This window comes from Schistocerca cancellata, chromosome 7 (assembly GCF_023864275.1).
Source record: "Schistocerca cancellata isolate TAMUIC-IGC-003103 chromosome 7, iqSchCanc2.1, whole genome shotgun sequence".
NCBI lineage: Eukaryota > Metazoa > Arthropoda > Insecta > Orthoptera > Acrididae > Schistocerca > Schistocerca cancellata.
In genome coordinates this window covers 253,504,312-253,576,400 of record NC_064632.1, presented here as the reverse complement: position 1 = coordinate 253,576,400, position 72,089 = coordinate 253,504,312, and the positions used below count along the sequence as shown (strand labels likewise).

Genomic DNA, 72,089 nt, shown 5'->3' with positions numbered 1-72,089 from the left:
TCCTGTCATAGAGGTGACAGTTCGTAGTAACTGATGGAAATATATAAAGTCTTCACGAGTTGTCAGCCGAGTAGCGTCGTCGTCTCGTAGCAACTTTTCGATGAAATGCGTCTCCATCATCTTCATGCGAAGTGTCGGGATATCTGCTGCTCTCATCTATTAGTTTCCCCTCTTTGGGGAAGTGTGAGGGGGAGTTTGTAGCCTTTTGGCTTTTACTCCCCTGTGTACGTGTGTGTGTGTTTTTTCTATATATTTTTGGTGTCTGTGATATGTGATGAATTGTTGTGAATGTGTCTGGTACTTGCCTGGAGTAGGCGAGATGATTGGTGTTATATGGGAAGGAACTGGATTAGGGATTGGGTGTTGGGATTTTCTCTTCGACTTAATCGTCGAAGATCTTCATAGGGCGCTTGTGCTTATCGCGGGACATGTCATACCGACCTAGGGAGTGGATGAGTGCATTTCCGGATCTGGAGGAATCTTCATAGAAGGCCCTTGCCAGATCCTGGAAACGCTCTCTCAGGAGTGGGATTTCGGCTGCGGCGTGCAGGTCGTCTGTGGGGAATCCAAGTGGTAGGTTCTGCAGCCTCTGGAGTTTGTCCAGGTGCTGCTTTGCCGTGTATCCCCAGACAGGGCACGCATACTCCATTACCGGCGGCAGGCCGTGGTGGCCGTGCGGTTCTGGCGCTGCAGTCTGGAACGGCGGGACTGCTACGGTCGCAGGTTCAAATCCTGCCTCGGGCATGGATGTGTGTGATGTCCTTAGGTTAGTTAGATTTAATTAGTTCTAAGTTCTAGGGGACTGATGACATAAGATGTTAAGTCCCATAGTGCTCACAGCCATTTTCCATTACCGGCCGGATCAGGGCCTGGTATACATTTACTGCTACTGGGCAGGGAAGGGAGCTGGTTGTGTTCAGGATAGGGTATAGGATGGACATTCTGGCGCAGACTTTCCTATGGACCTCGTCTATGTGGGGTTTCCACGTAAGACGAGAGTCCAAGGTTACGCCAAGGTACTTGGCGGTTCTGCACCAGGGGAGTTGGGTTCCATTTAGGTGGAGGTGGAGGGGGGGACGTTGAGGAGGTTCGCGCCTTCCAAGCCTTCGGGTAATCAGCATTGCCTGCGTCTTTTCAGAATTGATGGTGATGCGCCAGCGACGGGCCCAGGTTTCTGTGTCGTCTAAAACCCTTTGTAGCCTACGAATGACCAGGTCCTTGTTCGCATTTCTTGTCTAGAAGGCTGTGTCGTCCGCGTACTGCGCGGTGTGCACCAGGGGGGCCGTTGGAGTACAATACGGGCCCCAGGACTGATCCCTGCGGCACCCAGGCACGAATACGCCTTCTGGTGGAGGTGGCAGTTTCTACTTTGACGGAGAAAGTCCTATTCGAGAGGTAGCTCTTGATCAGCAGAACTATTCTCCCGGGAAACCCTTGTGTGTACAACTTGTAGAGTAGCCCTCTATGCCATACTGAATCAAAGGCTTTGGCTACGTCTAGTAGCACTATCCCGCAGTAGCCTCTGTGGTTGAAGCCCTCTGTGGCTGCTTCAACCATTCTCATGGCCTGTTCTGGGGCAGAATGGTTCTGCCGGAATCCAAATTGGAAATCCGGCAGAATTTGCTCTCTGGTAATATGTTCTTGTATGGGTCTTAGCAGGAGGCGCTCATAGATCTTGCTGAGAGTTGGCTTAAGAGGCTAATCGGCCTGTAGTGCTGCGGGAATAGAGGGTCTTTCCCTGGTTTGTGTATCGCGACCACTTCCGCATGTTTCCAGCAAGCTGGGAACTCGCGGGAACGAGTAATCTCGTTGAGGACGTTCGCGAGGTGTGTGATAGCTGTGGGTGGGAGTTTTTTGACTAACTGGTTTGTGACACTATCGTGCCCTGGCGCCTTTTTTGTAGGGAAGGCCCTGATTACTCTTGCCACGTCCTCGGGGGCAAAAAGTATGGGTTCGTCCTCCGGGTCCTCCTCAGCGTTGAGGAAGATGGACAGTTGACAACTGACTACCTCCTCATGCTCTTCATCCTCGGGTTCTGCAGTTTGAAACTGCTTCTCGAAGGAGTCGGCGAGGGCGTTGGCTTTCCCAGCATGGCTGTAGACCAGTCCCCATTCGCCATGCAGTGGTGGCATCCTAGCGCGTCTTTTTGTGAATTGTTTGGTTGCTTGCCATAGTGTATGATCATCTACTCTGAGAGCTGTGAGGCGGTTTTGCCATTACTGGTTTCTGTGCTCATTGAGCGCTACCTTCAGTTCTCTCCGTAGACGATTGAGCAGCCTCCTGTTGGCCTGATTTCTGGTGATCTTCCACTCTTTTTCCACTCTGTTCTTGTGTCAGATTTGAGCTAGCAAGTGTTCCGGGAGCTGTATTTGCGGTGGAGTGCCATCCCTTTGTGGTGGGGTGGCCTCTTCCGCTGCCTGCAAGATGGTGCCTGTCAAGTCCAGCAGCGCTTGTTCTACTGTTTCGGCAGTAGGTGGCGGAGCGCGAGCGATATCAGAGGCGACAGTTTCTTGGTATCGCTCCCAGTCTGTGCGTTTGTAAGACGTCTGGTACCGTGGGAGTGCACATCGACTTCTAGAATCACTGGGTTGTGGTCGGAGGACATTCTGTTGATTGTCCTTGCGGTCACAAATCCTGCGATCCTCCTAGTGAGAGCTATATCTAACACATCGGGCCTGCTTCCGTTTTTCGGAAAATGTGTGGGCTCGACTGGACCCCATGTTTCGAAGTGGTGGGTGCGCGCTAGTTGTTGCAGTTTGGCGCCTGCTCTGGAGGTTACTCTAGAATTCCAGTCAGGGTGTTTGGAATTGATGTCTCCCCCTATTATGAGTTTGCCTTCAATTTGCCCTAGAGCAGCTATGTCTCCCTCATCTATCTGGTCATGTGGGGGTCGGTAGACTGCAACAATTGGTAGGGGTCCAGTGGCAGTGGCTACTTCCACCGCCACTGCTTCGATTTTATTGGTAGCTGGTAGGAATACCTGGTGGTAGGGGATCCCTCTTTGTATGCATATGGCCACTCCTCCGCCTTGGGTTGGCTGACAGTACGCGAGTGAGAGGAGCGATGCTCAACCCTCGACTGCTACTCAGCGAGTGTCGGGATATCTGCTGCTGCTGCTGCTCTCATCTAATACATTCCCCTCTTTGGGGAAGTGTGAGGGGGAGTTTGTAGCCATTTGGCTTTTACTCCCCTGTGTACGTGTGTGTGTGTTTTTTCTATATATTTTTTGGTGTCTGTGATATGTGATGAATTGTTGTGAATGTGTCTGGTGCTTGCCTGGGGTAGGCGAGATGATTGGTGTTATATGGGAAGGAACTGGATTAGGGATTGGGTGTTGCGATTTTCTCTTCGACTTAATTGTCGAAGATCGTCATAGGGCGCTTGTGCTTATTGCGGGACATGTCATACCGACCTAGGGAGTGGATGAGTGCATTTCCGGATCTGGAGGAACCTTCATAGAAGGCCCTTGCCAGATCCTGGAAACGCTCTCTCAGGAGTGGGATTTCGGCTGCGGCGTGCAGGTCGTCTGTGGGGAATCCAAGTGGTAGATGTAGTGCCCTTCTGAGGGCGCGGTTCTGCAGCCTCTGGAGTTTGTCCAGATGCTGCTTTGCCGCGTATCCCCAGACAGGGCACGCATACTCCATTACCGGCCGGATCAGGGCCTGGTATACATTTACTGCTACTGGGCAGGGAAGGGAGCTGGTTGTGTTCAGGATAGGGTATAGGATGGACATTCTGGCGCAGACCTTCCTGTGGACCTCGTCTATGTGGGGTTTCCACGTAAGACGAGAGTCCAAGGTTACGCCAAGGTACTTGGCGGTTCTGCGCCACGGGAGTCGGGTTCCATTTAGGTGGAGGTGGAGTGGGGGACGTTGAGGAGGTTCGCGCCTTCCGAGCCTTCGGGTAATCAGCATTGCCTGCGTCTTTTCAGAATTGATGGTGATGCGCCAGCGACGGGCCCAGGTTTCTGTGTCGTCTAAAACCCTTTGTAGCCTACGAATGACCAGGTCCTTGTTCGCATTTCTTGTCTAGAAGGCTGTGTCGTCCGCGTACTGCGCGGTGTGCACCAGGGGGGCCGTTGGAGTGTCCGCAGTGTACAAACTGTACAATACGGGCCCCAGGACCGTTCCCTGCGGCACCCCGGCACGAATACGCCTTCTGGTGGAGGTGGCAGTTTCTTCTTTGACGGAGAAAGTCCTATTCGAGAGGTAGCTCTTGATTAGCTGAACTATTCTCCCGGGAAACCCTTGTGTGTACAGCTTGTAGAGTAGCCCTCTATGCCACACTGAATCAAAGGCTTTGGCTACGTCTAGTAGCACTATCCCGCAGTAGCCTCTGTGGTTGAAGCCCTCTGTGGCTGCTTCAACCATTCTCATGACCTGCTGTGGGGCAGAGTGGTTCTGCCGGAATCCAAATTGGAAATCCGGCAGAATTTGCTCTCTGGTAATATGTTCTTGTATGGGTCTTAGCAGGAGGCGCTCATAGATCTTGCTGAGAGTTGGCTTAAGAGGCTAATCGGCCTGTAGTGCTGCGGGAATAGAGGGTCTTTCCCTGGTTTGTGTATCGCGACCACTTCCGCATGTTTCCAGCAAGCTGGGAAAACGCGGATCGAGTAATCTTGTTGAGAACGTTCGCGAGGTGTGTGATTGCTGTGGGTGGGAGTTTTTTGACTAACTGATTGGTGACACTATCGTGCCCTGGTGCCTTTTTTGTAGGGAGGGACCTGATTACTCTTGCCACGTCCTCGGGGGCAAAATGTATGGGTTCGTCCTCTGGGTCTTCCTCGGCATTGAGGAAGACAGCCAGCTGACGACGGACCACTCTTTCATGCTCGTCATCCTCGGGTTCTGCCACTTGGAACTGCTTCTAGAAGGAGTCGGCGAGGGCGTTGGCCTTTTCATCATGGCTGTAGACCAACCCCTGCTCGCCGAGCAGTGGTAGCATCCTAGCGCGTCTTTTTGTAAACTGTTTGGTCGCTTGCCATAGTGTGTGATCATCTACTTTGAGAGCTGTGAGGCGGTTTTGCCATTGCTGGTTTCTGTGCTCATTGAGCGCTACCTTCAGTTCTCTCTGTAGACGATTGAGCAGCCTCCTGGTGGCCTGATTTCTGGTGATCTTCCACTCTTTTGCCACTCTGTTCTTGTGTCAGATTTGTGCTAGCAAGTGTTCCGGGAGCTGTATTTGCGGTGGAGGGCCATCCCTTTGTGGTGGGGTGGCCTCTTCCGCTGCCTGCAAGATGGTGCCTGTCAAGTCTTGTAGCGCTTGATCAACTGTTTCGGCAGTAGGTGGCGGAGCGCGAGCGATATCAGAGGCGACAGTTTCTTGGTATCGCTCCCAGTCTGTGCGTTTGTAAGACGTCTGGTACCGTGGGAGTGCACATCGACTTCTAGAATCACTGGGTTGTGGTCGGAGGACATTCTGTTGATTGTCCTTGCGGTCACAAATCCTGCGATCCTCCTAGTGAGAGCTATATCTAACACATCGGGCCTGCTTCCGTTTTTCGGAAAATGTGTGGGCTCGACTGGACCCCATGTTTCGAAGTGGTGGGTGCGCGCTAGTTGTTGCAGTTTGGCGCCTGCTCTGGAGGTTACTCTAGAATTCCAGTCAGGGTGTTTGGCATTGATGTCTCCCCCTATTACGAGTTTGCCTTCAATTTGCCCTAGAGCAGCTATGTCTCCCTCATCTATCTGGTCATGTGGGGGTCGGTAGACTGCAACAATTGTTAGGGGTCCAGTGGCAGTGGTTACTTCCACCGCCACTGCTTCGATTTTATTGGTGGCTGGTAGGAATACCTGGTGGTGGGGATCCCTCTTTTTATGTATATGGCCACTCCTCTGCCTTGGGTTGGCTGACAGTACGCGAGTGAGAGGAGCGATGCTCAACCCTCGACTGCTACTCAGCGAGTGTCGGGATATCGTCGGTCGCGGGCTGATATCTCTGCTGGACCGCTCTCCGTTCCCCGCCGCCGGCCAATCAAGCGCTCGCGGAACCCCCGATGTGCCTGGAGCGGCAGGTGGTAGGGGGGGGGGGGGGGCATTCCCGCTCTGGCTGCGGAGGTGAGCTGATCGCTGCATGTTAGCGCTAGCTCCCCAGCATGTATGGACGACGCGGAAAGGGAGGCAAAGCTGCTGCCCTGCTGCAATTGCTGAGCCTCGTTCTCGGCGCATCAGAAGACGGGGAACGCAAGAAGACGGCGGAGCGGAAGGAGCAGTGCTATCGCTGCCAAAAACTTGGCCATGTTGCCAAGTACTGCCGTAATGCAGTGGCGTGCCTTCGCTGTGCGCAAGCACACGATTCGCGCCACTGCACCAAGAAAGACGCCACACGCGAATTACCGCGGGTGCAGCTATATCAAGAACTGGAGTCGCGTCGACAAAGCTAGACGGAGACACAAGACCACCAAGAACCTGGATACAGCCGAGGCCGTAGCGTCCTCGCCACCCCCCCGCCTCTGGCGGATCCGTGGTGGCCGATGACGTGGCTGTACCACCAGACGCAGTCAGCGAGGCGTGCGCCAGGGTCCGCGCCGCCGCCGATGAAGAAATTGCTGCCCTCAAAGCCGCAATGGCGGAAGAGAGGGCAACACTCCAAGCCGAACTAGCCGAGGCTCGACTGCTGGTGCACAGTCTCCGTGATGCATTGGCCAGCCAGCCCCACACAGCACAGAAGAAGGATGCTGACACGCAGACTGCCGCCGCCGTGGAACCTGTAGTAATACAGGAAGCCACAAGGGTGGGAACACAAGACGCAGCCGCACAGACAATCATCGCGGCGAAGAACATGGCAACCCAAGTCATCATCGAGGAGGCTCCTTGCCCACTCTCCAAGACGCAGTTGGAGAAGGTAGTGTCCATTCACTTGGATACTCTCAGGTCCTACAACGCCCGCCCTCCTCTCACGCCTGTTCAGTGGGAAGCTCTCTTCGTCTCAATAGAAAAACAAGAACAAGAAGAAGAGAAGGCAAGCCAACAACAAGAGGCGAGGACCGCCGAAGACGCTGAAGCTGCCAACTGGGAGGATGTGACACATGCTAAAGTGTCATTTGCAGACACATACCACAACAAGAAAAAGAAGAAGGACAAGAAGAGGTACCCAGACGCCAGGAGGACTTAGAAGACTCTCCTCCTCACTGCGCCCGACATCCATCATCCATCACCATCATCATCTAATATCCGCTCTGTCAGTCGTTGACTGACAGTCCCAGGCGTCGACAGGGCCAGTCAAGTAAAGGCCCCTAGTCGATGCATACTTGTCAATTCACGTGACCTATCGCCTGTCTCTGACCGGCAATCATATGTACCCAAACGTGCACAACCGTCCCAGTTATTCCCAAACGTCCCATTAACTTCAACCCATCTAAGTGGAGTAAATGTCTAACGACAACAAACTCCCCCTTAACATCCTCAAGAAGAGGAATTCAAGTGCAAAGCAGCAGCAGCAGGTCGGGGGGGGGGGGGGGGGACGCGTGTGCGGGGTTCGTGTTCCGGTGTCCGTCTCTGTCTGCTCCGCCCGTGGTCCTTGGTGGAACGGAACGTTCTTCTCGGATTTTCCTGATTGCAGGCTCCCAGGCTGTGCTCAGATGGTAGTCACTGTCGCGGTTGTCGTGTACTGAGTCCCAAAATCCATTTGTACTGCGTATTTTCTTTTTGTCCTCGAAATCGAAGGTGTGCTTCTCGTCAGTACTATTTTCCGCCACAGCAGATTTGTTGGTCTGACCCAAGCGTACATGCATAATGTGTTCACTGCGGCGCTGTGAGATGCAACGCTGCGTCTGTCCTATATATTGCATCCCACATTCGCATCCGCTCTTGTACACACCATGTGCCGTCAGACCTAGCTGATTCATGGTTGAACCGAGAAGGTCTTTGATTTTTCCTGCTGCGCGGAAAACGATCTTCACTTTATGTTTATTGAGAATTCTCGCGTTCTTGCCCGTTGGAGGACCAGCGTATAGCAAGAACGCACAGCCCATTGCTTCGTCTTCAACCAGTCTCTCTTTTCTCTTCTTGTGGTCGGTCTTTAGAGCTCTCCTTATATGTGTCTCACTGTATCCATTTTTCTTGAAGGTGTCCTTGAGGTGTTGCAATTCTCCTGGCAAACTTGCCTTATCGCAGATGGTCCTGGCCCTGTGCACTAAGGTGTTGAGTACAGAATTGCATTGCGCAGGTTGGTGCCAGCTGTTGGCATTAAGACAGAGATCCGTGTGTGTTTTCTTTCTGCACACTGCGTGTCCCAGCGTGCCGTCCATGTTTCTTGTGATCAGGATATCCAGAAAGGGTAAGCTTGTGTTCTCTTTTATCTCCATGGTAAATTTGATACTTCCATGTATACCACTGAGGTGTTGATGGAACTCTAGCAGTCTGTCCCTGCCATGTGGCCAAACCTCAAAAGTATCGTCAACGTACCTGTAGAAGGCTTTTGGCTTGTGTTTAGCAGTGTTAGTGCTAGCTTTTCGAAGTGCTCCATGTATAGGTCGGCTATGCCTGGTGCTAGGGGGAGCCCATAGCCACACCATCTATCTGTTCGTAGAACTTCCCACCACATTTGAAATAGGTGGTGGTTAGCACATGGCAAAAGAGCTTGATATCCTCCTCAAAGTGTTCGAGTAAGGCCAGGGAGTCTTCTATAGGTAGTCGTGTGAATAAGGATGTCACATCGAAGCTGACTAGTAGGTCTTCATTTTCCAGCCACATGCCCTGTAGTACCTTCTCAAACTCAGCCAAGGGATTTAGCATCTGTGATAAATGCTTAGGAATACCATATTTCGGCGAGTTAATAGTGTTCAAAATAGGTCGTAATGGGACACCTTCTTTGTGGACCTTTGGGAGGCCATAGAGACGTGATGGCGGCGGTGCCCTCGGGTACAGCTTCTTGATGATAGTCTTCTCTAGTCCCGAGTTGTTGAGCATCTCAACGGTCTTGTGAGTCACTGTGGTGGTGCAGTCCTTCTCTAGTCGTTTATAGGCATGATCTTGCAGAAGGGTGTCGATTTTTTGCCAATAGTCTTCTGATTTAAGCAGCACCGTCGCGTTCCCTTTGCCCTCTGCCAAGACCACAGTTTCCTGGTCCTCCCTGAGTGCCCGAAGTGCCTTGTGTTCTGCCGCCGAAATGTTATTCTTCGGCATCTTTGCTTTGTCTAGTACTCTGCAGACGTCTCTTCTTACTTCTTCTGCAGCTTCTTCAGGTAGTCTCCTTATGGCTTGCTCTACCCCACTTATGATATCCCGTTTCGGCAGGGTACTCGGAACCAGGGCGAAGTTTAGGCCCTTGGGCAGCACCTCTTGTGTTGGCCCATCCAGTTCCTTGTTTGTTAGATTAATGACCACCTTGTTGGGAGATGGTTTTTCTTTCTGTTGTCGCACTTCCGGAAGTCGAAGGAATTTCTTGCACTGCCTTTCGGTGGCTATCTTGTTGGACCACTCGCCATAGGCAAGGGTATTGCCTTCTATCCAGTCCCAGGTGTGTTCCGGGAGACAGGAAGACAATCGGAGGTCTAGAGGAAGCAGGCTTCTGGCATTCTTGTCGAGTTCCAGTCTTGTGACCCTGATATGTTCTCGTACTAGGGACGCGCTCGCCCGTCGGAAGATATGTCTCGTCCAGTTGGTATTGACAGGATGCTGCAAGTTGGCGAACTTAGGCGTCACTTCTTTATCCCGACATCGGAGTAAGAAGGTCAACCTGCTGAACAGCTTCCCCTTCTTACTCCGTAGCTTCTGTAGCATCTTCTAACTGCGATGCATATCCTCCCCGTAGAGGTATGTTATATGTGAGTACAGGCTTTCTCGGCGAATTTCATATATGAAGTCTTCACGGGTTGTCAGCCGAGTAGCGTCGTCGTCTCGTAGCTACTTTTCGATGGAAAGCGTCTCCATCATCTTTAGGCGGAATGTCGGGATATCGTCTGTCGCTGGCTGATATCTCTCTGCTGGACCGCTCTCCGCTTCCCGCCGCCGGATAACCACGCGCCACAATGAAGACATCGGGCATGTACGCTTGGGTCAGACCAACAAATCTGCTGTGGCGGAACATAGCACTGACGAAAAGCACACCTTCGATTTCGAGGATACAAAGAAAATATGCAGTACAAACGGATTTTGGGACGCAGTGCTCAAAGAGTCCATGGAAATACGGTTACACGACAACCTAATCAACGGCGACAGTGGCTACCATCTCAGCACAGCCTGGAAGCCTGCAATCAGGAAAATCAGAGAAGAACGTTCCGTTCCACCAAGGGCCGCGGACGGAGCAGGCAGAGACGGACGCCGGGACTCGAACCCCTCCCCCCCCCCCCTCTCCACCGGCCGCTCAAGGCGCATCGGGCGAATCCGTGGGCGCGTAATTGGCCGGCGGAGGGAATACTAAAAATGGCTCTGAGCACTATGGGACTTAACATCTGTGGTCATCAGTCCCCTAGATCTAAGAACTACTTAAACCTAACTAACCTAAGGACACCACACACATCCATGCCCAAGGCAGGATTCGAACCTGCGACCGTAGCGGTCACGCGGTTCCAGACTGAAGCGCCTAGAACCGCACGGCCACACCGGCAGGCGGAGGGAATACTGTAGAGTATATGTAGCACTTGTATGGCTTGTACATAATCACGAAGTACCTCACACAAACACACGCGCACACACACCAAAAACTTTTTGCCGCATGGGAAACGTACACAAATATGGCTACATCACAAATAAAACAGCGCCAACGAAACTCTCCCACAGAGATATACGTACATTGCTTTAACAGTAGATAATTTACGAAGAGTAAACGTTACGTTGTGTACATTTAATACTCACTGAGCATTAATTATAAAATAAAGTCAAGAGATGTAGCCATCAGTTTGTCAAGAAATGTTAATGAAATTATATTACGTAAATATTGCGGTACAGACAGGGAACAACAGAAGTGGTGAGAAATAAATAACGATTACAACAGTAGAAATTATATTAACATGTGGAGGCTGATAGAATGTTTAAATGAATTTAACAGTTGTATTAGTAAGTGATGAACAGTCTTCTTTACTTAAGTGTAGCGTTGTTATTGGATAATTGAAAGGATGTTGTTTTAATTTGGAAAGTAGGTGAGTGGAATTTTGTTGAAAGCTTGCATTGGTTAACTCTGTCGGTTCATTGTGGAGGTGATGTGGTGGTTTTCTTTCATGTACATATAGTTCTGTCTCTTCGAGTAAGTTCATAAGGCTACCTTCCTTAGCATTATACAATATTTGGATATGGTCTTCAACGCTCTTTACGCCTTGTCTGATGAGAGCTGTAAGTATTGCCCATGAATATTTTCATGGGTTGTTCAAAAGTATGGCATCTAAATGTTCTTTGAACCATATCTCGAAGCGTCTCCCAGTTTTCCCTGTATAGAAAGAGGGCAACTTTGGCAACTGAGTTTATATATATCCGATATTTTTGCATAGGGTTTCCTATACCTTAAGTTAAGAATGGCTAGCTTCTGAAGTTTATGGTTTGTGTGGAAATTTATACTCATGTCTATGTTTTTAAACAGATTACTTATATTGTACTTTATGCTACCTAAAAAAGAGAGTGAGACATGTCTGCTGTTGCTTTCTAAGGTCTTTTGTGTTAACTGCATAGGCATCAAATATAGGACTTTTTCGCATGACGTTTTCTTTTATTTTTTGTGATAATTTATCAATCATGTGAGGGTTATATCCATTGTCTGAAGCTATGGTTTTGATAATATCGGTTTCTTTATGCTGCTCAGCTGGCTCAGGGGGAATTTAGTGTAGGTGAACCAGTGTGAACCTAAAATACGCCATCTTGTGCTGGTGTGGAAGGAAAGGTACGCTGTTGATCCACACATCTGAGACTGCTTTCTCTAAATTTCGCAATGATTTTTCTGGTTTGTGCTGGAGATTTTTCAGTCTAAGATGTTGATTCTGTTATTGAATTCACGCCCAACAGTGAATTTAATGTTTTTGTGCATGCTGCTCAGCTTTGTTGCTAATGTGTCAATTTTCTAATTGGTCCCATCAAAAGGAATACTTCTATCATTTATGTACCTCTTACAGGAAATGAGTTTGCTATTGATGTTACTGTTAATTTTGAAAAAATGTTTGCTCTAAATGGTTTATGTAAATATCTGCTACCTTCTCGTTTTGCAACTCATTGCCAATCCCTCATTCTGCCTGTTTATTACTAAATCTGAATTATATTACTGTACCAGTGTAAGTAACTCAGTGAGCTCATACATCTCTGCCACGCTTATTTCCTTACGTCCAAGCAGATTGTGCCTGATAAGGGTATTTACGGTGTCCTCAATAATGATCTTAGTAAAAAGATTTACAATGTCGAGCAACGCAAGTTCGGCTGTCAATGGATTGGACACATCTTTAATTTTGTCAATGAGTTTATACGTGTTCCCCACCACCCCTCCCTTCAATGGAGTAGCTATTTTATGTCATAAATGCTTTCCTTGCTGCTGGCAGTCTGTACTATACAGGAAAATTCCGTTAAGAAGTTATTAACTTTCAGGAATGGTGGAGAAGGGTAAATATATTAATTCGAGGTAGGGAACCCTGGACCAGAAACGACCAAGTCGAAAGTTATAAACGAAAACCTTTCTGAGACCTATGACAGCGGAGTACATGTTCCGATACTGTTGTTGCTGATAGTGTGCGGTATGCAATTTTCAGAGGTGGTAGCGTAATTTACAAAATAAAAAAATTAAAAAAAATTAAAAATCCAGTAAACATGCTCTAAAGTGTAAGAACTGTGAGCACTCGTTCATCTTTGACAGTGTGGAAAACATCTCTTCTACTAAACAACTGCTCATAGTTTTAAGATATGCACTTTAGAGCCCATGTTTACTGGACATTTTCTTCCTTGTTTTTGTCTACACTAACTTCTTCAAAAATATGAAAATCAAAGTGCTTGCTGTAGAAGAAATGTGTTTAACACTATCGAAGGTAAACAAGTGCCCTGGCATTTACGGTATGCATTTTAGAGTCCATGTTTACCAGATTTTTCTTCTCGTTTTGGTCCACATTACCACCTTTGAAAGTTCTGTACTCTAAAATTCTAGCAACAACAGTGACAGAGGTATCAGGACGCTTTCGCTCATAACTTTCGACTCCATCGTTTCCGGACCAGTGTCACATAGCTCAAATTGATACATAAACCTTTTTCAATCATCCCTGAAAGTTTGTAACTTCATCACGGAATCACCCTGTATACCCTCTCCATTTCGGCAATCTTAATTTATTTTGCTATTCTTTGTCACACAGCAAAACTCATCTACTACTTCTAGTATCTCATTTCATAATGTAAATCCCTCATCATCACCTGGTTTAGTTTGACTACTTTCCATTACCTGTTTTCTATTTTCGTTCATATTCATCTTACAACCAATTTTCAAGACACTATCCATTAAATATAATGAATCGTCTAAGTGCTTTGAAACCTTTTGCTGAATTAAAATGCTAATGTGAAACCTCTGAGTTTTAATTTCAACTTCCTGAACTTTAATTCTCTCTCCAAATATCTCCTTCGGTTCCTTGACTGCTTGATCACTGCACAGACTGAATGACGTCAGGTAGAGACTACAGCTCTGACTCATTTCCTTCCCAAGCCTTGCTTCGCTTTCACGCCCTTCGTCTCTCATAAATGTAGTCAGGATTGTGCACAAGGCAGATAAACTTTCACTCCCCGTATTTTTTCCCTGCTAGCTTCAGAATTTCAAACAATGTATTCCCCTCAACATTTTTGAAAACTTTTTCTAGATGTATGAATATTTTGCGTTTCTCCAGTTTGTCATCTAAGGTAAGCCGTAGAGACAGTGTTGTGTCTTGTTTTCCTACATTTGTCCCGCAACTGATCTTCCGCAATATCGAGTTGTACCAGTTCTTACAAAATTTTGTAAATATTCCGTATCTGCATTTTGGAACCACGAGTTCCAAAGTATGACACCTGTTGTGAATTAACTGGAGAGATTGTCAAGCCACCTGCGTGTATCCTAAAAACGGTTACACGTTATCTTCACCTACTGAAATACACTCCTGGAAATGGAAAAAAGAACACATTGACACCGGTGTGTCAGACCCACCATACTTGCTCCGGACACTGCGAGAGGGCTGTACAAGCAATGATCACACGCACGGCACAGCGGACACACCAGGAACCGCGGTGTTGGCCGTCGAATGGCGCTAGCTGCGCAGCATTTGTGCACCGCCGCCGTCAGTGTCAGCCAGTTTGCCGTGGCATACGGAGCTCCATCGCAGTCTTTAACACTGGTAGCATGCCGCGACAGCGTGGACGTGAACCGTATGTGCAGTTGACGGACTTTAAGCGAGGGCGTATAGTGGGCATGCGGGAGGCCGGGTGGACGTACCGCCGAATTGCTCAACACGTGGGGCGTGAGGTCTCCACAGTACATCGATGTTGTCGCCAGTGGTCGGCGGAAGGTGCACATGCCCGTCGACCTGGGACCGGACCGCAGCGACGCACGGATGCACGCCAAGACCGTAGGATCCTACGCAGTGCCGTAGGGGACCGCACCGCCACTTCCCAGCAAATTAGGGACACTGTTGCTCCTGGGGTATCGGCGAGGACCATTCGCAACCGTCTCCATGAAGCTGGGCTACGGTCCCGCACACCGTTAGGCCGTCTTCCGCTCACGCCCCAACATCGTGCAGCCCGCCTCCATTGTTGTCGCGACAGGCGTGAATGGAGGGACGAATGGAGACGTGTCGTCTTCAGCGATGAGAGTCGCTTCTGCCTTGGTGCCAATGATGGTCGTATGCGTGTTTGGCGCCGTGCAGGTGAGCGCCACAATCATACGACCGAGGCACACAGGGCCAACACCCGGCATCATGGTGTGGGGAGCGATCTCCTACACTGGCCGTACACCACTGGTGATCGTCGAGGGGACACTGAATAGTGCACGGTACATCCAAACCGTCATCGAACCCATCGTTCTACCATTCCTAGACCGGCAAGGGAACTTGCTGTTCCAACAGGACAATGCACGTCCGCATGTATCCCGTGCCACCCAACGTGCTCTAGAAGGTGTAAGTCAACTACCCTGGCCAGCAAGATCTCCGGATCTGTCCCCCATTGAGCATGTTTGGGACTGGATGAAGCGTCGTCTCACGCTGTCTGCACGTCCAGCACGAACGCTGGTCCAACTGAGGCGCCAGGTGGAAATGGCATGGCAAGCCGTTCCACAGGACTACATCCAGCATCTCTACGATCGTCTCCATGGGAGAATAGCAGCCTGCATTGCTGCGAAAGGTGGATATACACTGTACTAGTGCCGACATTGTGCATGCTCTGTTGCCTGTGTCTATGTGCCTGTGGTTCTGTCAGTGTGATCATGTGATGTATCTGACCCCAGGAATGTGTCAATAATGTTTCCCCTTCCTGGGACAATGAATTCACGGTGTTCTTATTTCAATTTCCAGGAGTGTATAAAATCCCCATTAGCGCACTCTAATGCCAGAAATGCACGCAGATGGTCCACAAGAATGTCCATACAACGTGCATGTGCCGTCGATCTCTGTAGCTGGACAGTGGAGCGTAACTGTGACAATGTGAAACAGCCCAGACCATGAATCAACCACCTCGTGCCTGGATCGACTTGGTTGACACGTTGGAACCGTACCTCCAGGGGAATACGTCACGCACTCGTGCGATCTTCAGCTCTGTATAACTAGAGTGGGCATTCGCACTTTATAATAAAGTACTGTACGTTATTTCAGGCAGTTGTTCTCCATATTTCATGAGAACAATAGAGCATGTGAAATTCTTTATTTCACATTGTCTGATTTTTTCCAAGATTCATTTTATGTAAATCATTGAAATACTATAAAAGTTAATCGTTACGTTGCTTGTAACGGATCGGCTGCCTAATTGAACTATGAACTGGGTACTCCTCTTTGAAAGTAACCTAGCCACAAACTTCAATATCGTCAATGCCAAAGTCTCAATTGAGAAAGAGTGAGAACCTTTTGACAAAATATTCTTTGCAACTAGTCAATACTGAATATGAGTTTGTTACACCCTGTGAACTAAGTAAATCCTAACACCATTTATTTCATACGAAGTTTGTCGACGCCCTCCAGAGTACGGCACGTGACATTTCGACACTAATCACAACATTTCGTGTCCTTATGAGACTGCGGCTCCCATGGTTGCACCATGACTGTAGCGTGACAGAGCCTTGTGCTGTGCGTTTCAGTTTGTGTGTGAAGCGGACTGAGTGCAATAAAGTTCGATTTCTCGGTTTCATAAGTTTACTTAATAGTGAATCATGGCTAAGGGCAACTTTAATAATCTGAGTACATCTTGCCCACCTACAACAGGTTATCTTAATCACGAAACGGTTGACATGTACAGTGAATATATTACAGCGAAAAATGCGCCAAAAAGATTGCTACTGTGGTACAGAAAATCAAACGATGGCGGAAGTACAAAAATCAGTGGGGAATCGAACTTGGTACTCGGCTAACTAATGATCCACGAAGAGGATATCATGGAAAATGTGAGGTGTGTGGAATTTTATTTGCAATTGCTTCTGCTGAAATAGAAGAGGTGAATGGAAAAATCTTCTGAGCATGGATGTATTGTGTATACATGTGTGAATGCTTTGTTATAGTTATGATGGTCGCCTGGGCTTGTGCTTAGTTGTGGGTGAGAGAACAGTTTATTCTTGACATTTTCAGGTTAAGCAACACCTGAGAACAAAACATCATAAATCTGAATCAAAATTTTAAAAAAAATCAGGGCAGCTTGAGAAGTTTCTGGACTCTGCTCCTGGTTCCACATCTAAAATTTTCATCTAGCAGTGATCAATAAAATGTTAATTCATCTAAAGTAGACTAATATATCACGCTGTTAAACATTACTCATCCTACAACATTATGAACTGTATTGTAAAACTGAATAAAATTATTAATATTAATTCAAGTACAGTATCAAGTATTTGTCTTGCTAGAACCAAAATCGAAGCTCTAGTTATAGAGGTGTTGGGGTCATATGCTGTTGTAAATTCAATAGATGATCTAAACACAGACAATTTATTTTATTCCTTACAAACCCATGCTTTTAACAAGAAAAAAACATAAAGCTATATCCATTTGCGGTACAATATTTTGTGGACAAAAATGATGTTCAAATTAAAATGGCAGATGCTTATGAACATAGTGATGTGTCTGATGATGGCATGCTTCATGCAACTCAAAAGTCAATGGGAAAATACAAGTTATCTTTCCATAATGTACCAGGGCTAAGTGCTGACAACAGAAATATTAATTTTGTAGCTAATCATACGTTATTTCCAAATATGAAATACTTGGTACCAGATTTGATTCAGGGGTAATTACATGAGGTATGCCATGAGTTTTTATCGTACAACATAGAGACTGTAATTTGGAAAATGTATTCTCATTTTCCCCATTCTTCTGTAAAAAGTAGAAGAAATGAAATAAATTATAGAATAAGTAGTTGGAGACATTCATGAGGTGAAACACCATGTGGAAACAAGAAGGCTCTCCCTTTTAGTCCACAAAGATACATTACTATTAGATTGGGAAGCCTTTAGAAATTATTTTGTAGCCTTAGGAGAAATCTGTCCAATGATTTTGAAAAAATTATTGGCGCTTAATACACTTAATGACTTGACTGAAATTTACTTCCATTTCCATAGGCATATTTCAAATTTGTTAAGTAAAAGTGTAAAATGCCTAGAAGGAAATTGCATAACAACCTTGAATATGTATAATATTATGGATAATCTTAAAAACAAAAAGAAATCATGATCTAGTCTTTGGATATGGAATCAGTAAAAAAATTAAACTGTCATGTTAACCTAAACTGACAAGTAAAATTCATAGATTTTATTATTATTTGTTGACAAATGTTTAGAGTACCTAAATAAATGATTTCATTTTTGTGACACAACTGGTTACTGAAACAAAATAATATAAATTTAGAAAGCAATGTTGAATCTGATGAATTTGTTAACATAGTTGAAAATTTAAAACTGTAAAACTCGGACTGAATATAAATGAACTTCATGGGGAAACTGGATTTTCTTAGTGTTTTGCAGACTTATCCACTGCTCAAAAGCGTCAATAAATCTGTATACTAATAGTAGGGTTTTGAACATGGCTGCATGATCAGCGACCGTTTAAAAAGTACAATTAAAGCAATAACAGCCCTCGGTCGCAAAAAATAAGTATTTTTATCTAGGTTTCGGCAGTACTATGAGTGCCTTCATCAGAAGCAAAACACTCACACTGGCCTATGACATAAGTGACAAATCACAGGAATTTTTTTTTAGTGTAAGTACTGACTAACAGTACAAGAAACATACAGTACTTACATGTTTTGTATGAAATAAATATCAAGTGATAAAGCTTTAGTCACAATTTTTTTTAAATAGAATACATGGAAGGCAAGCCACTTTGGGCTGCTCACATACGTCGAGCTACAGGTAGCATCAGACTGAGGCGCCTGCGTTTGCAATTGTTGGCAGGTGAACATTACCCCAAGAGTGGCATCTAGGTTACTTAGGAATCAAAATATAGACGGATGAATATTTTGATGAACCTCATTTAGTACATGAAATAAAAATGCAATACTTTTTCTGACAGCAGCATACATGGTAACATTTTGTCTACATAAGAGCTTAGACGTACAGTTTAAAGGCTGAAAACACCATTATAGAATTACAAAAGGAACTGAATAACTCAGCGAGTAGAAAGACGATATAACATGAAATGTAGCCAATATAAACTAGTTAATAAACAAAAAATTATGAGTCACTTAGACAGAAAAAAGTATTTTAGGTAACTGCACGAGGGAACACGAAATCAAATATCAAGAAACGGTTTTATACAAATCTGTAAAACTGTAATGTCTGTCTGCTTGTCTATTTGAACACCACTGAACGAACTTTCATGAGGTTTTCACAGTTAACTTGAGATTAGCTAGACGCCCCATACAGGCTATAGTTCATCAAAACCGGATCACAGAGAAAAATATTCTGATTTACAGTTTTACCTAAAACCGTCGTGTGTGTCTGTTTGAACACGCTAATCTCTTTCTTTGGATTTTCATAGGCAACTTGAGTATACCTTGAGGTCCCATATGTGCTTTATTTAATCAAAATCGGATCACAGAGAAAAGAAATCGTAAATGAAATTTTTATTCAGACTAATATAATAATGCGAAAGTAACTCTATATCTCTTCAAGATCGCTGAATGGATTTTGATGGAATTTGGTTTGGAGGTAACTTGTGCACTAATAAATAGCACAGGATAGCTTAGAAAGTGTATAGTACAAGATACTTACTGATTTGAAGAAAATTAAACGAATTAGGGAAAAATATTTGCTTTTACACAAAGCTGTTTATTCTTTGACTTTTGATCTTCATCATGTTTGTGAAAATGATTTTATTGGTTGACATGTGCTACATGATACTGTTCAAAGTAATGACTACATTGGTAATTCAGTCTTCAGTGTGTCTAATCTGTACTTCAACACTCTTTACTGCATAACATACACTTTGCTTAATGTATAGCTAGTTCAATAGCATAAAGCATAGATTCACACTCGTGACCATGCCCCTCTGTATGCACAGCTCAGCTGTTATGCTGTGCATGCATTGGCAGAACCTGGGAGGGGGGAGAGTGGGGCACACATCACGAGCTACATTTACCTGAACGGGGCGACACGTGAGGGCAGATGACGTTATTGCACGTGCAGCAGCTTACTTACTCACCATCACTCATCAGAACACGCAAACTCAGCTGCAGGTAACGGCCAGTATGTAATAAGAAAAGCTGTCCTGTGATGTCTTTGGCCACGACTGCCTGTTTACTTGTTTACTTCCGCTCCTGGTGCAATGGATTTTTGATATGCTCTTTTCTATGTGTTTCACAAGCCAATGTGGTGTCGTTTTCTATGGATGGAAATAGTTCTCATTGTATCGGTTGCATGTATGCATGATAAGATTTTTCTGACAATACTATGATGCCAGTAAGATTCTCTCAAAATCGGTCATTGTGAAGTAAACTAAAAATACCAATCGATCTCGGCTGCAGAAGATTTTCCTATTCACCAGTATAAAATATATTTTTAAACAAACTAATTAATAAAACAAATAATACCTTATTTCGATACGAAGTACTTTTCTCCTACCCTTAATAACCAGGAGCGCAGGTATTGCAATAACTGTGGGCAGAGAGTTAAGAAGAATGATGTGCAATGGTCTCCTTATTGCACTTAAGAAAGTGCTAAAAGGGAAAGGAAATGAAAAAATTTTTCAGCATCGTGTACTTCTTACAATAGGGGACCAATTCAGAAATGATGATTATATCAGCATGACAATGCACCCTATCATAAAGAAGAATCTGTGATGCATTGGTTTCTGGACAATAACGTTCCTGAAACGCACTGGCATACCCAAAGTCCCGACCTGAATCCAGTGAAACAGATTTTGGGATGTGTTAGAAAGATGACTTCGCTTGAAACCCGAGCATTCAATATCATCATTTCCTCTGTTTCCTGAACTTGAGGAGTATGGGCTACCATACTTTGATAGACATTCAGAGACATCACTGAAAGTGTCCCCAGCAGACACACCCCAGATTAATGTCCAACAACAGGTGTCCGTATATTTACGATCACATAGTGCACAACGAAAACTGCAGTACTTTGCATCACTATTTTGCTGTGAAAAATTCCTGTTCCCGCTATGTTTCATAGAATCAGATCGACGCTTAAAATCGGACTATTGTTAATTGGTTTAAGAAAGTACTTTAAAAATTCGGCAGAGGAAACTTTAAACCCATACAGAACATCGTAATAGGAGATGAAACTTGGATACTTTGGCACGAGCCGGAAATTAACCAGCAGTCAACTGCTGGTTGTTCCAAGCAGCTGAAAAAGTGATTCGTTGGCAGTTTGTTATTGGATGGTTGAATAATGACATGAAGTTAAACATGTGAGTTGTAGTGGTGACAAAAACCGACTACCACCAGCTGAAGATGTCGATCAGTTGTATCGGAGAGACATTGTCAGATTTCGCTAGTTGAAGTGAGCACAAGCTATCAAATGGATTTGCGTTTAGTAGAACCGACAAATATTTTCCAGTTCATGCGTTTCACACCCAACATAAATTAGTGCTTTCGTGAACGTCTAGCCTCGGTCATGAACCTGAATAGGTTTGTAGTGATTATTATATTTCAGATTCACACTTTACAAAGTGAGGTCATACACCCTCATTCGACGTGGTCTTTCTATCTGGGAGGATAGAAAAACTCGCATAGATTTTGCCAGAAAATTAGGTGCGATTTTAATATGCATTCAGTTACATTTATATTCACGCTCCCTCTCTACTTTTCGTTGCTCCTTGGAAGCGCTTCCTGCTACTGGTCATATCAATCAAATCGAAATCAGATCGCGTTAATATTCGTTCTGGTGTCTAAATTTTGTGTAAAAGAGAAATATCTAAAATGCATTTTCACTCAGTCAGTGTCAGGTATGTGTTCCGTTTAGCTCAGAAATGAGTAAGAGGCTTTCAGTCTTCACTGCAGTCTGTGAGACCGGACAGCTGTCACAACAATGAGTGACAAAATGTTTGTATTCGTACTATTCTCCAGTGCTCTAGTGCATCGATTCTCAAGCTGTGGGGAGACGTGGTAAGACTAAACTGGGAAAGAAAAAAATATGAATTCCAGAACTCATTACTTCATTGAAAGGAAATAAAAGCAAAATATATTCAGATGCAATAAAAAATTAAAATTCACATTTACACTGATATAATGCACGTATAGATAGATAGACTGTATCAGCACCAAACAATGCATTTCATAATTAAAGTTCAGTACCAAATGAGAAAAAATTTCAGCAATTATTAGCGACTCCATTGGATCCTGGTTGCAGAGGAAAGTGTTTTTAATGGGGTAATCCTTCAACATCTCGTGCGCTACCTTTAGGACAGAGAGAATATAGGGTCATCGATTGTGGTTTTGTCACTGTAACGTATCGGTGTTGTGAAACATTATGTTTACTTATTCTTCGTAATTTGTAACGTTCGTAGCTTGGTAGTTTTAGCAGAAAAATTTTCAACCCGCAACACCTTCAGATACCACGCGCAAATCACATTCTCCAGCGACAACTTTTTTTTTTTTTTTTTTTTTTCAGCGAACGAGAGAATATGAAAATCTCGCATATGGTTTTTGAAGGCGTTGAGAGTTGCATAAAACCCATAGGTAGGGGCAGATGAATCACTCGTTATGTGTACATGTGTACGAGGGTTGAATAAAATGTAATGCCTGCACCATCGTTAATTGGGTTTGAATGGGAATATTTTAATAAATCAAACAGAGAATTAATCCTTAGAATGTGATCTTTAATTACCAATATTCACTTTTCCACATAATCACCAGCCCATTGGATACATTTCTATCAACGATGAACAAGTTTTCTGAACCCGTTACGCCGCGGTGGGCGAGCGGTTCTACGCGCTGCAGTCCGGAGCCGCGCGACTGCTGCGGTCGCAGGTTCGAATCCTGCCTCGGGCATGGATGTGTGTGATGTCCTTATGTTAGTTAGGTTTGAGTAGTTCTAAGTTTAGGGGACTGATGACCTCAGATGTTAAGTCCCATAGTGCTCAGAGCCATTTGAACCCGTTACGGAAGAAGTCGACACACTGTTTCCGCAACCACAGTTTCACAGTTCTCTCAACTTCTTCAACAGAAGCTTAATGGTGTCCCCACAGATCGTCTTTCACTATCGGGAACAGTTGGAAGTCAGACGGTGCTAAATCTGGACTGTATAGAGGATGCCGTTTGTTGGGGACATTCAGTCTTTCATTTCAGGAGTCAGCATCCGGGCTACCCATCGTACACAGTTCTTCCGACAGCCAAGCAAAGCAATAATGTGACCCACACGTTCTTGTGAAATGCCGATTGTGCTTGCAGTTTCTCTCTGAGTGATACGACGACCGTCCTGAATCAAACTGTCAACATTTTGTCGGTTCCATACTTCACACAGTAACAACACAACCGTTCAATGCTAAGGCTTCCCGCCAGCTGGAGCTGTAGAGAAGAGACTACGGAACAAGCCAGTACCTGCCGCATAACTGTTGAAGAGTTACGAAGGTGGAGGCACACTTTTCAGTGTGTGGGCAGGAATTCCTGGTGACGACATACTTGGACTGCTTATTATTCCACAACGTGTCGACAGAGGAACATACTTGGACTTCCTGCGGAATCCTCTTCCTGGGATTGTATGTATGTATCTACATACAAGGTGAGCATTAATAATACTGATAAACTGCAGGGACGGATTCCTGCCTGCAAATGGAGGGAAAAGGTGCTATGAACATGTGCCTGGAAACTCATCGTTGCCAAGGTACAGGGTGTTTCAAAAATGATCGGTATATTTGAAACGGCAATAAAAACTAAACGAGCAGCGATAGAAATACACCGTTTGTTGCAATATGCTTGGGACAACAGTACATTTTCAGGCGGACAAACTTTCGAAATTACAGTAGTTACAATTTTCAACAACAGATGGCGCTGCAAGTGATGTGAAAGATATAGAAGACAACGCAGTCTCTGGGTGCGCCATTCTGTACGTCGTCTTTCTGCTGTAAGCGTGTGCTGTTCACAACGTGCAAGTGTGCTGTAGACAACATGGTTTATTCCTTAGAACAGAGGATTTTTCTGGTGTTGGAATTCCACCGCCTAGAACACAGTGTTGTTGCAACAAGACGAAGTTTTCAATGGAGGTTTAATGTAACCAAAGGACCGAAAAGCGATACAATAAAGGATCTGTTTGAAAAATTTCAACGGACTGGGAACGTGACGGATGAACGTGCTGGAAAGGTAGGGCGACCGCGTACGGCAACCACAGAGGGCAACGCGCAGCTAGTGCAGCAGGTGATCCAACAGCGGCCTCGGGTTTCCGTTCGCCGTGTTGCAGCTGCGGTCCAAATGACGCCAACGTCCACGTATCGTCTCATGCGCCAGAGTTTACACTTCTATCCATACAAAATTCAAACGCGGCAACCCCTTAGCGCCGCTACCATTGCTGCACGAGAGACATTCGCTAACGATATAGTGCACAGGATTGATGACGGCGATATGCATGTGGGCAGCATTTGGTTTACTGACGAAGCTTATTTTTACCTGGACGGCTTCGTCAATAAACAGAACTGGCGCATATGGGGAACCGAAAAGCCCCATGTTGCAGTCCCATCGTCCCTGCATCCTCAAAAAGTACTGGTCTGGGCCGCCATTTCTTCCAAAGGAATCATTGGCCCATTTTTCAAATCCGAAACGATTACTGCATCACGCTATCTGGACATTCTTCGTGAATTTGTGGCGGTACAAACTGCTTTAGACGACACTGCGAACACCTCGTGGTTTATGCAAGATGGTGCCCGGCCACATCGCACGGCCGACGTCTTTAATTTCCTGAATGAATATTTCGATGATCGTGTGATTGCTTTGGGCTATCCGAAACATACAGGAGGCGGCGTGGATTGGCCTCCCTATTCGCCAGACATGAACCCCTGTGACTTCTTTCTGTGGGGACACTTGAAAGACCAGGTGTACCGCTAGAATCCAGAAACAATTGAACAGCTGAAGCAGTACATCTCATCTGCATGTGAAGCCATTCCGCCAGACACGTTGTCAAAGGTTTCGGGTAATTTCATTCAGAGACTACGCCATATTATTGCTACGCATGGTGGATATGTGGAAAATATCGTACTATAGTTTCCCAGACCGCAGCACCATCTTTTGTTGAAAATTGTAACTACTGTAATTTCGAAAGTTTGTCTGCCTGAAAATGTACTGTTGTCCCAAGCATATTGCAACAAACGGTGTATTTCTATCGCTGCTCGTTTAGTTTTTATTGCCGTTTCAAATATACCGGTCATTTTTGAAAGACCCTGTAGATGTCGCTGTCTAATGAAAGTTATTCTGTCCACTTGCCGTGTAGTGCTTGTGTGTTGCAGGCCGTGTGATTGACGCAGCATGCTGTAAGCATCGTAATGGGGCGGTATTCGTGTCGGAAATCAGTGGAGATGGTGTTTGTGTACGGTCAAGCAGATGGAAACGGTCGGGAGGCAGTATGACTATATGAAAACAAGTTCCGTCACAGACACCAAACAAATCACCAAATAATTCAAGCCCTTTTTGGGCATTTGTGTAATCATAGGTCCTTTCAGACAGACGAACGTGCAGGGAGGGGGGCGGACTGAGCGTACACCAGATTTGGAGGAGCAGGTTCTACAGGATGCTGAGGTGATCCCTAGTAGAAGCTCCAGGCAAGTGGTTCGCCAACATGATGTAAGCCAAAGTACGATTATGTGTGTCCCGCATGACAACCGCTACCACCCCTACCACCTCAAACGAGTGCGAGTATTATCAGCAGCGGATTTTCCTCTAGGGGAAGGATTTTGTCGATGATTTTTGCAACAGACCATCACAGTGATGGGATTTCTGTCATCAGTCGTCTTTACCGATGACGCAACCTTTACCAGAACTGGCGTCATCAGTCTGCATAATCGTCATCTGTGAGCTACAGACAATCATCGGGGAATGGTTGAGGTTTCTCATCAGCATCGGTTCAGCATCAGTGTGTGGGCAGGAATTCTTGGTGACCACATACTTGGACTGGTTATTATTCCACAACGCATCGACAGAGGAACATACCTGGACTTCCTGCGGAATACTCTGCCTGGGCTGCTTGGGAATGTGCCTTTGGCAATACGACGGGTTATGTGGTTTCTGCACGACGGAGCACCACCCCACTTCCGCATTATAGTTCGCAGCGTCTTCTCCAGATGTTGGATAGGACGCGGAATCCCTGTAGCATGTCTTGCTACATCACCAGACTTAACGTCCCTGGATTTTATCCCTGTGGGCATCTGAAAAGCGTTATGTACGCTGAACCAGTTCCTTATGTGCAGACCCTTCAACAGCGTCTTCACGACGCCTGCAACGCTACTCGGAGAAAGGCTGAAACAAGTGAAAAATCCATGAGGCGACATGTGAACGCGTGCATTGCATCCCATGGAGGCCACTTTGAACATGTGTTGTGACGTGGATGTGATGCAGCTCTGTACTGTGTTCCGAGACGATTTCTTATCGTTGTGCGCACTCTGTCCACTTCTGGACATATGTACATAGGACATATTTTCCTCTATTTCCCGTCGGGAATCCGTCCCTACAGTTTGGCGGTTTTATTAATGTTAATCTGAAACCCGCCAGGTTAGCCGAGAGCGCTAATGCGCTGCTTCCTGGACTCGGGTAGGCGCGCCGGCCGGCGGATTAACGACGTGGGCCAGTGTGTCGCCCAGCCTGGATGTGGTTTTTAGGCGGTTTTCCACATCCCGCTAGGTGAATACCGGGCTGGCCCCCACATCCCGCCTCAGTTACTCGACACGCAGACATTTGTAAGACTTCCGCGCTATTTCATGGTCTCCACTAGACGCAGACAGTTGGGGTATGCTGATTCCGTCCTGGTGGGTACGGGGTGGCGGCAGAAACGGCATCGGGCCGCCCCTTTAAATTAACCTTGACAAATCCGTTGTAACCACGCCGACCCTGCATACATTGCGGGGCAGTGGCGTAAGTGAAAGAACGAAAGAAAGAAAGAAAGAATTAATGTTACCTCTGAATATTTTTATCGTATGATGAATGGAGGAGAGGTGTGGGGGAGGGGAGGGGCGATGAAAGTTCAGATTGAAATGCTGAATACTGAAAGGTTGAGAAACGCTGCTCTAGCATACGGAAACCGCATGTCGCGTCGTCGCAGTACATAAGCCGCTCTGCGACCAAGCGGCCGCACACGGGAGGCGCTCCCAGCGGTCACCCGGCGCCGGCACTCAGCGTTCCTCCGCTGCCACCTCCCAGGCGAATCACGTGACCGACTGCGACCCCCGTCACCAGGGGCGGGCGGCTACAGTAGCTAGCCAGCGCACCACCTCTGCCGGCAGGTCGCACAAGCAGCTCCGTCCAAACACTGCATGTCCATTTCTACGGTGTTTCCGCAAGATCGTACAAAAATGTAACAGGACATAGGGAAGGCTCCACTGAACAATTTGAGGTAGGGGACTTGGGGTCGGAGAAGCCAGCTTCTCTACCACTTTGTCTAGCATTACCGTTTTCCAGTTTATTTACAACTAACATGCGTACAAGTTTACATGTACTGAGCTGTTTATTTACACGTACATTCTTTATTTCCTGCAAGGAAACAAAGAGACCGAGCCTGATGTCTAGGAAGTCATGATACACGTTTTGTTTACTTTACTTGTCCAGAAGGTGGCTAGGTTGTATCGTATTCACATCGTCCCTTGACAGAAAGTGTTATGAATCAACGACAGGCCCATTCATTAGTCAGTGCTCTTCAGAGACGTACAGTACAACACAGTGAAGCAGTACGGGTACAGTTTATCAGTACTCACTGACATGAACCTCGTGTATGGGGAAAAACGTTGTAATTCTCTCGCTGCTCAAACACTGTGGTACAAGGAACGATTTCCTAACAGGCATCATCCGTCACAAAGAGTGTTTATTTCATTCGATCAACGAATGCAGCAGACTGGTTCATTGGAAAGAAAAAACGAGGGACCTGGCAACATGAGTACCACTCGAACACCCAATTACGAAGAGAAGGTGCTGGAACGTGTTGCAGCGGACCCCACTACAAGTACTCGTCGTATTGCACATGAAATGGGCGCTGCACATACCACGTGTGATGAGTACTCCACGTACAACAATTACACCCGTATCATCCATAACGAGTCCAGCAGTGCTTGTGACTGACATTGAACCATGGGTCGCATTGTGTCAGTGGTTGCTCCTACAATCGATTAATCGACCAGATATACATCAGATCGTGCTGTTTACTGACGAGGACTCATTTGATCGTGATGATATTTCGAACAGCAGGAATAGCCATGTGTGGGATGCTCACACCATCAAGTACACTTTGCTGTAAATATCTGAGCCGGCATTGTAGGCGACAATCTCATTGAGCCATATCTTCTACCTGGCCGTCTAAATGGCCACTTGTACTTGAAGTTCGTGCAGTGAGTTCTACCTGAGTTGTTGGAGAAGGAACCCTTCGCTGTTGGTGAGAGGATGTGGATACACGACGGTGCATCGCCTCACTTAGTGTCGCCGTCGCAACTACCTCAATGCTGTATTGCCTGGTCGCTGGATTGGGAGGGAAGGTCCTATTCCGTTGCCAATGACGTCGCCTGACCTGAATCCCCTTCATTATTTCCATTGGGGATATCTAAAGTCACTTGTCTATGAGCTCCCAGTCGATACAGAAATGGAATTAGTAGACAGAATTGTAGCTGCCTATTATGTGTTTGAAAATACACCAAGGATATTTGTGAAAGTGTGTCAGAATCTTGTTTACCGGTGTATTGCTCGCATTGACGTTGATGGCCGTCAGTTTCAGCACATTTTGTAAGACACATACAGTTGTACGTTCATTGTATCAGCGATGGCATTTGCAGTTAACTGTAACTAAGGTAAGTAAAAAAGTACACAGTAATGTCATTTTATTCCTATTATCTCCGTAAGCTGGCTTCTGCGAGCCCAGGTTCCCAACCTCAAATTGTTCAGTTGAGTATTCCCTTAGTCCCGTTAAATTTATACCCTGTATAAGGGACGAACCCGAAGTTTGGCACTCAGGTTTAGGAAAATTTATTTTATTTAACTTTTGCGGGCACATGCGCTTCCTGTTGCCGCAGTCCTCAAGGTAACCTAAGAGAGGGAAGTCGTACTTGCCACCTGTCACCGAACTTTGCAAGCTTTGTTCTGTGTGGGGTCGTATTGTAACCGCCTGCTGCGTTTTGTGTTCTCTGAGGCGGAAAGTGGGAACCAGCCCAGCATTTGCTTAAAATAATGTGGGAAACGGCCTGAAAAACCACACTCAGACAGTCTTGTGTGGCAGCTCACCGTTGTTAATCCGCCACGTGGATTCGATCCAGGATTGTATCTCTTCCCTGTCTCGCCAGCTAGCGCACTGCGCGTTACGCTAAACCAGCAGCTGGGCACGATCCCGAGCTGCATCGATAAACACTCTGGTGTTGTTCAAGGATATTTTGGTACAAGGAATACATGGTCTACGGCGCCTCATTATACGGAAATTGCAATGCATTTATTTCTTGACTCAGTTTATCTTCGTATCTGTATTGCGCTATAAGTATCTGCAAAACAGAAGCCAGTCTTCCTTCAGCTGCCAGAGACTGTGGCCATGTGTGTGTGAGTTGTGTTTGCGTGAGTGTGTGTGTGTGTCTGTTGTCTATTTCTGACAAAGGCCTTCTTGGCCGGAAGCTTATTTTGTGACATGTAACACGTCAGCCTCAGTTGCAAATAGAAACCAATCTTTACCCAGGTTTCACCCGAAATAATTTGGCCTTCTTCAGGAGCCAATGACACTAAACTACTGCATACCGAAGTTTGGCCATGTCAAGTATAAAACTGTAGCACCGTAGCAACCAGTCACGAATCTACATCACTTCGGCTGAAGAGAAACGGCAGGCCCCACTGCGCGGACAAGGTCGGTAGGCCGCGAGAGCTGCACCGGAATTGAACGCGGCGAGCAGCTGTGTACCGAGAATCGCTGATGGTGCTTCTTGCGCATGTGCGCGTGGAAATATAGATACATAACAGTAGCTATCTTTACATTAGGAATTGGATTAATATAACCATTAAAGCCTTTAATGGTGTAATATGTACAAAACTTGACATGGCCAAACTTTGGTTGGTTCAAATGGCTCTGAGCACTATGGGACTTAACTTCTGAGGTCATCAGTCCCCTAGAACTTAGAACTACTTAAACCTAACTAACCTATGGACATCACACACACCCATGCCCGACGCAGGATTCGAACCTGCGACCGTAGCGGTCTCGCGTTTCCAGACCGTAGCGCCTAGAAACGTTCGGCCACCCTGGCTGGTCCAAACTTTGGCATGCAATAGTTTAGTGTCACTGGCTTCTGAAGAAGGCCAAATTATTTTGGCTGAAACATGGGTAAAGATTGGTTTCTATTTGCAACTGCGGCTGACGTGTTACGTGTTCATTTATCACAGTTGCCGACAGGGCTGCATAATGTTAAAAATTGTTAAGAATTTTTATATTTTTTGACTGTCTTTTTATTGTGTCAATGTGAGACTCATCATCTCCGCTAAATGGTGAGTAGCAACTATCCTTTTCATAATATACACTCCTGGAAATTGAAATAAGAACACCGTGAATTCATTGTCCCAGGAAGGGGAAACTTTATTGACACATTCCTGGGGTCAGATACATCACATGATCACACTGACAGAACCACAGGCACATAGACACAGGCAACAGAGCATGCACAATGTCGGCACTAGTACAGTTTATATCCACCTGTCGCAGCAATGCAGGCTGCTATTCTCCCATGGAGACGATCGTAGAGATGCTGGATGTAGTCCTGTGGAACGGCTTGCCATGCCATTTCCACCTGGCGCCTCAGTTGGACCAGCGTTCGTGCTGGACGTGCAGACCGCGTGAGACGACGCTTCATCCAGTCCCAAACATGCTCAATGGGGGACAGATCCGGAGATCTTGCTGGCCAGGGTAGTTGACGTACACCATCAAGAGCACGTTGGGTGGCACGGGATACATGCGGACGTGCATTGTCCTGTTGGAACAGCAAGTTCCCTTGCCGGTCTAGGAATGGTAGAACGATGGGTTCGATGACGGTTTGGATGTACCGTGCACTATTCAGTGTCCCCTCGACGATCACCAGTGGTGTACGGCCAGTGTAGGAGATCGCTCCCCACACCATGATGCCGGGTGTTGGCCCTGTGTGCCTCGGTCGTATGCAGTCCTGATTGTGGCGCTCACCTGCACGGCGCCAAACACGCATACGACCATCATTGGCACCAAGGCAGAAGCGACTCTCATCGCTGAAGACGACACGTCTCCATTCGTCCCTCCATTCACGCCTGTCGCGACACCACTGGAGGCGGGCTGCACGATGTTGGGGCGTGAGCGGAAGACGGCCTAACGGTGTGCGGGACCGTAGCCCAGCTTCATGGAGACGGTTGCGAATGGTCCTCGCCGATACCCCAGGAGCAACAGTGTCCCTAATTTGCTGGGAAGTGGCGGTGCGGTCCCCTGCGGCACTGCGTAGGATCCTACGGTCTTGGCGTGCATCCGTGCGTCGCTGCGGTCCGGTCCCAGGTCGACGGGCACGTGCACCTTCCGCCGACCACTGGCGACAACATCGATGTACTGTGGAGACCTCACGCCCCACGTGTTGAGCAATTCGGCGGTACGTCCACCCGGCCTCCCGCATGCCCACTATACGCCCTCGCTCAAAGTCCGTCAACTGCACATACGGTTCACGTCCACGCTGTCGCGGCATGCTACCAGTGTTAAAGACTGCGATGGAGCTCCGTATGCCACGGCAAACTGGCTGACACTGACGGCGGCGGTGCACAAATGCTGCGCAGCTAGCACCATTCGACGGCCAACACTGCGGTTCCTGGTGTGTCCGCTGTGCCGTGCGTGTGATCATTGCTTGTACAGCCCTCTCGCAGTGTCCGGAGCAAGTATGGTGGGTCTGACACACCGGTGTCAATGTGTTCTTTTTTCCATTTCCAGGAGTGTAGTTAAATATGTCACCTACACAAATGTATTCCCGAAATGTCATTACTATAAATCAATTACTTCTTGGTGTTCCGGTTTTTTTTTCATCAGTGTATTTGATAATCACTGCTTGCAAGAAGGTAACACTTCAAACTAGAAAAAAACATTTTAATTACATTTTGTAGCTGGATGAAGGAAAACAAACTTTAAATATTACAGAAACTTTCCTACGACTTTTTTCCACATTCCATCAGGCTCTGCCTCAACTACGATGCTAATACCTGAAAGGGAATCCTAGAAATAAACCAGTCAATGTTTTCCTCCTCGACAGCAGAAAAATTCAGTGATGCCCAAACATTCTGAGCAGCTGCTTAATAGCGCATTGGTCCACATTTAGAAGCGGTATAGCAGCGATTCTGTGCGGCGTGAACTAAGTCCTTTGTGGGTTCCCAGAGTCTTAGGCACAGGTGTATCAGTTCTCGCAAACTGCAGCCCGGAGGGTTGTCGACGCGGAGCTGTTGGCTGATGACGTCCCAGTTACCTTCCATAGGATTCAGATCAGGTAAATTTGGTTGCCAAGACATCAATATGAACTCACTATCACGCTCTTCAAACGTCTCTACCACGATCTTGACATTGTGACGTGGACAATTATCTTGCCGGAAGATGCCATCGCCTTCGGTCCACGTTGTCCGATGACAACAAGAGGGGTACTGCAATGAAAGGAAATGACACCCCAGACCATTGCTCCTGGTTGTCGAGTCACATGGCGGGCTACCGTCAGGTTGGGATCCGACCGTTGCCCGATTGGTCTCCAGACGCCTCTTCTCTGATCATTAGGGCTCAATTAGAAGCGGATCTCATCTCTAAAGGCAGTTCTACTCCAGTCATTGAGATTTCAGGCCTGAGCCGTGTCTGGAGACGTCACGGACAGCGGTAGGATACCAACATGAATGTCGCGCGGCATACGGCTCGACAAACAGGGGTGAAGGTCTGGGGGTGCCATTTATTTCCATGGCAGGAGCCCTGTGGTTGTCATCCGCGCAACCTTGCAGCACAGCAGTGCGTCGGCGACATTCTATTCCCTGTTTTGTTGTCCTCCCTTGCAAGCCAACCTTGGCTTACACTTCAGCAAGATAATGCCCGTGAGCACGCGGCGAGAGTTTCTACCGTTTATCTTCGTGCTCGTCAAATCCTACCTTGCCCATCGAGGTTCAACAGATGTCTCTCTAAATGAAACTTCAAGCGTATCTCGTCTCCTCAGTAGCTCCGTATCGTATTTCTTGGCGTATTGATTCTTCCTGACTAATCTCTTAAACTCCAGCCTACTCTTCATCACTACTACATTGTGATCTGAGTATATATCTGCTACTGAGTAGGCCTTACAATCCAGTATCTGATTTCGGAATCTTTGTATGATCCTGATGTAATCAAACTGAAATCTTCCCGCATCACTCGGCCTTTTCCAAGAACACCTCCTCCTCTTGTGATTCTTGAACAGAGTATTCGCTATTATTAGATGAAATTTAATAGAGGTTTCGAAGAGTCTTTCTCGTCTCTCACTCCTTGTCCCAAGCCCATATTCTCTGGCAACCTTGTCTTCTACTTCTTCCCCTACAATTGAATTCCAGTCCCCCATGACTATTAGATTTTCATCTCCCATTAAGTACTGTATTACCCTTTCAGTATCCTCATATACTTTCTCCATCTTTGCATCGTCAGCTTGTGACGTCGACATGTATACCTGGACTATCGTTATCAGTGTTGGTTTCCTGTCGATTCTGATGAGAACAACCCTATCGCTGAACTGTTCCCAGAAACACATTCTCTGTCCTACTTCCCTATTCATAACGAATCCTGTTCCCATTATACCATTTTCTGCTGCTGTTGACACAACCCTATACTCATCTGACCAGAAATCCTTGTCTTTTTTTTTCCATTTCGCTTCACCGACCCCACTATATATACAGTGAGCCTTCGCATTTCGCTTTTCAGATTTCCTAATTTCCCTACTACGTTCAAGCTTCTTACATTCCACGCCCCGACTCGTAGGACGTTATCATTTCGTTGGTTATTCAATTTTTCCTCACGGTCACCTCCCCCTTGGCAGTCCCTACTCGCAGATCCGAATGGGGGACTATTCCGGAATCTTTTGCCAATGAAAAGAGGATCATAACACTTTTTAATTACAGGCCAATGTCATGTGGATACATGTGACGTGTCTTTAATGCAGTGGTTTCCATTGCCTTCTGCATCCCCACGCCGTTGATCATTGGTAATTCTTTTGCCCTTAGGGGAAGTTTCCTACCCTATGAATAAGAGAGTGCCATGAGCTTCTGTCCGCCCTGCCGCCCTCTTTGGCAAGGTCTTTGGGAGGGTGTGGATGACTTCTTATGCCGAAAGTCTTCGACCGCCAATGCTGATTATTATTGGAAATGTAAGCGGTGATGGGGTTCGAACTGGGACCTAGGACGTTTTTACTACTAATCAAAGACGTTATCCCCTTTTTTTTCTCTTCTACTACTAAGCGAGCGACATTTATGTCAACGTATAAATCCCTTTGTCAAAACGTTATGATCATTCACTTAACTCTTTGATGTACAAGCACTTAGAAATATGTGAGTTTATAAAATTGGCCATTAACGATGTTTTTTTAATGTCTTTGCCGAGTTTTTATTTGATATTACGTAAATATAAATAGGTATTTTAAAAAAGTAGGATTAAACACATATTTACACGTATATTGTAATATAATGAGAATTCAGATATGTTGACTGAATCTTCCGTTGTTGATAGTAGAACAACATTATAATAAATGAAAAGCGCTAGTTTGATTTTGTTCTACAGTATTACTTTTATTGTGTTAACCGGTTTTCGGCTTACAAGGCCATCCTCAGACATTTACTTAGTATTGTCACCAAAGAAGTTACAATGTTTATGAACATTGTGACGTGGTGCAATACTCAGTAAGCCTGTAAGCCGAAAACCAGTGGACACAATAAAAGTAATACTGTAGAACAAAAGCAAACTAGCGCTTTTCATTTATTAATTCTGATATAACTAAGTTTTTCTTGAGAGTCTCGTCATTATACACACAGAAAGGAATGAAAACATGAACCACGGCAGAGACTTGAACCTGTATCTCATCACCCCTAAACCCCGGGTGCCATTCAAGCGACTCCTCGGCAGAACGGAAATATCTATACCTAACTCTTGATCGTACGCAACTTTCGAGCAGCACTGTGTCGACCCCAAAACCAAAGCCTTTACCAGGCTCAGTACCGATCCTTAAGAACGGGACATGGGATATGAAGCCATTCCTAATATGAATAGAAGTTAGGGCATTCTACCAACGAGCACACAGTTTCTGGCTGGAGCGCCATTGCAAACGCTGACAATGTGAGCAGTGCGACGTGATACATGATGCTGCGACATTAGCCGGTTACTGGCATAGCGCCCCCTCGCGCCTTGAGTCACACGTGGAGAGGACGATGATAGGTGGCGACCACCGCCTATCACACTCACGGTGCTCAGCCAGCTGCGAGAGGTCCGCGGCCGAGGAGAAGTATCCTGCCAAGAACAGGGCTGCCACTGGACAACGATCGAAATTAGAGATGAGTTTACCTGTCACAGTAACCTCACCTACAGTATGTATATAAGGAGGGTAAAGGTTGATGAAGAATACTTGAACGTATTCTCAGTTCGAATATAGTGCAAATTACAGACCAGTATCCCTGCCTTCGTTTTGCTGCAGAATCCTTGACATATTCTCATTTCGAATATAATAAACTTTCTTGAGACTGAGAAGCTTATATCCACGAATCAGCATGGTTTTAGAAACCATCGCTTGTACGATACTCCGCTTTCCATTTTGTTACATGGTACACTGCGAACTATGAATGAACAGGCAAATTCCACATTTCTAGATTTCCAGAAAGCATTTCACACGGTGCCCTACTGCAGGCTGTTAACGAAGGTACGAATATATGAAATACGTTCACAGATATGTCAGTAGCTGGAAGACTTCTTAATTAGTAGAATCAAGTTTGTCCTCGATGGCGAGTGTTCTTCAGAGACAAGCGTATCGTCAGGTGGGCCCCAGGGAAGTGTGATAGGACCGCTGTTGTTCTCTGTATACATAAATCATTTGGCGGAAAGGATGGGCAACAATCTGCAGTTGCCAGAATGAAATTTACACTCTGCAGCGGAGTGTGCGGTGATTTTGAAACTTTCTGGCAGATTAAAACTGTGTGCCGCACCGAGACTCGAACTCGGGACCTTTGCCTTTCGCGAGCAAGTGTTCTACCAACGGAGCTACCCAAGCACGACTCACGACCTTTCCTCACAATTTTACTTCCCGCCAGTACCTCGTCTCCAACATTTCAAACTTAACAGAAGTTCTCCTGCGAAACTTGCAGGACTAGCACTACTGGAAGAAAGGATATTGCGGAGACATGGCTTAGCCATTCTGCAGCGGAGTGTGCACTGATTTTGAAACTTCCTGGCAGATTAAAACTGTGTGCCGGACCGAGACTCGAACACGGGACCTGTGCCTTTCGCGGGCCAGTGCTCTACCAACTGAGCTACCCAAGCACGACCCATGACCCGTCCTCACAATTTTACTTCCGCCAGTGTCTCGTCTCCAAACTTCCAAACTTCTCAGAAGTTTCCACTAGTGCTAGTCCTGCAAGTTTCTCAGGGGAACTTCTGTGAAGTTTGGAAGGTTGGAGACGAGGTACTGGCGGAAGTAAAATGGTGAGGACGGGTCGTGAGTCACGCTTGGGTAGTTCAGTTGGTAGAGCACTTGCCCGCGAAAGGCAAAGGTCCCGAGTATGAGTCTTGGTCCGGTACACAGTTTTAATCTGCCAGGAAGTTCCTAGTTTCTAAATCTGCAGTTGTTTGCTGATGATGCTGTGGTGTACGGTAAGGTGTTGAAGTTCTGTGACTGTTGGGAGATACAAGACCACTTAGACAAAATTTCTGATTGGTATGATGTATGGCAGCTGGTTCTAAATGCAATAGCATGTAAGTTAATGCGGACGAGTACGAGGAACAAACCTGTAACGTTCGCATACAATGTTAGTAGTTCCTGCCTGACACAGCCGAGTCGCTTAAATATCTGGGCGTGACGTTGCAAATCCATATGAAATGGAACGAGAATATGAGAACTATTCTAAACTAAGCTAAATGCCGATGATAATTTGGAAATGGCTGGAATATAGTGCAATCGCTCGCGAACCGCACAGGGGGAAAGAAGGGTACCAGGTAATATTTTCTACAAAAATGACTGATAATACAAAGAAAACAGTGATTAGCTAAAAATAAGGGATAACTAAACGGTCGCCAGCCCACTAGGGCAATGAATCTCCAGAATCTTAAGAAAGGTAATGGCAAAGGAATTTAAGCAAATAATAACTGGCGTGGCAACAGAAGGTTTTCTGAAATACTAAATCTTGAAAGTAAACTCTGGTTAAATAAATCACTGGCTTAACTTAAAAGTTTGTTATGTAAAAAAATTACCTTCAGTAACCTCAGTGTAACGTAATACAAAATTTAGAAAAATGCAAGCAATTCAGTTTTGGTTATTGAAAGATTGAATTGAATTTACTTTAAGCAAATGAGCAACTGATTTTACTTTAAAGTAACAACAATAAAATACACGCCAAGCCAACAGAAGTCACTCGGTAAGCTAAATATAGAATAAATGAAGTAGGGCATTCTTAATTTGTGCTTTATCTTTGGTTATTAGTTTTGCAGGTGATATTTTACGTTACTTTAAGTGAATGAAATTAAAACGCAAAACTGCAAATTATTTAAGCCTCTGTTACGCAATACAAGAATGAACAGTTACTGAGAAAGAAAATTTAGACAAACTGGTCATTGGGAAACACACAAAACTGGCAGTAAATTGTTAATTAATGTTCCTATTCTCATGACAATCGGTGACTGCATGAAAAGGAAAGGGGGCCTACCTGGTAATAACGTCCGAGGACAATGACAACACAGGTGCCATACAAGCTATTGCAAGTTATTATTCAAGCTAGCCATACTTTGTGAAAGAAATTCGACTGGGTAAAGCCTCTAGAGTACTATATCTGTCAACAGTCTTACGATGTTGTATCCGTGCGGACGACGAAGAATGTAGCCGATGACAATGCTGAGTTGCCTTTATTCTGCTGCTGCTGCTTGAGAACCCCCAGACGTCTCCAGAACCACGGGTGATTACGAGACAGGCAATAGAACTGCATCTTCTTCCGCCTGTCCACTCCTGCCGTGCTCTGAATACTCGACGGTTAACGAATCACGAGTGTACCGTGAATATCAGAAAGCCGGTAAAACATCAAATCTCCAACATCGCTGGGTCCGGAAAAAGATCCTGCAAGAGCGGGACCAACGACGACTGAAGAGAATCGTTCAACGTGACAGAAGTGCAACCCTCCCGCAAATTGCTGCAGATTTCAATGCTGGGCCGTCAACAAGTGTCAGCGTGCGAACCATTCAACGGAACCTCATCAATATGGGGTTTCAGAGCCGAAGGCCCCCTCGCGTACCCTTGGTGACTGCACGACACAAAGCTTTACGCCTCGTCTAGTCCCGTCAACACTGACATTGGACTGTTGAAGACTGGAAACGTGTTGCCTGATCGGACGAGTCTCGTTTCAAATTGTATCGAGTGGATGGACGTGTAGGGATATGGAGACAACCTCATGAATGAATGGAACCTTCATGTCAGCAGGGGATTGTTCAAGCTGGTGGAGGCTCTGTAATGGTGTGGGGCGTGTGCGATTCGAGTGATATGGGACCCCTGATACGTCTAGATACGATTCTGACAGTTGACACGTACGTCTGATCACCTGCATCCATTCATGTGCATTGTGCACTCCGACTGACTTCGGCAAATCCAGCAGGACGATGCAACACCCCATACGACCAGAATTGGTACAGAGTGACTCCACTAACACTCTTCTGAGTTTAAACACTTCCGCTGGCCACCAAACGCCCCAGACATGAACATTATTGAGCGTCTCTGGAATGCCTTGCAACGTGCTGTTCAGAAGAGATGTCCACCCCGTCGCACTCTTACGGATTTCTGGACAGCGCTGCAAGATTAATGGTCTCAATTCCCTCCAGCGCTACTTCAGACATTACTCGACTCCATGCCACATCTTGTTGCGGCACTCCTGTGAGCTCGCGGGGCCCTACACAATATTAGGCAGGTGTACCAGTTTCTTTGGCTCTTCAGTGTAGGTAATCTGCCCCTAAACGAAATAACGTAGTAAGTAAAGCGAACTCTTTCGTAAGAGAGTAGTTGTGTGTGGCTATATAGCTTTACTGAAAGATTTTTTCGTTGTGACGTGTTACATGTGGAAAACGACAAAACTCAAGCAGTTACTGTCGAATGCAAATCTTGAATTGATATTCTTCATTAACTTGGCAGGTTTGCCACGTACGTGGACTTCATTAATGTGATCAGATGCCTCAAGTCACCGTTGGTGCACAATAGTAACGGTACGAGGCTCCCGCTTATTGTTAAGGAATAAATGCACTAACATCATACGTAGACGATTTTTGTGGCCTAATGGAAATCTCGCTTGCCGAGCATGGCGAGTCAGACAGTAGCAGCTGTCTCCGAAAAATACTTCGTGGTTCGAAACAGTCTTCCCAATTCGGAAGACGTTATCCTTTACGCGAATCAAGGCAGAAAATTGAGATGAATTTTAAATTACGCACAGCACTACACAAAATGTCATCCCATTTTGCGAGAATACATCTTTCATATGCATGCACATATAACCTTGGGAGACTTACGTTTGGAGTCACGGTTTTTATTTACCATTTGCAAATATTCGAAGTCATCTTCACCGGACGCACGACAAATATCCAGACGGTTGTCAAACTCGTCCAGCACTTTTGCGATCACGTCTGGAGCCATTGCTTCCACTGCTGCTGCTGAGCGGCGTTGCAGTTCACCCAGAGTTGTTGGAAACGGAGGTACATAGACGAAGTGTTTCGCCAATACCGACTAAAAAGAAAAAAAAAAAGTGAGTGGCGTGTGTCCATCCTTTGCCATTATGACGGGTTGAACCCTGCAGGTGAGACTTTCAGTGAAGTGTTTGAATGACTGTGGAGGGAAGGCAGCTCATTCTTACTCACGATTTGAAACCAGAGAAGGAACTGATGTTTGACGTTGCAGTCTGGAGCGATGTCGACGTTCCAGCTGAACACAGGGGCGTTCCACTACGTTCAGATCGCGACTCTGGGCATATTAGTCCGTTTCAGGAATGTTACTGTCCATAAATCATTGCCTCACAAATGTTGCTTTATGACACGGTGCGTTGTCACGCAGCATTAGAAGCCAGTGCCACAATGCGATACCCTTACATCCTTTAAGCTGCCCTCACACAGGGAGAGGCCTCTGACGTTGACGTGGACGCTGACGGGACATCCGGTCTCACAAGGGACGGCGCATTCGACACACGGGACGAGCTGGTTAACGTGATTTGCACTCTAAGGGCTCTGGAGAGGTCGTTATCGGCTTTACTTGGCTCGCAAACCACACAGCTTCTTCACGAAATTGCATATGCGGAAAATAGCTGCGTTAACTCTGTCAGTGATTGTCGGAGAAGAGCGGAGAAAATCACGAAGAAGATTCTAGACTCGACGATGGCTTTAACGGCGAATTGCTGGTACAGAAACACTACATAACGGTGTGCAACGATCTCGGATACACATTGACGGGAGTTATTCCTTAATTTCAGTTATGGTATATTGTGTAATGTCAGTCTGCACATACATAATACCCGTATTCTCGATGTTGCATTGACTACCACCGCTCTGAAATGACGTACTCCATCACATAAATTTTAAGGTAGAGATTCGTTTTATAATTTCACTCGAATGGAAGAGAAGATTTTTTCGAAGCCGATCACCATCACTGAAAAAAATATTTACTGGCAAGATACAAACATGAGTCAGTCCATAAACCTAGAATTAGGTATGCATATTTTACAGAAAGTTTTGTAATAGCAAAGACTTCCAGCGTGTAACTTGTGTTTTCTTTCAGGCACATTCTGACAGTCACGATAAAAGTTCTGGCCGCTGGGCAAGCATTCCAGACCTTGGGCTTTGCAACAAGAATTGCAGCAAATACGTTGTTTATAATAAATAATGTCGACTTTTGAGGTAGTAGATATATTAAATGAATAAGAAAGACACAGAATCTTTTAAAAAAAAAAGTTGAAGAAAATAAAAAAAATCTGGAAGGAGGTGGATGTGAATCTTCACAGCTTACGACGGCTTCAATTACGTTACAACATCCTCAGAGCAGCCGAACTTCCGAATATGGCGTGCACTGTCTTAGGGCTGCATCTAAAAATGTTATTATTTGATATTTAATATTCACACTGCACAAAAAAACACGCGCTTTTGATAGATCATGACGGTGCCGCAGCACTGAAACGCTGCACTTTCGTAGCGCACATGTTGTCACACTAAAAACATCAGCTACAGGAAACCTTTACCTACCTATGTGTAGTTTCCTATCATTTTATTATAACAATTCGTAACTAAAAGGACGCGTTTTCGCGAGATCTAATTTGTTGATGCTCTGAAACAGCTAACATTCATACCACCTACTCTATGAGAAATAAGACCCAACAAATACGATATTTAGCGCGATGCAGTATGGCGTCTCCTATGTCCTTCTTGTGACATCACATCTCACTGGCCACATTCCTCTCCACGAGCCAAAAATCTAACGCGCCAGATTCTTTATTTCGTGAAATTCCACGCTGTGACGTCACCAGCTCCTCGCCCATGTGCGTTTTCAGGTCCAGTGAGGGGAAGGCTTTCGGCTGTAGAGTCCCGTATTCTTTACAAAAATCGCGGAGTTGTGACTGAATTGAACCAGTTGAAACTAAGAACGTTAAACGCCTATTATTACTATGCTTTCCTACCTCGACAAGACTTACATTGCGTAAAAATAAAAATCCTGCGAGTTTCCTACACCAAGGCGGCGACTACCGACAATGACATTAGAACTGGCGACAAGGTGACCTTTTAGTTTCGTTGGTGTAGAAGGAATACTCATGTGAAATCAGATGAATCTGTTTTGAACACCGAGACCGCACCGCAGATGTACCTGCCTGAATTGTACACCAAAGTAGGAGATTCCGTCCAGTGGTTAACGAAAACAGCGGCAACCCACCCAGTCGGCGAACAGCCTCAAGTTATTTGACACATCTGAGAATATAAATAAACTTATCTGAAGATGGCTCAGGACACTATTGGACTTAACATCTATGGTCATCAGTCCCCTAGAACTTAGAACTACTTAAACCTAACTAACCTAAGGACATCACACAACACCCAGTCATCACGAGGCAGAGAAATCTGAAGATGAAGAGACGCTTATAAGCCAGAGGTTGATTCACGTACTCGATACGATCGCGAAGCTACAGGGGATAGGCAAAATAATGTGAATAGTGGCAGTAATGGGATGGTTGTGTTTGACAGTCAACAAGGAACGCGTCACGCTGGGCTGTGCGTGTTCAGTACGGACTAGGCATCAGAGCAGGTTTTTTACGATTAGTGCACACTCCGTATTTGCATTCAGAGACCGAGGTCGACGTGCAATGAAAGACCTAACAGAGTACCAAAGAGGGCAGATTCTGGAGGCCCGATTAGCTGGAGCATCAGAAACCAACACATGCAACTTATCGAATGTTTCAAGAGCAACTGTTTCAATAGTCATGAGAGCCTGCACAAAACATGGGAACACATCATCTTATAAACGTAATAATGGTCGCAAGTCGAAACTAAATGACGGAGATCGTCGTACACTAACACAAAACTACAGCAGCTAAAGTGACGGCAGAACTCAATAGCCATCTTCGATACCAGGTATCTAGCGACACTTTCCGCCGAGAACTCCATACAGTTGCTATTAGTGACGACAACCAACGCAAATAACCATAAAACATGGTTTCAGGAACATAAATCCTGAACGGCTGATCAGTGGAAACACGTCATATGGTCCGACGAGTCAACGTTTTCGTTATCTCCAACATCGGGCCGGGTTTACATCTGGAGAACGCTAAAAGAAGCCTATAGTTCTGGTTGATTGACTCCAACTGTTAAGCACGGAAGCGTGATGGTGTGGGCAGCTATATCATGGAATTCTGCTGGTCCCGTCTTTACTCTCAAAGGCCCTGTTACAGCCAACGGTTATGTGAACATTTGAGGTGATCAGGTGCACCCCGTTATCCAAATGTTGTTCCCCAACAATGATGCCATATTTCAGGACGATAATGCACCCATCTACACAGCCAGAACAGTACAATCGTCGAGTGAGGAGCATACAACTGAACTGCAGCGTCTTCCCTGGCCAGCACAGTACCCGGACTTTAACATTATCGAACGCTCAGGGCGATATTGGAGCGCAGACTCCGGAGCAGATTTCCACCTCCCTCGTCACTACAGGAGTTAGAAGAGGTTCTCATCGAAGAATGGCATAACACTCTCTGGAGACTACACAACCATTATATTCCAGTATTCCAAGAGGAATCGCAGCTATATTATGGCAAATGGCGGTCCAACCTCTTATTGATAAACCATACTCTAGTAAGTACAGGTGTTCACATTATTTTGAATATTCCCTGTACACTGCCTGACAAAAACGCGAACCAACAAGAAGGGAAAGAGAAAAAAAGAAATGAAACTTAGTGGATTGTGACATTATAGGATTTCATTTCAGTGATTACAACATCGAGTGACATTTGTAACGTACTTGGAGGTATGAATCCTCTTGTCATTGAATCCCCTCTGACCTGTAGGCGTGCAGTGATTCGTTTGGGAAGGGTGTCATAAAGCCACTGTATCCTCCCCTGACGCAAGCTGTCCCACAAGTTTGTAACTGGCCCATGCTACGGATACTGGCACTGGAAAAGAGTTCTCCAAGATGGTCCCACACCTGTTCTATCGACGACAGACCTGGGGATCTTCTCGGCCACAAGAGTAGCTCAACACCACGAAGACAGTTCATACAGACGAGTGCCATGTGCGGTCAGTGCGACGGTACCTAACGGTTGCAGCTAGTGTACTTGCTCTTCCAAACAGCAGCCCATACGAGCGAACCAGTTGTGTCTTTACCTGCAGTTTCTCGTACTTTAGCCAACGGCCTTGCCGCAGTGGTAACACCGGTTCCCGTCAGATCACCGAAGTTAAGCGCTGTCGGGCTGGGCTAGCACTTGGATGGGTGACCGTCCAGTCTGCCGAGCGCTGTTGACAAGCGGGGTGCACTCAGTCCTGGTGAGGCAAACTGTGGAGCTACTTGACTGAGAAGTAGCGGCTCCGGCCAGGAAAACTTACTACCGCCGGTAGAGCAGTGTGCTGACCACATGCCCCTCCGTATCCAAATCCAGTGACACCCCTGGGCTGAGAGAACGACACGGCGGCCGAACGTTACCGTTGGGCCTTTCAAGGCCTTATCGAACGCAGTTTAGTTTAGTTCTCGTACTTCAGATACTTGGGATATACGCGCTCGATTTAGGGCTCGAGCGGCACACTTCTGCTTTCACGCCCCGCACCTAATTCGATGCAAATAATAACCTGCAGCTGTGATTCTGCAGTCAGTGCATTGGCTAGAATTGCGAATTAATAAAATCCACTGAAAAATAAAAGATAGAAGAATACTTTAATAAAAAGGGTTCTCTTCTAACGTCTCTAATTGATGAAGAAGACAGAGAATTATGATGAATAATTTTTATCTAAGACAGGATATCTCAAATAAATGATAAGTGGTCCTACGATATTCAATTACAAGACAGAAAACATCCTTATCAAACCCAGTAAAGTTACATTGAGAGCGTTACGAGAATGGTAGCAAAATTCCCAAACTAAACAGTCAACAAAGACTCCCAGAAACTAAGTCCATTTTAAAACTAAGTCCATTTGGAAACTAAGTCCATTTTGTAATCACAGCACATGAAAGATTCACCAGCTGAAAATAGTTCAGAGTTCAATATGATTATTCACAATCTGACACACATGATACCAGGAATTGTAACTCATACTCTGTATCTCCTTAGTTCCGCAAATCAAGCTCAGTAGTAAAGCCACTTTATAAAAAGAGAGAAAGGGATAATGTAGATAATTTTAGACCTATTTCTATGCCATCAGTGTTTACTAAACTTAAGGCTGTGTATATAAGGATAACTGGTTATTTTATGTCACGTGATTTGCTATCAAACGTACAGTTCGACCTTAGAAGTCGTTTAACTACTGCAAATGCTATATTTTCTTTCCTATGTGAGGTAGTGGATGGGTTAAACAAAAAGTTTCGAACGCTAGGCATATTTTTTGATTTAACTAAGGCGTTTGACTGTGTTGATCACAAAATATTGCTCCAGAAATTGGACCATTACCGAATATGGGGAGTAGCTCACAATTGGTTCAGCTCTTACTATAGAAACAGACAGAAAAAGGTCATTATTCATAACGTTGAGAATGGCTTTGATGTGGGGTCTGAGTAGGGTACAGTCAAGTGGAGGGTGCCCCAGGGATCAGTGTTGGTGCCACTCCTGCTGCTTATTTATATAAATGATATGCCTTCTAGTCTTACGAGTAAGTCTATATTTCTGTCTGCTGATGACACTAGCTTGGTAGTAAAGGATGTTGTGTGCAACATTGGCTCGGTTTAAAATAGCGCAGTTCATGGCTTGTAGAAAATAAACTAATGCTAAATCACAGTAAGACTCAGTTTTTACAGTTTCTAACACACAATTCAACAAAACCTGACCTTTAATTTGACAGAATGGGCATATGATCAGTGAAACTGAACAGTTCAAATTTCTAGGTGTTCAGATAGATAGTAAACTGTCGCGGAAAGCCAACCTTCAGGATCTTGTTCAAGGACTTAATGCTGCCATTTTTACTATTCCAACGGTATCTGAAGTGAGTGACCGTTCGACACAAAAATTTGTCTACTTTGCTTATTTTCATTCGCTTATGTCGTGTGGTTATTTTGGGGTAACTCTTCCCATTCTAAAAGGATATCTTTGGCTCAGAAACGTGCGTTTCGGGCAATAAGTGGTGTGAGTTCACGAACCTTTTATCGACCCCTGTTCACGAGTCTGGGAATTTTGGTATTGGCCTCTCAATACACATATTCCTCACTGTCATTTCTTGTTTACAGTATTAGCTTATTCCCAAGAATAAGCAGCTTTCTCAGTTAATACTCGGCAGAAATCAAATCTACATTTGGATCGGACTTCGTTAACTCTTGTGCAGAAAAGTGTGCAGCATACTGCTGCATCCATTGTCGATAAGCTACCACTCGAATTCAAAAATCTTTGCAGTAATCCACGATCTTTCAAGTCTAAACTGAACAGTTTCCTCATGGGTCACTCCCATTTTGTCGAGGAGTTCCTTGAAAAATTAGGCTGATTCTTGTTGTTAATTGCGTTCACTTAATATTATGGATTGACTTTTTTCGGGTTCATAAACATTTGATTTTATCCGTTATTACTCTTATGTTGTAATTTCATGTACTGATAAGTTCCATGACCTTGGAGATTTGCTCCTCAATTTGGTCCTACGGAACTTGAAGTGTAAATAAATAAATAGAGCCCTACTCTGGAGCACATCCAGACCTTTAGAAATATAAAGTCCTTTCACAAGTTAAAGTAGTGTAGCGGCCGTTCACTGCCCAGAATCAATCACCTACATGACTTAATCACACACGCTACCGCAGGCAGATATCCGTCCTTCGATAAAACCCCCTTGAGCTCTTCACTCCAACGTCCCAGTATCCACTTGACTCCCATGATGCTCTGCTACTGTCTGCTTCTCCATTGGTTGAAGTCCGTTCCCACCAAAAGCCTTAAGCTCTAAAGACATAATCTAATTCAACTTTACCACTTCCCGAATTTAGCCGATATTACAGCAATATTTCAATAAAGAAATGCCATCAACATTCGGTTACACTCAGATCATTTACAATAAATTTAAGTAATAGTCGATTCATAAATAAATAAGCAGAAATTCTTGCACAAATTTGCACGCAATAGATAACAATAGATTGTTCCTAAGTATTATTTAAACAGTTATTTATGCCTTCTTCACAAAAGTGTCTTTTGGTTCTCTTACCAATTATGGTGTCCACTAACACATGCGATTGGCCACTTTTAAATTAGCACAGTTTTGTAATAGCACTTGCAATGACCATTTGAATAAAGTTACTGGCAAAAGAATAAACTCTTCATTAAATAAATATGCAAGTATGACAAAATATGAGGTATTCATGCTGCATTCATTTGCAGTATAATTGTGGAGAATATGATCTTCTGACAAACACTTGAGTAATGAAAAAGATATAAAAGGCGTCACAAATCAATAAATAAAGCTTTCATGGATGATACCTATAGTGCACTGCTATCATCTGAGCCAACGTTTGTTGAAATAGCAGGAAGCGATTAAAAGTTATTAATTCACAGCGTCACTGTGAAAACGTTTATTCGCTGTGAAATATTAACTACGTTAGTTTTAAAGACATTGAGATATTGTTCTGTCATTGGATGTGCTCATTTTTCTGATATTGCAGATGTACTCAGATCTGCATTAATATTTGATGTGAGTTATCGTCGAATCTCAAAGAGCTGCAATTAGCCATCTTTAAGACTGTCTGACGCTCAGCCATTTCTCGGAGCATTGTCTCCTATACAAAGGCAATTCAAGTGGCAACCACCCCAAATGCCCAAGATTGGGATTTACTCATTTCCAGTGATGCTGACCGTTCTCTCTTCCTCACTTGGTGTGGAGTGTCCACTGCTAGCGTTCAGCTGTTCTTCAAATTCATATTACCTTGTAGCAGCTGTAGGTGGCTGATTAGCGCACCCACGTATGTGTAACGTTACAACGAGCATTGTCCTTTAGAAAAAGGGTACCACCATACTGTCGCATCAGAAGTAACACTTGAGGGCTTGGTCACTATCAACTGTGACTTGTTGTCAAATGTAATGGCTCCTCCATACCACGGCTCTAGGGTAATACAGCTGTGCCTCTCTAAAACATTGGAAGAATAGGACCTCTCCCTATGTCGCCGATAGACTCGTCGACGATGATCATCCTGGGTGTTACGGAAACACGAATCTTTGCTGAACACAATACGACAACTTTCATCGGCAGTCCATGCTTTCCTGTCATGGCACGACACTAGACGCAGTCGTTTTAGCTCAGATGTTAACAGCATCCTACACCTGTGACTGTAATCTCGTACGATGGCTGCTGCTAATCTCCGGCCAATGGTGGGGGTTGAAAATATGTTTGACGGCGTCCGTTACTTGTTCTCATGTGGCAACTGCAGGTGTGAAAGGGCTATGATGCGTCTGGTGTAGAACACAGCAATCCACCCTAGGGGTGGTCAGAGTTGGTTGACCAAAATATTGAAGACGCGTATGCCTGCCCCCACGTTCCATGCAGTCCAACATGGGCTCACTGTCACGTCCGTCGTCATCATATCCAGTTTTGGTTTATGCATCCTTGCTGGTTCCAGTTTCAAGTAGACTGCAGCTGATCTTCCCATATCTTCTTAGGACGCCCAGTATTCCTCTGCCCTTAAGATGTAAATTTGTATATTGGTTGCATATGGGCAGTGAACGGCAGTGAAGGGCCACTACAGTAATTTTACTTCTGAAGTGACTTTGTATTTAAAGAGGTCTGGACGTACTTCAGAGTAGGACTCTAGCTTTGGCCGCTTCTTCTGATATCCCTTGAATGTTTCCACTCTATTTCTGTCTGCGCTCCTGTATTTTCCGAAGTAAAACAGAAAGCTAGCCATTATTTTTGTATTAAATTTTTACAGAAATAAAACGATACCTACGAAAGATCACTCATAGGTGGCGAAATATGTTTGAATAACGAAACAGGAAAAAAAGGAAGGAGGATTACGGTTTAAAACACCGTCGATAACGACGTCATGAGAGAAAGAGCACAAGCTCGGATTGTTTCAGAGATGAGGAAGAAACTGGTCGCGACATTTTCAAAGGAACGATCCCGGCATTTATATGGAGCGATTTTGGGAACTAAACTTGGATGGTCGAACGCATATTTGGACCTTCGTCCCTCCGAATGCGTGTCCAGTATGCTGACCATCGTGTCACCTCGCACGGTAAAGAGGAAAAGAGGTAAGGTGTTATGTTTTGTAGAAGTCGTTGTCTAAACACCGAAATTTAATAAACAAATGTGGAAAAGTGGCAATAGGTGTTTGAACCGCACCAAGACGATCAACTCTTATTGTTACTTTTTCGAGCAATCAGTCTCATGGTTGATTTGTCGCTACAGTCTTAAGGCCGATGCCTTATGACTGGCCTTGCCGTTCATGGGTCTTGGAGCACTCTGCACCTGTGTCCACAAACGCCGCCCTCCGACGTCAGTCCTCGTCACTATCCGGCGTTATCTTCCCACCGCGGTGCAAGGGAACAACGGGCAGGAACTGTCGGCAGCGGGCCACTGTGTGCCTGCAGGCAATCGGATGACGCCTTTGTGTACACGCAGAGAAGCTTCAGTGGCCGCCACGGCGAACTCTTTAATGGCTCGGCGAGAAGTGAGCCTTCTCCAGTATCAAGTGTTCCAAACCGAGCCAGAGCGTAATAGCACTGAAGCTTTTGAGGAGCTACGCCACACGCTCTGCGTAGAGACTCTAAAATTCGGTCACTGTTAAGATTATTGGTAAATTTTTTAATGTTAAATTTGTTGGTTGAGCCATGCGTGTAAACACTGTTGTTGTTGTGGTCTTCAGTCCTGAGACTGGTATGATGCAGCTCTCCATGCTACCCTATCCTGTGCAAGCTTCTTCATCTCCCAGTACTTACTGCAACCTACATTCTTCTGAATCTGCTTAGTGTATTCATCTCTTGGTCTCCCTCTACGATTTTTACCCTCCACGCTGCCCTCCAATGCTAAATTGTGATAACTTGATGCCTCAGAACATGTCCTACTAACAGGTCCCTTCTTTTTGTCAAGTTGTGCCACAAACTCCTCGTCTCCCCAATTCTATTCAATACTTCACCATTAGTTATGTGATCTACCCATCTAATCTTCAGCATTCTTCTGTAGCACCACATTTCGAAAGCTTCTAGTCTCTTCTTGTCCAAACTACTTATCGTCCATGTTTCACTTCCATACATGGCTACACTCCATACAAATACTTTCAGAAACGACTTCCTGACACTTAAATCTATACTCGATGTTAACAAATTTTTCTTCTTCAGAAACGCTTTCCTTGCCATTGCCAGTCTACATTTTATATCCTCTCTACTTCAACCATCATCAGGTATTTTGCTCCCCAAATAGCAAACCCCCTTTACTACTTTAAGTGTCTCATTTCCTAATCTAATTCCCTCAGCATCACCCGGCTTAATTTGACTACATTCCATTATCCTCGTTTTACTTTTGTTGATGTTCATCTTATGCCGTCCTTTCAAGACACTGTCCATTCCGTTCAACTGCTCTTCCAAGTCCTTTGCTGTCTCTGACATAATTACAATTTCATAATTACAATATCATAGTTTTTATTTCTTCTCCATGGATTTTAATACCTGCTCCGAACTTTTCTTGTGTTTCCTTTATTGCTTGCTCAAAATACAGATTGAATAACATCAGGGATAGGCTAGAACCCTGTCTCACTCCCTTCCCAACCACTGCTTCCCTTTCATACCCCTCGACTCTTATAACTGCCATCTGCTTTCTGTACAAATTGTAAATAGCTTTTCGCTCCCTGTATTTTACCCCTGCCACCTTCAGTATTTGAAAGAGAGTATTCCAATCAACATTGTCAAATGCTTTCTCTAAGTCTACAAATGCTAGAGACGTAGGTTTGCCTTTCCGTAATCTTTCTTCTAAGATAAGTCGTAGGGTCAGTATTGCCTCACGTGTTCCAACATTTCTACGGAATCCAAACTGATCTTCTCCGAGGTCGGCTTCTATCAGTCTTTCCATTCGTCTGTAAAGAATTCGCGTTAGTATTTTGCAGCTGTGACTTATCAAACTGATAGTTCGGTAATTTTCACATCTGTCAACATCTGCTTTCTTTGGGATTGGAATTATTATATTCTTCTTGACGTTTGAGGGTTTTTCGCCTGTCTCATACATCTTCCTCACCAGATGTTAGAGTTTCGTCAGGAGTGGCTCGCCCAAGGCTGTCAGTAGTTCTAATGGAATGTTGTCTACTCCAGGGGACTTGTTTCGACTCAGGTCTTTCAGTGCTCTGTCAAACTCTTCACGCAGTATCATATCTCCCATTTCATCTTCATCTACATCCTCTTCCATTTCCATAATATTGTCCTCAAGTACATCGCCCTTGTATAGACCCTCTATATACTTCTTCCGCCTTTCTGCTTCCCCTTCTTTGCATAGAACTGGGTTTCCATTTGAGCTCTTGATATTCATGCAAGTGGTTCTCTTTCCTTCAAAGGTCTCTTTAATTTTCCTGTAGGCAGTATCTCTCTTACCCCTAGTGAGATAAGCCTCTACATCCTTACATTTGTCCTCTAGCCATCCCTGCTTAGCCGTTTTGCACTTCCCGTCGATCTCATTTTTGAGACGTTTGTATTCCTCTTTGCCTGCTTCATTTACTGCATTACTGTATACCAGTTGGCTATATACAGTATACCAGTTGGCTATAATTAATGTGCAGCTATTCACAGAGATCCATTGTGGCACGTAGTCATGGTATGGCAGCGAAACTTGTTAGATATGCAAATGCGTTAAGGTGCAACCACTTTACGCAGAAAAAAAGGTTCCGGTTTTGGCCACCTGGTGCAAATATGCCTCTATACACTCACCGCATGACTGTATGAAATCCACAAGGTATTACGTGAGTGAGCAGTGTTGCATTGAGCCAGTATCGTCGACTGAAAGGTCTGAGGACAGATCCTACGTCACTAAATGGTTTAAAGAAGATAATAATGAAATTCGAAAACACGGGCGAGCTTGGTGTGGCATCTGGAAGAGGAAGGTGTCCTATCCTTGTGGATGTTACTGGCGAGGTTGGCGTTGCGGTAACTGACCATCCAGCACGTCCACTTGGGAGTGTTACTGCTCGTGCAGTATCAGGAGAATTGTTTGCCCTCTGGTCAACAGTACGGAAAGTTTTACGGTCTGTTTTACACTGGTACGTGTACAACATCCGGATGGTGCAGCAACTGAAGCCTCATGATCCGCAGTAACATCCTCAATTTGCTCTTCGGTTTCTGGAACGGAGCGAAGTTCATGGTCGTGCAGTGTTAGGTGGTGTGACGAGGCACATTTTACACTACAGGGTGTAGTGAATACACAAAACTGTCGAATTTGGGGTTTTGTTAAACCGCGTGTTGTGCACCAACACCCATTGCACTCGTTGTACGTGACTGTGAGGTGTGGATTCACAAGCACCTTTATTCTCGGTCCAGCCTTCTTTGAGGAGAATACACCCAGAGGGCCTGTCAGGTGTAGCGTGATGTCTGCACGTTATCGAGACCTCTTTATACGACATGTGCTTCCTGTTTTGGAAGAGCGCAAATATGTGGAAATCATTGCTTTCATGCGAGGTTAGGCAACACCTCACGCCGTTTGCCCATGGAAGATATGCTTAATGCAACCTATATCACTTTCATGCCGATGTGCTCTGTGACCATTTATTATTGTATATATACTTGCTTTTATCTTTATGTAAATTTATATGTACACGACGTGTTAATTAATTTGTTTAATTTGCCGTATAATCAATTACGTATATTATGTAAATATCGCTGAGTAATCGCTGAGGAAATGTTAGGGAAACATTAGGTTTTTGTCAACGAATAAGTATCGTGGGAGTAGCGGCGTCTCTGGACGCGGGTGGATGTTACGTAAGAGCGCGTGCTACGCAGAGAGAGAGAACTCTGGTGTCAGACTTGGTGAAGTGCGGACGCATGGATGGCGTGCACTGTACTGGAGGAGTGATTGTTTAGCGGCACGTGGCAAGTGATGAGCGTGGGCGGTGGGAATATTGGCTGCAGCAACATCAAGAACCCGCCACGCCAATATCATTACCAATAACTCCCGTGCTCGCTAATTATCATGGAAAGGAGCCAGCAGCAGTATCGTCGTCAGCAACTTCGTTACGGAGAGAATGCACCGAAGTAAGATTGCTGCATCACAGCTTATTGTCAACGAGTTTTGTAACAGCGTTACTCAGCTTTGTGGTGTTTTGCGAGTGAATAATTACCATAGTTTAATCAAAACTGTTTACCCGCGATTCTCCTAAAATCATTCACCAAGTAGGTGCCTGTCCTGTCCTATTGTTACAATAATCCGAGTACCGTTTATGAAAAATGAAAACTGCAGTGCCAGTTAATCTTGCTTATGAACTAAATGATTCAGTTAGATTAAAGATTTGAACTTAAAGCATTCAGTAATTTCAGTCTTACTAACTTTAAATTTGAACTTTAATCTGAGGCGATCTAATTCTTGCAAATAGTAAATCGACTAATCAAATTAAAATGATTGCTGGCACTATGAACAAAAGCACTGACTAGAATTAATGAGTGAGTGCAAATATAAGTGATTATTGTAATTTTTTGTAAGTAAAGTTCTGGTTCACATTTTGACTTGCAGTCGTGCTAAAGTATAATAATTACCTTTTGATACAGTAATTATCAATTTCTACTTCCCTGTTCAGAAGTCAATAGAGTTTCTTTTAATTATTTTTTGCCATTTTTCTAATATTCATATGAAAATAGTAGACGTTATTGTGAGGTAACGCCATTGTCACTCACAACAGTAAGTAACCATTAATCTAAGTGTTATCTTATATGTTTTCAAAATTTCAGCTCTGTTAGTTAATGATATTTCGAGTGTAAACTATTTTCTTTCTCGCTTTATTACGTAAATGTTTCAGCTGTTTTTGCTAACGTGCGTGCAGCAATCTGTTGCCGCGCGTGTTCGAGTAATTCTTGACATTGACTGTTCGGCTCATTAATTCACCTACCGAACAGAAATTTTGCCCAATTGGGCTAGCGACCGTATTTCTTTTAGCTATAATTATTTCAGTAACTCATATTATTCTTTTCCGATCCACGTGGTACCCCTTCTCGTTGCCACAGTACGTGAATGATAGCACAAACCTTTCGAACAACCATACTAAATTTTACAGTAATTAAGTAGGCGGAATAAGTTGTCCTACAAGGCATCTTATTGTTAACCTCCCCCTCATTTATCGACTTTATATTGAATCTTTTACAAAATTTTAGTCCAATTGTTAGGCACATGCTTAACGGTCATATATTTCTAACATTGTCGATAGAAGAAAAGGTGGGCGTTACAAACCTTCCACGAAAGTGGTATCTCCAGAGAGTTTCCAGATGCATGGAGTACAATATCACCTGATCTGAATCCACGTTACTTTTGGCCCTCAGGATATCTAAAAGAGCGCGTTTACCAAAGACACTTTAGGTCTCTACCAGATAATAAAGCCACTACTGAATAGAAACACGTTGCTAAGATTCCACTGGAACTACTGCGAGATGAACAAATTTTGTAAGCAGTAGTTAATAATAAAGTCAACATTATGCATTTCTTACTTGGTTAACCTGCCCACTTTCCGCTCCTAATCCTTTACATAAGGAAAATTTCTGTCCATTATTCGTGCACTCACAACGCCATATTCGCTGGCCAAAACTGGAGCTAATTTTTTATAGCAAAACAGGTTCCGCATTAACACTTTAGCATATCTACCACTTTTCGCTACCACACGATGATTACAAGTCACACTGGACCTCTCTGAGTAGCTGCACTTTAACCACCCAGTATAAAAGTTTTCAAAGAATGTTCTAACGCTTGTAGGTTCGTTAAGTGGTTAATATGCTGCGAGTTTCCGACCAAGTTCTCTTTGGTCGTTGTTAAATAGTAATGACTGTTGGTGGGCTTCTACAATAGTAAATAATCCTTCGCTCCATGTATTTTATCCGTGATACTATAAAACAAGTTGAAATTAAACAGACTATCGGGAAATAGTCTTGTACACGTCCTAAACAAATGCTTAAGGGCAGCCGACGTACAAGGACATTTGACAGGATGATTACATACCACATAATCCTTTCATATTGCTTATAGCAATGACTAATTGCAAGATACTATTTGCGTACGACAATCCAGTGCTGCGTGCAGCACAACAAAGTTACGTGATCAATGAACATCGTTAGGTAAACTGAGATGGAGGGCACAGAAGGGGGTGGCCCATGAAGGGACGGATGTTGTTTGTTTTATTTTACAAAATTACAAAATAATGGATACATATGACGATATATAATATCCGATTTATCTTCTTGTTAAGACACAGTCACAATATAAAAGATGCATGTGCAAAAGAAATCTTGCGAACACATATGCGTCACGCCTCGCCAGTACTGTAACATAGATAATTGTATAAAATACCGTTTTTTTAATACAAAAAACTGTAACGCCCAAGTTACAAAATAAAAGGTAGCGTGTACAGAACGAATTTTACAAACGCTTAAGCGACATAAGTCTTAGCGCCACCTGTGCCCAATCAGTATAATAATAAGTGAATGTAACGTAGATGACGATACAAGAGATTACTTAAACACATAAGCTGAAATGTCGGAGACCAGTCAAGCAACGGAATAACAAAGATCTAGTATACATTTTTACTGAAAATAAAACATATTGCAATGCATGCACTATCGTATGAACCTGGATTAATAAACGCATAATAGAACACGTTTACTGTATCATCTATTGCATCATGGCAATGCAACGTTTAACACCATGCTTATGAAGTCTATTCATACTGACCAGAACCATCCCGCTAGCATTACCCTACCAATAATCCTACAACCATTACAAAAAAATCACAACAGGTCACATGACGCAGAAAAACATACAAAGAATGCCTTCGAAACCACAGCGAACAGAATCATCGCGCATTAACAAAAATTGATATGTGTCGTAAGCGATAAAAGGGATCAAACCAGTCATCCTCTTCTAAAGGCATGCCGAAACTGTCACCGACAGGAACTGCAAAATGGCTGAACAGGGATGGCTAGAGGACAAATGTAAGGATGTAGAGGCTGATCTTACTAGGGGTAAGATAAATACTGCCTACAGGAACATTAAAGAGACCTTTGGAGAAAAGAGAACCACTTGTATGAATATCAAGAGCTCAGGTGGAAACCCTGTTCTAAGCAAAGAAGGGAAAGCAGAAAGGTGGAAGGAGTGTACAAAGGGTCTACACAAGAGCGATGTACTTGAGGACAATATTATGGAAATGGAAGAGGATGTAGATGAAGATGAAATGGGAGATATGATACTGAGTGAAGAGTTTGAGAGAGCACTGAAAGACCTAAGCCGAAACAAGGCCCCGAGAGTAGACAACATTCCATTAGAACTACTGACAGCCTTGGGAGAGCCAGTCCCGACAAAACTCGAGCAAAATGTACGAAACAGGCGAAATACCCTCAGAATTCAAGAAGAATATAACAATTCCAGTCCCAAAGAAACCAGGTGTTGACAGATGTGAAAATTACCGAACTATCAGTTTAATAAGTCACGGCTGCAAATTACTAACGCGAACTCTTTACAGGCGAATGGAAAAACTGGTAGAAGCCGACCTCGGGGAAGATCAGTTTGGATTCCGTAGAAATGTTGGAACACGTGAGGCAATACTGACCCTACGACTTATCTTAGAAGCTAGATTAAGAAAAGGCAAACCTACGTCTCTAGCATTTGTAGACTTAAAGAAAGCTTTTGACAATGATGACTGGAATACTGGGTAACAAATTCTGAAGGTGGTAGGGGTAAAACACAGGGAGCGAAAGGCAATTTACAAATGGTTCAAATGGCTTTGAGCACTATGCGACTTAACATCTCAGGTCATCAGTCCCCTAGAACGTAGAACTACTTAAACCTAACTAACCTAAGGACATCACACACATCCATGCCCGAGGCAGGATTCGAACCTGCGACAGTAGAGGTCGCGCGGTTCCAGACTGAAGCGCCTAGAACCGCTCGGCCACCATCGTCCGGCGGCTATTTACAATTTGTACAGAAACCAGATGGCAGTTATAAGAGTCGAGGGACATGAAAGGGAAGCAGTGGTTCGGAAGGGAGTGAGACAGGGTTGTAGCCTATCTCCGATGTTATTCAATCTGTATATTGAGCAAGCAGTAAAGGAAACAAAAGAAAAATTCGGAGTTGGAATTAAAATCCATGGAGAAGAAATAAAAACTTTGAGGGTCGCCGATGACATTGTCTGTCAGAGACAGCAAAGGACCTGGAAGAACAGCTGAACGGAATGGACAGTGTCTTGGGAGGAGGATATCAGATGAACATCAACAAAAGCAAAACGAGGATAATGGAATGTAGTCGAATTAAGTCGGGTGATGCTGAGGAAGTTAGATCAGGAAATGAGACACTCAAAGCAGTAAAGGAGTTTTGCTAAGGGGAGCAAAATAACTGATGATGGTCGAAGTAGAGAGGATATAAAATGTAGACTGCCAAGGGCAAGGAAAACGTTTCTGAAGAGGAGAAATTTGTTAACATCGAGTATAGATTTAAGTGTCGGGAAGTCGTTTCCGAAAGTATTTGTATGGAGTGTAGCCATGTATGGAAGTGAAATATGGACGATAAATAGTCTGGACAAGAAGAGAATAGAAGCTTTCGAAATGTGGTGCTACAGAAGAATGCTGAAGATCAGATTGGTAGATATTGAACAGAACTAGGGAGAAGAGGAGTTTGTGGCACAGCTTGACTAGAAGAAGGGATCGATTGGTAGGACATGTCCTGAGGCATAACGCGATCACCAATTTATTATTGGAGGGCAGCGTGGAGGGTAAAAATCGTTGAGGGAGACCAAGAGATGAATACATTAAGCAGATTCAGAAGGATGTACGCTGCAGTACGTACTGGGAGATGAAGAAGCTTGCACAGGATAGAGTAGCATGGAGAGCTCATCAAACCAGTCTCAGGACTGAGGACCACAACAACAATAACATAAACAGCGGTTTCGCAGCATCAGACAAAATCAGACTTGGTATCCTACGTTAGACTATGTACAACAACATATAAAGACAGTTCTCATATAATAATTATTTTGTTATTTCTTTATCTTTTATTTCTTACTAAACTACATAAAATAAGTTTATAAAACAACCTACAGGCAAATTTTCATGTGTAGCGGCATAGATGAATATTTACCGAATGGTGTATCTAGGCCCCTCCCTCGTTAACCAGCGTCAGTGATTTATTTGCGATGAAACCAAGATGACGGAATATGAATCTAACAGAAATGCCCGAAGTGAGAGGGGTAGGAGGAAGGGTGACTTTGAAGGGAGGAATAGAATAGAATAGAATAGAATATTTTTATTAGCTTTTCAGTATTTTTCATACAATTGGCTTTGTCAAAGTTTACAGAGGGTTTTAGTTTCAGTGCCATATTCAAATAGTTACAGAAAGAGGAGAAAAGGAACTAATGACCTTTTCTTCAGCATTATGTAAAACAATGTTTTATACAGTAATTAAATACACACATAAGAAAAGAATCACAGTAAATAACTAGCTTATATAATATCAAAACATTTTCTTCATAACTTAGGTAAAACATATATTTTGATGATTAGTTTCTAAGAATTCTTCAGTTGTATAGAATTCGTTGTTTTTAAGCCAGGTTTGCAATGTATTTTTATATTTATTTAGTGGTACTGTACGAGCTGGGCATGGTAACTTATTGAAAAAATTTATGCTTAATTACTTATAGTTATTATGGACTACAGCAAGTCTTGGGAAGGCAAGTCCAGCAGGTGACTGTTTCTTGTACTGTGTGCATGCACATTGAAACGCGTATGTATTCATTACCAGCGATGGCGAGGCATGACAGAATCTCTGACCAGAGAGTTATTTATCGTTGCTAGTCTGCGCTTGACCGCGCGAGACGACAGTAGTAGCGTGTAGCGAGTCGGCAAGAATAGTAGCGTGTAGTGAGTCGGCAGGAACAGTAGCACGTAGCGAGTCGGCAGGAACAGTTGTGTGTATCGAGTCGGGAGAGGTAGTAGTCAGTCGACAGTAGTAGCGGGTGGACGATTGTACTGAGCGGGCGTCGGCATGCGTCGGCGGCGTGCTCTTCTCGCGACTCTGGTCACGGTTCGGGACGATGTATATTGTTATAGAAGGTAATGAAGCACCATTGCGCAATTCTAATAATGTATGTCAATTGTCATTAATTTGTTCAAAAAAGAATGCCCCAATAATAATTTTTTTATAAAGTAACTCTTTTAAAGAAAAACATTCATTGCAATTTAAAGAATATTTCCTATGCATTACCTCCAAGAATCAAAATTAAATATAAGCCAGCATTACACGAAGCTGTTTAGTAGAATCTACAATTAAGAACAGATATAGATGCAGTTTTTTTTATTGAGGTAAGAATCTTTTGCTTTTTTTTTATTCTGAATACAGGGCCGAAGGTCAGCGCTGCTGCCCTTACAAAATTTATTAGGTTTAATTATTTCTGTTCAGATGTTACATTCAGTTCATGATTCATTATTTAATTAATATTATTGTGGGTTTATGATCAATCATAATTCTTTACTTTTGTAGGGAAGTTAACATTCTGGCACATTTTCATTATCATTGACTTTTTACTATTTCTGCGGGGAGGTTAAGCTTGGCTCCATTTCCATTTACATTTATTATTGATACACATTTTATGCTGGGAGGTTACAGCATCACATCTCATGTTCAATTTTTTCAGATTTTCTCTGGCATATATTAAACAGTTTTATATGTACATGCTTGGCACTGTCATTACGCCAAGAGATTTAAAATAGTTTCTGCAGGACTCTCTGGCTGATAACCCTTCCATGCACCTGATTGCTTTCTTCTGCCATCTGTAAATACATTCAGCCCCTGGGGAGTTACCCCAAAGCAATATTCCATATTGCAGTTGGGAATGAAGAAAAAGCATAGTATGAGTGGAGTAGCAATTGCTTTCTCACACTGTTTCTTAATTTATACAATAAGAAAAGTACTCATGCTAGTTTACTACATAGATAATTGGTGTGTCCTTCCAATGATTAGTCCAAGTAATTTCACTGTTTTGTTTTCATTTTTAGTTACTTTGAGATTAAATATTGTTTCTTCTGTTTTTGTTTGATTTAGGCACAGATGGTTAGCCTGACACCTGTAATTAGCCATTTGCATCATTTCTCTATTTTTGTCCAGTACACTCTGTAAGTTCTCTCCTGTACTTATTAATGTCATATCGTCAGCATATAGTATGTTCTCACACGGTATGTAATTCGAGAAGTCATTAACATAGACAATGAACAGAAAAGGTCCAAGAACAGAGCCTTGGAGTATTCCTCTTTCTATAGGGAGTATTTCTGACCTCTGCTTCTTTGCATATACAGGTTGTAACCTATTGCTTAGATAAGGTTTGAATAGATGAAGTGTATCATCTTCAGTGCCATAGTATTTAACTTTTTGATGAGTATGTCATGTGACACCAAGTCAAATGCTTTACTAGGTCAATAAGTATTCTAGACATTGATACCCTTTTTTCATACCCTTCATAAACATTGCTCAACAAAGCTTCTACTGCTTTTACAGTTGATAGGTGTGACCTGAAGCCAAACTGTTGTTCATTTAAAATTTTGTTGGTTTCAAAATACCTGTGTATCTGGTTATGTACCCAATTTTCTACTAACTTGGATGTGATTGGTACTATTTAAATGGGTCTGTAGTTATTTGGGAGGTTTCTGTCACCTTTTTTATACTCAGGCAATGTAACTGTGAACGGGGAATATTCCTTCATCAAGTACTCTGTTTGATAGTGAGAGAAGTGGCATTTCAATTTCTTTTGCTATACATTTAATGATGAGATTACTGAGTCCATAATAGTCTTCTGTTTTGTAATTAATTTATTTATTCATTGACTTATGAATATCACTTAATGTGATTAGGGTCCAAGTGAACTTCTCACTTCTTCTCTGTTTTGCACAAGTGAGCAATGCTTCTGCATCAGAGGCAGAATTGATGGGTGGGGTGGTGACGCTATTTACAAAATATTCCTTGAGAATATTGTATTCAATAGGGGTACTCCTTTCTTTATTGGTATTATTAATTTCCCTTTTAATGACAGTCCAGACAGCTTTACATTTATTTTTAGAATTGAAATATATTCATCATTTGCACAGCACTTAGCATTTTTTATTTCTAATCTGTAAAGATTTCTCATTTTAGTGTAATTTTTCTTGTCCCTATTACTGTTATGAGATTTGTCTTTCATAATCATCAGTAGTAATCTGAGTTTGTTATGTTGTGGGGTGTACCACTTGTTAGGCATTTGTTGCTTATGAGTAATATTACTCTGGTATCTTTTGGTTACCAAGGAGCATGTCATTTCTACTATATGCTTGATCTCTGTCAGGAAAATGGAAAAACATTTATTAATCGTTTTCTTGTTATCCATTACATGAGTCCAATCCATTTCTTTTAACTGGTTTATCATTTTGTTTACATTGGATTCAACTAGAATTCTACATGTCACTCCTCTCTCAGTAGAACTGAAGGCTGACTTTTCTATTTGAAGCCATAGCCCTGTGTGATCTGATATTCCTAATTCTAATACATCACATTGTATGGAGTCTCTTTGTACATTGCTAATTATGTTATCAAGGCATACATTCAGTCTAGTGGGTTTTTCATTGAGACAGTAATAGTTTAATGACTTCAGAGTGTTAATCGTATGAATTACATTTTTCCTCTTTCCCCTTATATCTATGTTAATATCACCAACAATTACAGTTCTATGCTTTGACAACATCAATATTAAAGTGTTAATTTTTTCTATAAATACTGTCTCATCAGAGCCTGGGATTCCATAGGTTGAGACAATTACAGTTTTCTGTTCGTGCATTACAACACCAGCTACTTCTATTGTAGCTTCAAGGCATATTCTACTAAGTCTATAACTGAGTAATTCAATTCAAGGTTACTTTTGATATATATTGAGACCCCACCATGTGTAATACTTTTCTGCAGTAGCTTGTAACTAACGAATATCCAAGACGAGAGAGGGGGAGGGGAAACGCGTGGAAGAAGGAAATATAGAGCGTTACAGGGGTTAGAGGGTGGAAGTGGTGAGGTGGTGTAAAAGAGTTGTGTAATCAACCATTGGAACATACAATTCTGAGACAGATACGTTGTACTTTGGTTGACCTTATGTATTGTGTATGATATTTGTAACAGGGTACACTCTGCTCTACACGATACCCTGATAATGGATAAAAGTCATAAACTGGTCGCCATATAAATAAAAACAGACTACTGTGCAGCTTTGGCTGTTTGTGATTTTGCTGAGTGTTCATATTCCTTGTCGGTTCCATTATGTAACCTGCGAATTACCGTCTCCGTAGAACTGGGACACACAGATTTCTATTCAACATGCTCTCATATTTTGTTGTGAGACTTCAACAAGAATCACATAACTAAAATATTTGTATCCTCCTATGTCCACTTTCATGACTTTTGCTCCCATAAAGCCTCAACTGGAGCAGTCCTTATCGGACAAACATAATCACTGTCGTGCTTCATAAAACAGACTGCTGCCAATGTCACCTTCAGCGATAGTGTTTTACGTGTGTTACACACTAAGTGATATTAGGGAGACAGCGGAACGCAGTGCCCTCTACCACTTGCTCACTAGCCACAGATCACGAAATTGGATTGTATAAAGTTGCGGAGGGTGTCGGCCGAGTCAATCACGAAGAAACCATGCTCACATTAGCTCTGAACCATTTAGGGCTATCCAAGAAAATAAGTCTGGATGGACTGCCAGGAATCTGAAACCCGCCCTTCGCAACTTCGATTCCTAACTTTCACCCCACCTCCCTCAGTGCTTGAATGATGGACACCATCCACATCCAGTACTTTCTTTCCGACATCATCATATAGGACATTTTTTTTTGTCATCAGTCTTCTGACTGGTTTGATGCGGCCCGCCACGAATTCCTCTCCTGTGCTAACTCTTCATCTCAGAGTAGCACAAGCAACCTACGTCCTCAATTATTTGCTGGATGTGTTCCAATCTCTGTCTTCCTCTACAGTTTCTGCCCTCAACAGCTCCCTCTAGTACCATGGAAGTCATTCCCTCATGTATTAACAGATGTCCTATCATCCTGCCCCTTCTCCTAATCAGTGTTTTCCACATGTTCCTTTCCACTCCGATTCTGCGCAGAACCTCCTCATTCCTTACCTTATGTGTCCATCTAATTTTCAACATTCGTCTGCAGTACAACATCTCAGATTCTTCGATTCCCTTCTGTTCCGGTTTTCCCACAGTCCATGTTTCGCTACCATACAGTGCTGTACTCCAGACGTACATTCTCAGAAATTTCTTCCTCGAATTAAGGCCAATATTTGATATTATTAGACTTCTCTTGGCCAGGAATTCCCTCTTTACCATTTCTAGTCTGCTTATGATGTCCTCCTTGCTCCATCCGTCGTTGTTTATTTTACTGCCTAGGTAACAGAATTCCTTAACTTCATCTACTTCGTGGCCATTAATCCTGATGTTAAGTTTCTCCCTATTCTCATTTCTACTACTTCTCATTACCTTCGTCTTTCTTCGATTTAGTCTCAATCCAAACTCTGTACTCATTACACTGTTCATTCCGTTCAGCAGATCATGTAATTCTTTTTCACTTTCACTCAAGATAGCAGAGTCATCAGCGAATCGTATCATTGACATCCTTTCAGCTTGAATTTTAATTCCACTCTTTTATTTCCATCATTGCTTCCTCTATGTACAGATTGAACAGTAGGGGCGAAAGGCTACATCCTCATCTTACACCCTTTTTAATACTAGCACTTCGTTCTCGGTCGTCCACTCTTATTATTCCCTATTGGCTGTTGTACATACTGTATATGGCCCGTCTCTCCCTACAGCTTAACCCTACTTTTTTCAGAGTTTCGAACATCTTGCATCATTTTATATTGTCGACCGCTTTTTCCAGGTCGACAAATCCTATGAACGTGTCTCGATTTTTCTTTAGTCTTGCTTCCATTATTAACCACAACGTCAGAATTGCCACTCTCGTGCCCTTACCTTTCCTAAAGCCAAACTGATCGTCGTCTAGCGCACCCTCAGTTTTCTGTTCCATTCTTGTGCATATTATTCTTCTAAGCAACTTGGATCCATGAGCTCTTAAGCTCATTGTGCGATAATTCTCGCACTCGTCAGCTCTTGCCCTCATCGGAATTGTGTGGATGATGCTTTTCCGAAAGTCAGATGGTATGTCGCCCGACTCATACATTCTACACACCAATGTGAATAGTCGTTTTGTTGCCACTCCCCCCAATGATTTTAGAAATTCTGATGGAATGTTATCTATCCTGTCTACCTAATTTGATCTTAAGTCCTCCAAAGCTCTTTTAAATTCTGATTCTAATACTGGATCCCCTATCTCTTCTAAATCGACTCCTGTTTCTTTTTCTACCACATCAGACAAATCTTCCCCCTGATAGAGGCATTCAATGTATTATTTTCACCTAACCGCCCTCTTCTCTGTGTTTAACAATGGAATTCCCGTTGCACTCTTAATGTTATCACCACTGCTTTTAACGTCACCGAAGGTTGTTTTGACTTTCCTGTATGCTGAGTCTGTCCTTCCGACAATCATTTCTTTTCGATGTCTTCAAATTTTTCCTGCAGCCATTTCGTCTTAGCTTCCCTGTACTTTCTATTTATTTCATTCCTCAGGGACTTGTATTTCTGTATTCCTGATTTTCCCGGAATATTTTCGTACCTCCTCCATTTATCGATCAATTGAAGTATTTCTTCGCAGTTACCTTCTTTGTACCTACGTTTCCTTCACAACTTCTGTGATGACCCTTTTTATAGATGTCCATTCCTCTTCAACTGTACTGCCTACTGAGCTATTTCTTATTGCTGTACCTATAGCCTTAGAGAACTTCAACGGTGCCCCATCATTCCTTAGTACCTCCGTATACCATTTTTTTCATATTGTTTCTTCCTGACTAGTCTCTTAAACTTCATCCTACTCTTCATCACTACTGCATTGTGATCTGAGTCTATATCTGCTCCTGGATACACTTTACTATCCAGTATATGATTTCTGAATCTCTTACTGTGCTGTCACCGCCAGACACCACACTTGCTGGGTGGTAGCCTTTAAATCGGCCGCGGTTCGCTAGTATACGTCGGACCCGCGTGTCGCCACTGTCAGTGATTGCAGACCAAGCGCCGCCACACGATAGGTCTAGAGAGACGTCCTAGAACTCGCCCCAGTTGTACAGCAGACTTTGCCAGAGATGGATCACTGACAATTACGCTCTCATTTGCCGAGACGATAGTTAGCATAGCCTTCAGCTACGTCATTTGCTACGACCTAGCAAGGCGCCATTCACATTTGTTATTTATCTATGGAAGCCTGTACCGTCATACCGATGTTCACCAATTATGAATTAAAGTTAAGTATTCCAGAAGCAATGTACTATTTTTGGCTACTATAATTCCTTGTCATTTTCCAGACCTCACGCCAGCCTGCGTGAGCTTAAACGCGTGCCTTTCGGCTACCCGTCCTAGTGGATTGGCTGTCGGGTCAGTCCACTACACTTACCATGATGTAATCTAACTGAAATCTTCCTGTATTACCAGGCCTTTTCCAAGTATACCTCCTCCTCTTGTGATTCTTGAACAGAGTATTTGCTATTACCAGCTGGAACTTGTTACAGAACTCAATTAGTCTTTCTCCTCTCTCGTTCCTTGTCCCAAGCCCATATTCTCCAGTAACTTTTCTTCTACTCCTTCCCCTACAACTCTATTCTAGTCCCCCATGACTATTAGATTTTCATTCCCCTTTACATATTGTATTACCCTTTCAATGTCTTCATACACTTTCTCTATCTCTTCATCTTCAGCTTGCGACGTCGGCATGTATACCTGAACTATCGTTGACGGTGTTCGTTTGCTGTCACTGAACTGTTCACAGTAACACACTCTCTGCCCTACTTTTCTATTCATAACGTGTCCTACTCCCGTTATACCATTTTCTGCTGCTGTTGATATTACCCTATGCTCATCTGACCAGAAATGCTTGTCTTCTTTCCACTTCACTTCACTGACCCCTGCTATATCTAGACTGAGCCTTTGCATTTCACTTTTCAGATTTTCTAGTTTCCCTACGACGTTCAAGCTTCTGACATTCCAAGCCCCGACTCGTAAAACGTTATCCTTCAATTGATTATTCAATCCTTTTCTCATGGAAATCTCCCTCTTTGCAGTCCCCTTCCGGAGTTCCGAACGGGGGACTATTCCGGAATCTTTTGCCAATGGCGAGATCATCATGACACTTCTTCAATTACAGGCCACATGTCCTGCGGATACACGTGTCTTTAATGCAGCGGTATCCATTGCCTTCTGTATACTCATGCGGTTGATCATTGCTGATTCCTCCACCTTTTGGGGCAGTTTCGGGTGCCATGAACCTCTTGTCGCTCCTTCGCCCTCTATGACAAGGCCATTGGCAGAATGAGGGTGATTTCTTATGCACGAAGTGTTCGGCCGCCAATGCTGATTATTAATCAAAATTTAAGCAGCAGCGGAATTCGATCCCGGTACCGAAGGCGTTTTGATTATGAATGAAAGACGTTACTCCTAGACCACGGTGGAACATACATTTTTCTGTCACAAGCCAAACATTTTTGTGTAGCACAATTGCATTAAGTAGACAGCATGTTCTTCACGCCGAAAATTCGGCATTGGAGATTCAATCAAAATTCTCTGGGATGCCTCCTTCATTGCGTCAGACATACGACGTTGTCGGTGCCTGATACAATGGAGGAGGTAGAGGTCCCAAGGGGAAGCAACGTTACAATTATTCCTTAAAACAGAAATTTACATTATTAATAATTTCTTTGTCTGCAGTTAGATGTCTGCAGTCCCATACTAAGTGAAGCCTCCGCGGCACAGTATCGCAGAACGCCTCTAGAATAGTGAAATTAAAGCAGCGTACCCATTGATAAGATGGAGTGGGCCGAGCCATAGCGCCTTGGTTCGGTATTGTGCCGTGCGGATTTGGATATGTACCAGAATTGCAGACACGAACTTCCCGGCAGGAAGCAGTACATTTTCATTTAGTTATTGTGAGGTTTACTGTAAGAACAATAATGTAAAACATTGTAATTTACAGAGTACTGTTGTAAACCCACTGTCATTAGTGAAACGAAAACACAAACTTATTCCCTAAAACGTACATTACGAAAATGGCTTCCATCATTGCCATCATTGGTGATGCTTTGATGAAGACGTTCGCGGAAGCTTTTCATCACGTTCTCAATCATTTCTTGATGAGCGGCCCTGTCTCTCCCTAGACTACGACATTCAACTAATCTGTATTGTTGAGTCGCCGTAGAAAAGCATTGTTCTTGAGATGTCCCCACAGAAAATAAATTGAGGGTTGAAACATCAGATGATCTGGCAAGCGAGCGGATATCGCTCAGTCGTGACAGTAATCGATATGGATAGTGGCCCCTCAGCGCAGTCACTGAACTACACTGAATTACTGGCCGTATGAGCTAGGACTCTTGATATTTTTAAAAATATCGGGTATACGATACATCGATGTTTAAAAAATATTATACGGCATTGATATATCGAGAAAATTATCCATATCATGGCAGTACAAAGGTCGACGTTGAGGTCTATAAAAGTATCTGCTGCACATTGTAAATATATTGCCGGTTTTAGAGCTCTATCTCACCTCGTTCAGGCAACAATGTCCCTGCAGCTGTGGAATGAAGAAATTATCAATAATGGCCACATACCTCTTGGAGTTGACACTCACTCATCGGATATATGCTGCGTTCAAAAATGGTTCAAATGGCTATGGGACTTAACATCTGAGGTCATCAGTCCCCTAGAACTTAGAACTACTTAAACCTAACTAACCTAAGGACATTACATACATCCATGCCCGAGGCAGGATTCGAACCTGCGATCGTAGCGGTCGCGCGGTTCCACTCCGGCCGGCCTCGCGCCGTTCAAACTGTCGTTTCAAGTCCTTTATGCATCACATTGTTTAAGAAACCAGTCTCGTCCCGTTGTGTTATCCACCTGTATATCGTCATTGTGTCTACAACACGGAAATGGTGGTCACTTTCACTTCACTTTTGCGTGCTGGAGAGCCGCAACGCTATGCCACGACTAAACTCTCCCACATGAATGTGAAGATGGTATCTGATCTTGTGTGAAATCTTATGGGACTTAACTGCTAAGGTCATCAGTCCCTAAGCTTACACACTACTTAACCTAAATTATCCTAAGGACAAACACACACACCCATGCCCGAGGGAGCATTCGAACCTCAGCTGGGACCAGCCGCTTTCGGACAAGTCCGAAAGAACAGATACATCTCTAAAAGATGTGGAGAAGGCTAGACCTGAGTGAACACAGAAAGGCGGTGGGGCAAGAGGACTAGATGGCGAGGCTTATGTTCCAAACACAAAGTATGGGGAAAGAAACTGTTCAAGAAGAAGAACAGGATGATGATGATGATACGGATGAAGACAAAATGTGACATTTCTGTTCGTCCCATTGTGGATTTCTTTCAGTTACCTCTCTTACCTTTCTGAAGAAGAGAAATTTGTTAACATCGAGTTTAGATTTAAGTGTCAGGAAGTCGTTTCTGAAAGTATTTGTATGGAGTGTAGCCGTGTATGGAAGTGAAACATGGACAGTAAATAGTTTGGACAAGAAGAGAATAGAAGCTTTTGAAATGTTGTGCTACAGAAGAATGTTGAAGATTAGGTAGGTAGATCACGTAACTAATGATGAGGTATGGAATAGGATTGGGGAGAAGAGAAGTTTGTGGCATAACTTGCCTGGAAGAAGGGATCGGTTGGTAGGACATGTTCTGAGGCATCAAGTTATCACAATTTAGCATTGGAGGGCAGTGTGGAGAGTAAAAATCGTAGAAGGAGACCAAGAGATGAATACACTAAGCAGATTCAGAAGGATGTAGGTTGCAGTAGGTACTGAGAGATGAAGGAGCTTGCACAGGATAGATTAGCATGGAGAGCTGCATCAAACCAGTCTCAGGACTAAAAAATGGTTCAAATGGCTCTGAGCACTATGGGACTTAACTTCTAAGGCCATCAGTCCCCTAGAACTTAGAACTACTTAAACCTAACTAAGCTAAGGACATCACACACATCCATGCCCAAGGCAGGATTCGAACCTGCGACCGTAGCGGTCGCGCGGTTCCAGACTGTAGCGCCTAGAACCGCACGGCCACTCCGGCCGGCCGTCTCAGAACTGAAGACCACAACAACAACACCTTCTCTATTATACTGCAGCAATTCGTTTTATGCATGGTCCAAATTTCATCGAGCTGTATTACTTGTCAGTGACAAATCATGCTAAAGTTACTTTGCTCCTTAAGTTTTGCACTCCAATACAGATGAATTAGCCATCAGACTGATGAGATGGGAGCCCTGTTTGATGTGTACCAGACATGTTCCCAGGCATCGTTCCTCGAGTGCTTTAAGGAGATGTTCCATCGTCCACGAGACTAAGAACCTTGTGCAACTTTCCACGAAGAACTAGCTCCAGCACTATCAAGGAACTGGATTGGTGAGCGAATGAGTGCTGATGGAAAGACTGGGCTCATAGACCTCATCCAGGAAGTCAGATTAGGGTGAAAGGACACTGTCTAGCATTAACTTCGAGGAAATGGGCTTTAAATCGAAGATGGTAGGAGCGTAACTGATGCTTTGCTGAAATTTACGAGGTCTCCACGATGGGTGAAATGAAAGGCGCGCAGAGCCGGTAGCGGCCGGAGAGCGTCGTGAGGGCACGCAGGGACGTGCTCCCCCACCCCCTTCCCTGCCCCCCTACCTGGCCCCCCGTAGCCCCCACGGCCGGGCTCGCGGCAACCACGCCCTCGTGGCACTTGCCGGAGCTGGCTGGCTGGCTGCAGCTGGGCTGATCTGCATAGTCGTGCGCATGAATTTACAGCGTGTCGTTGGCCGGCGCGGCGCGGCCTGCACTGGAATTTCCATCGAGCGCGAAGCGGAGGAGGCCTCGACTGAAGGTCAGGGGTCAGACCGCCAGCGCCGCAGCCGCAGCCGCAGCCGCAGCCGCTACCGCCCGCCCGCCTTCCGGGTTCAAGGCCGCGGGGGCGGGGGGCGGGGGTGCGGGCGGGCGTCGGTACCTGCGTCCGCCGTCCCCGCGCCCGAGGTCACTGGCCTGGGCCGGAAGACGCACCCGCAGCTTTCCCTCCAATCACGCCCCCAGTGAAAGGATCGACGTGGCCGCACTCCCGACGGAGAAGAACGACTCGGCGGCTCTTGGTCCTACCTCTCAAAGGGAGTCGTAATGCCCTATCTTGAGAATGTTAAATTGTCTATAGAAACGCCACGTTTCCTCAGGAACTGCTGAGTACATACACTATACAGCCAAAGAAACTGGTACACCTGCCTCATATTGTTTAGGGCCCGGCGAGCACGCAGAGGTGCCGCAACACGACGTGGCGTGGAATCGACTACTGTCTGAAGCAGTGCTGGAGGGAATTGACACCATGAGTCCTGCAAGGCTGTCCATAAATCCGTAAGAGTACGAGGGGGTTGAGATCTCTTCTGAACACCACATTGCAAGGCATCCCAGATACGCTCAGTAATGTTCATGTCTGGGGAGTCTGGTGACCAGCGCCAGTGTTGAAACTCAGAAGAGTCTTCCTGGAGCCACTCTGTAGCAATTCTCGACGTGTGTGGAGTCGCATTGTACTGTTGGAATCGCCCAAGTCCGTCGGAATGCACAATGCACATGAATAGAGCCACGTGATCGGACAAGACACGTGCGTCTCGCGTGTCATAGTCATATCTAGAAGAGTCCCATTTCACTCCAACTGCAGACGTCACACACCATTCAGAGCCTCCACCAGCGTGAACAGTACCCTGCTCAGTTGCAGGGTCCATGGATTCATGAGGTTCTCTCCATACCCGTAATCCGCTCCATACAATTTGAAACGAGACTCGTCTGACCGGGCAACACGCTTCCAGTCAACAGTCGAATGTCGGTGTTGATGGGCCCTGGCGAGGCGTAAAGCTTTGTGTCGTGCAGTAATCAAGGGTACACGCGTGGAGCCTCGGCCCTGAAAGGCCATATCGATGAAGTTTCGTTGAATGGTTCGCGCGCTGACACTTTTCGATGGCCGAGCACTGAAATTTGCAGCAATTTGCGGAAGGGGTACACTTCCGTCACGTTGAACGATTTTCTTTAGTCGTCGTTGGCCCCGTTCTTGCACGTTCTTTTTCTGGCAGTAGCGATGCCGGAGATTTGATGTTTTACCGGAGTCCTGATATTCACGGTACTCTCGTGAAATGATCGTACAGGAAAATCCCCACTTCAGCGCTACCTCGGAGACGCCGTGTCCCATCGCACGTGTGCCGACTGTAGCACCAAGTTCATACTTACTTAAATCTTGATAACCTGCCATTGTAGCAGCGCTAACCGATCTAACAGCTGCACCAGACACTTGTTGTCCATATTGGCGATGCCATCTGCAGCACTGTATTCTGCCTGTTTGCATATGTCTGTATTTGAATATATAGTTGATTTGGCACTTTAGTGTAATTATGAGATTTTTACCAAATGTTCTCTCATGTTTTTGAATGTATTGCTCTACAGACACTTTAAAATAACATCTAGAACAAAAGCCTTAATTTTTTCCCTGAACTTATAACTTTTTGATGTAAATTTTCACAATTTTAATTTTTTGAAGTTTAACTATTAGAGTAAATGCTACTAAAGTAGACCTACAACGTCACGGTACTATCTACGTTGCGTGGTAAATAATTTATCGGTGTATATTTCGAAGTTTCTGAGAAAAAGGGGCATTCATTCTGAAAAATGTCATTTTGAGAATATTGCATTTTAAAGAAAAAAGTTTAATACACACCCAACTGATGATGCAAAATATGATAGAATCCTCCTGGCTGGTAGTTCTTATCTCCTTCTCCATCTTCCTCATCCTTCGCTGCCCTCCTTTGCTTGGATCTGGCTTCTTTTGACAAATTGTTTGCTGCAATCTCTGTCTTCCTGATTCGTAGTTCGTCCAAGTCCATCTCATTTTTAGTGGTATTGTAAGCTTTACGAATTCCAAAATGCTACAAAACGTGTAGTTTCGCCGAAAAGCTTTCTTTAAAGGTAAGAACAGCACCAAAAACTCCTTTTTTTTTGCATTCTTCACCACGGAACAGTATTACAAGATTCGTTGGAATTTTCTGTTTTGTCTTTGAGACATTTCTTCTACAGTTCTGAATGGCAAGATCCTGAAACACAGGTTTCATGGCAAACACAACAACATTTGGTATAGTAATTTTGTATGAGAAAGTGT

The 72,089-nt window shown here is 44.2% G+C and overlaps 1 pseudogene; it reads left to right on the top strand.

The window, feature by feature from the left end:
* The first annotated feature begins 43,808 nt into the window (after nt 1-43,808).
* Nucleotides 43,809-43,926, top strand: LOC126093046 (5S ribosomal RNA; annotated as a pseudogene).
* Nucleotides 43,927-72,089: the final 28,163 nt, after the last annotated feature.